Source organism: Pipistrellus kuhlii, unplaced genomic scaffold, assembly GCF_014108245.1.
Source record: "Pipistrellus kuhlii isolate mPipKuh1 unplaced genomic scaffold, mPipKuh1.p scaffold_m20_p_1, whole genome shotgun sequence".
Taxonomy (NCBI): Eukaryota; Metazoa; Chordata; class Mammalia; order Chiroptera; family Vespertilionidae; genus Pipistrellus; species Pipistrellus kuhlii.
The window spans coordinates 91662967-91726449 of NW_023425404.1; the positions used below are offsets into that span (position 1 = coordinate 91662967).

The 63483-nt window shown below is 41.8% G+C and overlaps 1 protein-coding gene across 23 annotated transcripts; it reads left to right on the plus strand.

The window, feature by feature from the left end:
• Window positions 1–795: 795 nt before the first annotated feature.
• PARP6 (poly(ADP-ribose) polymerase family member 6) lies at window positions 796–52509 on the plus strand. 23 transcript variants are annotated; one of them, XM_036456833.2, is made up of 24 exons: window positions 796–956; window positions 2108–2361; window positions 5412–5606; window positions 6242–6319; window positions 7817–7959; window positions 8225–8408; window positions 10009–10099; window positions 10709–10775; window positions 14402–14551; window positions 15542–15752; window positions 16473–16526; window positions 27004–27099; window positions 27670–27762; window positions 28501–28626; window positions 29817–29882; window positions 30787–30854; window positions 35696–35744; window positions 36434–36546; window positions 38115–38187; window positions 39550–39619; window positions 50621–50700; window positions 51067–51130; window positions 51743–51827; window positions 52153–52509. In XM_036456833.2, exons 3-24 carry the CDS (start codon window positions 5604–5606, stop codon window positions 52253–52255), a joined length of 2067 nt encoding a protein of 688 aa, XP_036312726.1. In that variant the 5' UTR covers window positions 796–956; window positions 2108–2361; window positions 5412–5603; the 3' UTR covers window positions 52256–52509. The 23 variants fall into 23 exon arrangements, 14 of the variants coding, with proteins under 14 accessions (XP_036312726.1, XP_036312737.1, XP_036312744.1 ...); XM_036456844.2 differs by having other exon boundaries at window positions 36437–36546; XM_036456851.2 differs by having other exon boundaries at window positions 15542–15692.
• Window positions 52510–63483: the final 10974 nt, after the last annotated feature.

Genomic DNA, 63483 nt, shown 5'->3' on the forward strand with positions numbered 1-63483 from the left:
CAAGATAACAAGGAGGAATTTCATGGACTCCTAGTGGTCATGTGCTCTGTTGTCAGCAGCTGTGTCTCTGAGGGGTTCTGGAAAAGGAAATTACTCTGACATTTCAAGGGTATGTTATCCTAAATGCGTAAGTAAAATGGACAGGGCTCACTTATGGTAAAGCTTGACCTTCCATGACCTATCTATCCAATAGTTAGGAGTTCTAAATCAGACCATGCTGTGTGGTTACTTTGGGTCACTGAGTATGTCAGGCCTGCCAAGTAGACCCATGAACTTGTCCCTTCTACTACGTCCTCCCCTTTTCTCCACAAACGCACTGTCGGAACACCGCAGCTGCCCGGGGAGTAAATGTATTAAACTTAAGAATTAAAAAACCCTGAGGTGTTTGACTTCCATTACAAACCAGTGATCCTTGGAATCAGCAGAGCCTCAGAAGGCCCTTCTCAATCGCCATCAGCCTGCCTGACTTCCAATGCCCAGAGGCAGCTGCGGACTGCCTACCCTGTTCACTCCTCCCAACCACACGGGGCGCCAAATGCCGGCGTCTCTTTTAGAGGGCCCTCCGCGCACCCGAAGGGCCCCTCTTGTTTCTTCACGCACCTACCTTATAGTTAGGGTGCACCCCCACCCCCTCCCAATCGCACCCCCTTCCCCACCACCCACCCAACCCGCTAGCAGTGCGCAGGCTCCGCGAGCCAGGCCTCGCCAGCAGCTGCGCGCCTAGGGGGCAGGCCGCGTGGTGGTTGGTCCGGAGCGGGTCACGTGGCCACGGTATAGTCGTGTGCGCATGCGCCAGTGACGGAACGACCGGGGCGGGGTAGGGGGGGGTAAGCGCGACCTCGCCCGCCCGGCCCGGCCTGGCCCGGCCCCCGCCCCTCGCTCTGCCACTCCGCCCCCACGGGGCGTCCCGGGCCGCTCGTCCCCTCAGTGGCAGCAGCGCGCGGCCCGGGGTCGCCGTGAGTACTCGCGAGGCCGACCTATGAAGCGGCTTCCACGGGGAGGGGCGGGGTGGCCGGGACGCGTGATGGGTGCGGCTGGGTAGATGAAGTGAGGGGCTTGAACCGGGGGGCTCTGAGGGGCTCTCCTAGGCTTGACAGGCTTCGCTCCCGCCGGGCGGCGGGCAACACAGTTCGGGCATAGACCTTCCCCCGGACGCAGTCCTTGGGGTCTCTGGAGGAGACCGGGGACTCCCCCAAGGGAGGCCTCCGGGCCTGTCCTGGAAGTGAGGTGGCGGCTAGTGTTTTGGGGGCAACTCCGTTTTCTCCCTCCACGGGGTACACCGAGATAGCGTTGTACTGCGAGAACCGCCCGCTGTGGGTTCTCCTCCGCACTCTTTGTTCGGTGGCCTCGTCTTTCTGAAAAAAGAGCACTCAATGTGGACCAGAGTAACCTCCTTTCCCAAGACCACAAAGCTGGGAGTCAACCCCAGAGTTTAAACGTTGACATTTTTGGCTAGATGAAGTTGTCACACCGACAGTCCCTGTGGACCAGGGAAAGACCTTGGTGATCCAAACTGAGGTTTACTTACATTTGGTCTGTTACCAAGAAAATTCATAAAGCATTCTATGTTAGCTGCCATCATCCAAACTACACTGAGCTGAAGGATGCCCTTCTCTGGACACTGTTCACACACATTTGGTCCAGCTTCTTTTGAAAAGGGTCTCTCCTTTACCTAATTTAGATAAATCAGGTCTTTCTTGCCTAACTTATTAGGAACCCCTTAAATTTAAAATCACATCACGTAAAGATAGAAGTAATTAAGACCTGTCAAATATACTTATAGTTCCTCTATACTAAGCAAGTTGCTTGACCTCCCTACACCTGTAGTCTACGTATAACACGAAATCTTTGAAATATGTTTATTCTCAGGTTTATTCCTCTTAAAAATGTCTCGAGTCTGAATTTCATTACTCACCTCTCCAATTCCCCCACTCTGCTTTTTAAACTCGTTTTCCATCTCTTGAGAGGAATGGGCATTGAAAGTAGAAAGTGGCAAGTATATTTCACTGCAACAGCCTGGTTTGGAAAAGATGGTAGTTTCTGAATTATTTCTTCCCTGAACAAGAAAAATTTTCTCTGAACTACCTTTTTCTCCTTGTGTTAACAGCGAAACCAAGTAACAACAGCCCTTGGAGAGAGGCTGTTTCTTGACTTCTACAGTGACAAAGACCTGGAGGAAGCTAGTACTTCTGACTCACTCTGCCGACATCCTACCACCCAGCCCAAGACAGCCTAGGCTGGACATTAGTGCCTCCTCCTTTGTTCCTCTGTGATCATCCAGATTAGCATCTGACTTTATTTTCAAGTCTCACAAACCCAGCCCCCAGATTTTCATATTCTGGTTCTCAGCTGCTCTTAAAGGTGAATGGAGTCTTGCTTTTTAAAATCCTTTTTGAATGATTTTATCTATGGTTAGGTGCATTTAGGTGCTTAGATGTATTTGCCCTTTGACTTAAGTATCCAGCAGACAGTTGATTCATTCATTCATTGATTTAATAAATATGTGTTGAGAATCTGGCAATAGAGGCCATGAAAACAGTCAAAGCCTATGCCACCATAAATCTTACTTTGTGGTGGAAGATAAACACAATAAACACTTTATATGTCAAAACATGATAAGTGCTGTGAAACAAAATAAAGCAGGGAAGGGGGATAGAGTGTGCTAGTATGTTTGTGTTGGGGTTTTGCTGTAAAATATAGGGTGATGGTCAAGGTGACCTTAGAGTAGAGATCTGAAAGAGTGAAGGAGCAAGCCATGTAGACGTATGGGTGAAAAGCATTTCAAGAAGTGGGAACAGCAGGGGACTGTGGTGGGAATATGGTTGGATATGTTGAAAAATAACAAGGATGCATTTGTGGAGTTTCAGGGAGTTGACTTTTTAGGGAGAGCCCCTGCAAGAGTCCAAGAATAGCCTCTGATTATTTTTTTAAGACATTCAGAGTACAAGAAACCCTCCTGTACCCGCCACCTAGCTTCATCCATAATTGGCATTTGCCATTCTTATTTCATCTATCCCTCTCTTTTTTTGTACTATTTTAAAGCAGATCTCAGAAATCAGGCTATTTCATCTTTAAGCACCTCACTTTTGCATATTGTTTTTTTATGTTTGGTTTTTTTATATGTCTCCTTTTCCCCCAATTGATCCCCTTCCCCAGCCATTCCCACCCCAGACAAGCCCCCACTGCCCTGTGTCTGTGTCCATTGGTTATGGTGCATATTGTTTTTGATGGGTCAGGCAGTGTTGGCTGGGGGATTGTTGTGCTGTTTGTGTTGTCTTTGTGCCTTAGGTCGCATAATGGGTCAGTTACCACGTTTAAGTTGTATCTGAGGAAAACACCACAGGTCCTTGGAACACAAGGATTTAGAACAGTGATTCTCAAATTTTATGCACCAGAATAACTTGGAGGGCATGTTAAAAAACAAATTACTGGCCCTAACTGGTTTGGCTCAGTGAATAGAGTATCAGCCTGTGGATGGAAGGTTCCCCGGTTCAATTCCAATCAAGAGCACATGCCTGGGCTGTGGGCTCCATCTCCAGTAGGGGGCAGCCAATCAGTAATTCTCATTGATATTTCTATCTCTCCCTCTCCCTTCCTCTCTGAAATAAAAATATAGTTAAAGAATAATAATAATAAAAATAAATAAAACAGATTACTGGCCCTCTACCTCTGGGGTTTCTATTCAGTAGATCTCAGTATGGTTCCTTGGATTTGCATTTTTAACAAGTTCCCTGGTTGTACTTATGCTACAGATCCGCAAAGCCCATTCAAAAACCTCTAATCTAGAAACCAAGAAGGTTCAACAGAACCATATTAGAAAACAAGAAGCCCTCTGTTTAAGGTAGGAATGGGTGAGACATACAAGCAAAGCCAGAAAGGCCCAGAATAGTGGTAGTCACTTTTTGGAAAGGACTATGGGTTCAGGTTGAGCCCAAGGCATTATTTTGGCCATAACAGTTCAGACTGTGCCTACTAGAGGGTATTCAGTATTATTAATATTATTATCAAGATTTTTTTAAAAATATATTTTTGTGTGTGTGGGGGGGGGTTTTGTTTGTTTTTTTCAGAGAGGAATAGAGAGGAATAGAGCGTTAGAAACATCGATCAGCTACCTCTTGCACACCCCCTACTAGGGATGGGCCTGCAACCAAGGTACATGTCCTTGACCGGAATTGAACCTGGGACCTTTCTGTCCGCAGGCCAACGCTCTAGCCACTAAGCCAAACCAGTTTCAGCGGTATTCAGTATTATTGAGGAATTTTAAAATTATCTATGATTGTCATATAAAGGTTTCTAGTGAGACTAATAAGCGATAATGATAACTTGTAGAAGTAATAGTGGGTAAAAAATTTCCAAACAATCTGATTCTGATGGAAGTTAGTTCCGTGAAAAGTATCCCAAATGAACTGATGTAATAGAGTAGCATAAGCATCTGGTTGCCACCATCACTTTTGGCTTCAGGATTGGTACAGTGTTATGAACTAAAGCAGGAACTTTCTCCACTCACAACTCTCCAGCTTAAATAGAACAGTAATGTCTTATATTTCTATAGAGTTTCAGGGTTCATTATCTATAAAGAACTCTGTGCACAAGTGTATGCACATGCATGCAAGTATGTCTCAATGTATAAGTGTCTCTACATATCTATAATAATAAAAGGGTAATATGCTAATTAGATCTGACATCCTTCTGGATGAAGCTGTGGGGGAGGGAAGCAGTCTGGGTTCCGGATGCCTGGTGGCAGCCAGAGAGAAGCAGCCAGGGTTCCGGGTGCCAGAGGGAAGCAGGTGCCAGCAGCTGGGGGAAGGAAGGCCTACTCTTTTTTTTTTTTTTTTTTTTTTTTTTTTTAAATATAAAACAGAACACATTTTTATTTAGTAGTTACTGCAGTTAATGTTTACATACCAGTACTATGATGTTATGCAGCATATCACTTTATTCAGCCTCTGTTGCATCATTGCTCTCTTCTTCATCACTATTCATTCACACATCAATTTCTTCAACTTCTATTGTATTACTTCTGTCTTCTGAGTCATGGTCTATATATGTGAGATCATCGTCATAAATTGCTGGCATTTTTTGAGTTAATTTTATTCATGTTCTCATGGCCAACCCTTCTCTCCTCATGAAATTGAAGTGCCATTTTGCCCTTCTTATAAAATCAACAATGTTCATCTCACTTGCAAACATTCTTGCCTGACATCAAATAAGCTTGGTTCACACACATAATCCAAGTCTTAAGCCTCTGCTCCAAGTTTGCCCATTTTGCTGGTGGAAGGCCTACTCTTGCACGAATTTTCGTGCATTGGGCCTCTAGAATATAATAAATGTATTTCCATAAACATGTGTGGCTGTGTATATACATCAGTTTTTATCTGGCGATGAAACCAATTGTTGTCTACTTTCTACAGGACAGTGACTTGTTATCACCACAGCAGCCGAGCCTACCATCCCCAGCAGATCTCCAGTCAGCCTCTGACATCACTCCCCTCCCTTGTCTCCCTTTTGACCTCCTAAATGCCCATCTCGTTGGCCTGGGTTCAGCTGGTGGTATGGAGGGGTGCTGCCTAGCACTGACGGAGTGTGTGTGACCCATTGACCCAATGGTGAGGACTGACTGCCCACCTCTGCAACTGATAATCCAGGGGATAGATGGGACAAAGTACAGATCTCATCTTTTCTGGTGTTTCCTTCCCATCCCTTTGGAAGGTAAACTGGTTCTTTGAAATTAAAGGACGGAGATGAGGCATAGAAACAATATTACTTGATGTGTGTATAGGTGAATTTTCTTAGGAAAGGAAAAGATAGAAAGGGAGTGATGAGACAAGAGAGTTTAGGAATGCTTTGGAGCTGCCTTGGGTCGCTTGATGATTCTAGAAGAGGCTAGCTTATACTGGAACCTAGATAGACCTAGAAATCAACCTTGACATTGAATTCTTTTACATCCTTCCCCCCTCTGGCTGCCAGACCCTCTATCATACCTGACACTTAAAAATTTCCTATTGTTTTTTTCCATCCTACCAAATGAGAGGTAAGCCATGGTTATGGCCAGATTCAGGAGAAGACTTAATGCTCCCAAAGGAGGAGGTGGAGGGAATAAAGGAATTATGACTCAATTATTCTATCCCAAAGGGCCTTCTCCCATTCTTTGTGGGGATCTATTTCCCACCCTGTCATCCCTCTTTGTTCCATGGGGTAACAGGGATCAATAAAAGGTTATATGCTTCTTTCTCATTACTAGGACATCAAAGGACAGTTTTGGAATGATGATGATTCGGAGGGAGATAATGAATCAGAGGAATTTCTCTATGGAGTTCAGGTGAGATTTCAGCACCTAACATCCATGTTGGGTGGTGGAAATGTGCTTCTTTCTGGATATATCAGAGGTGAGAGATTATTCTGGACCATAGATACGTTAGTGTGGTTTGAGCATTATCTTGTCAGAGCTGATATATCTTTGCTCTTGCCTGGGACTCATACATTTCCTAGAGTAAACTACATCCTCTCTAGATGGAGACTACCCAAATGTTCTTTTTTGTTGTTGATAATCCTCACTCAAGGATATTTTTCCATTGATTTTTAGAGAGAGGGGGAGGAAGGGAAGAGGGGAGAAAGAGACAGAGGGAAATATCAATTGCCTCCCATATGGGCCGACTGGGGATTTAACCCGCAACCCAGGTATGTGCCCCTGACCTGGAATCAAACCCATGACCCTTTAATATGTGGGCTAACTCTAACGACTGAGGAACACCTGCTAGAGCTACCCACACGTTCTTTGGAAATAATTATTTTATGACTTCCCTCTCTAGCCAATGGGATCATTTTAACCATTATGGGAAAAATTTGTTAAAAATTACCCTGCCAGCCCTAACCGGTTTGGCTCAGTGGATAGAGCATTGGCCTGTGTACTGAAAGGTCCCGGGTCCAATTCTGGTGAAGGGCATGTACCTTTGTTGCGGGCACACCCTGAGTAGGAGGTGTGTAGGAGACGGTTGATTGATGTTTCTCTTTCATTGATGTTTCTAACTGTTTTGCTCTCTGTAAAAAATCAATTATATATATATATATATGTATATATATATATATATATATATACACACACATATATATTTTTTTTTTAATTAATTTTTTTTTTTAATTACCCTGCCAGTGCCCTGGCCAGGTGGCTCAATTGGTTGGAGTTGTCTCATGCACCAAGAGATTGTGGTTCAATTTCTGGTCATGGCACATGCCTAGGTTGTATGTTGGATCCCCTGTCAGGATGCTTGCTAGAGGCAACCAATCAATGTTTCTCTCACGATGTTTTTCTTACTCTCTCTACCCCCCCCAAAAAAACAAAACAAAACAAAAAAACAGTAAATATATATTCTTGGGTGAGGATTAAAAAAAAAAAAAAAAGTCCCTGCCAATGATTGCTTAATGTCATCACTACCCAAGGCATGATCTTGAGCAGGAATGTTGGACTCTTCAGATAGAACCAATCTGAGTTAAATTCTGTACTCTTCAGTCTGTTCTGAGTTTTCATAGACGGGACACCTAAGTATTCTCTGGTCAAGGTGTGAGAGGAAAAGTGAGACTTAAGGTTGTGAAGTTGTCTATTGAAACTTCTTATACTGGTGATGGAGGGAAACTTGTCTGTCAATGAAATCCCCAGGTAGGGCTGCCACCAAGAGCCTTTTTGTATGCATAGCTTTTTGCTTATATGTACTGCTACTGTTTAATTTTCCTGCTCCTGGTTTCTTCATTTTATTTCTCACCTCTCTCTTTACCCCTTTGTTTTCCTCTCTACCCACTGCTGTTTTTGCTACTGACTCAGGGGAGCTGTGCAGCTGACCTATATCGACACCCACAGCTTGATGCAGACATTGAAGCTGTGAAGGAGGTCTACAGTGAGAACTCTGTATCTGTCAGGTGGGATTCCACTTCAGAGATGGCAGTGGACAAGCCACTTCTTTCTGAGCTGTTAAAAGGCTGGATATTTTTCTATGGTATGATAGGGGATCTGTGGACATTGATAAATTTTGAGCTAAGTGATCATGAGAGTTGCTCAGAGTATTTAACCTTGGCTGATGGGTAAGTAAGGCAGTGTAGCCACTTTTCTTAGACATTCCCTCTTATCCTTGACCCCTCTAGACTGATAATTTCAACTTTGAGGTAAGAAAGGCTTCTGGCCTGGAGAAGGCTCTGATTATTAGATAGCTTGAGGCTGTAGCTAAGAGCCTAGGTACAGAGATACTTTCTACCAGTCCCTCTCCTCTGGCCCTGGCTCAGTTCTTCCCTTCCTCAGTCTCTGTTCCCTTCTTTCTCCCTTAATGAGTCTCACCTGTGATTGCCTGTATCTCTGTAGAGAATATGGAACCATCGATGACGTGGACATTGACCTCCATATCAACATTAGCTTCCTTGATGTAAGTGGTGCTAATACCTGCCAACAACATACCTAGCTGGACTTAATGGATTTTGTCATATAGTCCAGGAGTCCTATTCCTAAGTGCTATATTTGGAGCATGTATTTTTCCATCCCTGTCTTTTTTTGAACATCAGTATACAGAGGTGTGTACTGTCATGTTCATGTGTGTGTTGCATAGGAAAAATTTCAGGTCTATTTCTCTCTGTTGCTAAACTCGAAACTGTTTCCCTTACTCTTCTGTTCTTTTTTATTTACTTACTAGAGGCCTGGTGCACAAAATTCGTGGAAGGCGGGGGGGAGGGAGGGCGGGCGGGGGTGTCCCTCAGCCCTGCCTGCACCCTCTACAATCTGTGACCCATTGAGGGATATCCAACTGCCCATTTAGGACAGTCGGACATCCCTCTCACAATCCAGGACTGCTGGCTCACAACTGCTCACCTGCTTTCCTGATTGCCCCTAACCACTTCTGCCTACCAGCCTGATCAAGCCTGATCACCCCCTAACCACTCCCTGCCAGCCTGATTGATGCCTAACTGCTTCCCTGCCAGCCTATTTGCCCCTATCTGCCATCCCCTGCAAGCCTGGTCACTCCTAACTGCTGTCCCCTGCAGGCCTGGTCACCCCTAACTGCACTCCCCTGTAGGCCTGGTCCCCCCAATTGCCCTCCCCTGCAGGCCTGGGTCCTCCCCAAACTGCCCTTCCCTGCATGCCTGGTCACCCCCAACTTCCCTCCTCTGCCGGCCTGGTCTCTCCCAACTGTTCTCTCCTGCTGACCATCTTGTGGCAGCCATCTTGTGTCCACATGGGGGCAGGATCTTTGACCACATGGGGGCAGCCATCTTGTGTGTTGGAGTGATGGTCCATCTGCATATTACTTTTTTATTAGATAGGATAGAGGTCTAGTGCACAGGGGGAAGGGGGGGAAGCTGGTTTGCCCTGAAGGATGTCCAGGATCAGGGTGGAGGTTCCCTTGGGGCGTGGGGTGGCCTGGGCGAGGGGCCTGTGGTGGTTTGCAGGCTGGTCACGCCCCCTGGTGACCCAAGCGAAGGCCCTGGTATCTGGAATTTATTTATCTTCTACAATTAAAACTTTGTAGCCTGGAGCAGAGCCAAGCCTCCTGCTTGCTCTGTGGCAGCAGCCATTTTAGTTGGGGTTTATGTATCTATAATTGAAGCTTTGTAGCCTTAAGAGAAGGCCTGGGCAGGCCAGGGTGTGCAGAAAACTTTGCTTCTTCCATTGCCGGGGGCAACCCTAGCCTCCCGCTCTTTCCAGCTCCATGGCTGCTGCCATTTCTGTTTGGATTTGTTTACCTTCTATAATTGAAACTTTTTAGCCTTGATTAGAGGCCTAGGCTGGCAAGGACAGATGGAAAGGTTGGCTTCCTCCATTGCCTGGGAAATCCAAGCCTCCCTCCTGCTCTCTGTGGCTGTAGCCATCTTGGTTGGGTTTATTTGCATACTCACTCTGATTGGCTGGTGGGCATGGCTAGTGGGCGTGGCTTGTGGGTATAGTAGAGTGATGGTTAATTTGCATATTACTCTTTTTATTAGATAGGATTTATTGTGGTGCTGTGACTTGGGTACGACCTTATTTTTTAGGAGGAAGTTTCTACAGCTTGGAAGGTCCTCCGGACAGAACCTATTGTGTTGAGGCTGCGATTTTCTCTTTCTCAGTACCTTGATGGACCAGGTAAAGGCAGTGACTTTGGGCAAGTTTGAACTAATCCAAAGTCCTAAATTAAGAGAAATGAGAAAAACTAGGAATAAGGCCCTTGGGCATAATCTGTAGGCTATTGGTAGGGGCTTTTCAGCCCCCTCTTACTCGTGTCTTCATTCCCTGTCAACTGGTAGTAAACTCTCCAATCCTTCTTGGTTATTGAAATTGTTTTCTTTGGTTCCCCCTCCCCTCAACTTGAAATTGGTCAGTCAGCTTCCAAACTCTGCCTTTTGCTGCAAATGTTTTTCTTCTCCACCATTATTATTTAGAGCACATGTGTCAAACACAAGGCCCGCGGGCCAAATCCGTCCCGCCAGGCCTTGCAATGTGGCCCGCACCGCGCTGTCATCACTGCACTCCGCTGCGTTTCCATCACAATGACAGTTTATGACTGTTCAGTAAACCATTCGGCCCGCGATTTAGGCTGGATTTTAGATTTTGGCCCCTTCTCTGATTGAGTTCGACACCCCTAATTTAGAGTATTGGTTAGAATCTGAGGAAACTAGTCCACTGAACTGGGGCTTTGGACTCCCAGGAGTATAAAGACATATACATACTAGAAGCTTTCTCTTCTCTTTGCAGAACCATCAATTGAAGTTTTCCAGCCATCAAATAAGGAAGGATTTGGCCTGGGTCTTCAGTTGAAAAAGTGAGAACTTTGATCTTTCTGGTTATAGACATAGTTGGGTGGACAGGCAGATGGAATGTTTGTCCATCCTTGGATGGAATATTTTCTTCCAAAATGTCTTTCTGAGATATGCCAAAAAAAGACTAAAATAAATTTGAGGAGCCAAATTTATGGTTAGGCAAAGGAGCCTGTGGTTCTGGGGTATCTGGCCTTGAGACATCTTGAAGGTAAAAAGATAGGTTCATTAGTATTTAGTATTTAAGCAAAAGTACAAATCGAATTAGAGCCATTCTCTTCACATTTCCTCTTATAACTTTCTCAAAGTGGGGTCTAGAAGTTAGACAGGTTTAATTTATTGAATGTGTTGAGCACCTTGCTAATATTTGGTATACAAAGAGAATTGAGCTACAGAGTCTACACTCAGTGAATTCCAAATAGAGTCCAGTGAAGAAACGTGTTCTAAAACAAGTGAATACATAAGTTTTAGATAGAACCCAGAGAAGGAGTGACTCAGTCTGGTGGCAGAAGACTATGAATGAATGAATAAAAGGGAGATGAATAATGGTTTTCAAGGACAGATAAGAGATGCCTACGTAAACAGACTCTAAAAGTAAATAACATTTGTTAGGGCACAGTGACATGAGGCAGATGTATGTAGAAAGCTTCAGACAGTTAATATTGCTAGTGAAATGCAAGGGAAGAGTGGCAGGAACTGAAGCCAGAGAAGCAGGAAAGGGTCTAAATCAGAGAGGATCATGGGCTTTTATGTTGTCAGGAGTGAGAGTATTACAGGGTTTTAGGCAGAGAAAGGACATATTAGGTCTAGTAATAATTAATGTCGTTTTCTAATACTTTTTAAAATCGAATTTATTTAAACAATACAACAAAATTTAATCAACAATATAGTTGCCGTTGTTTTCTACTACTTGTGCCCAACGCTCAGGAAGCATTTTAATCCCTCTGTTGTAAAATTCTTGTGATTTTGATGCAAAAAATTCGGTCAATGCATTTTTGAGGCATTCTTCATTATTAAATTTTTTTCAAAGAAGAAAGTTTTGCAAAGAACGAAACAAATGGTTATCGGAAGGGGCAATATCAGGAGAATATGCAGGTTGAGGGAGAACTTCCCATTCCAACTGGCGCAGTTTTTCAGCAGTGATTCTTGCAGTATGCGGTCGTGCGTTATCCTGGTGAAGAATTACGCCCTTCCGATTAATCAGCGCGGGTTCTTTTTCTCTTAAAGCTTGGGCTAACCTTTCCAATTGGGCACTATACACTGCACTTGTAATGGTTTGGTTAGATGGTAAAAGTTCATAATGAAGAATTCCTTTAAAATTCCACCAAACACACAACATCACTTTTTTCGCATGCAAGTCAGGTTTTGGCGTGGGCTGCGGAGCCTCATTTTTGTCCAACCGTTGAGGCCGCCTTTTCAAATTAACATACAGCACCCATTCTTCATCTCCGGTAACAAACAATTTGCTCTAAAAACGGCAAACGGTTTTGACGAGAGAGGAGCGAACTGCAAATTGTGACTCTTTGATTACGGTTGTTGTCGGTCAACTCATGAGGAACCCATTTTCCAAACTTTTGGACTTTGCCAAGTGCACGCAATTGATTGGAAATTGTTTTTTGTGAACAATTTAAAGTTGTTGCAAGCTCTTGTTGGGTAATTTGAGGATTTTGCACCAAAAGAGCTTGAAGAGCTTCTTGATCAAAATTGGACACACAGCCTCGACCACTCTTGTCATCTAACGAAAAATTTCCCTCGCGAAATTTCTCAAACCAACGCTGGCATTTTCTGGCGCTAACTGCATCTTGACCAAGAGCACTACAGATGTTTTTTGCAGCCTCACTTGCTTTTCTTCCTAATTGGAACTCGTAAAGCATGCAGTGCCGAATATGCTCTTCATCCGCCATCTTCTTAGCCCTAGTTTTGCAACAAAAACCAAACCAAACACAAACTTTTTCAAGCAAAACTTGTTAATTGCACTTCACACATTCTGTAGGTACCACGTGTTTGAAGGTTATGTCAATACAAGTCAACGCCAAGCAAGATTTTAAACGAATGTTAAAAACGACATTAATTATTACTAGACCCGATACAACCAGTGTAGAATTGGAGATTGCTAGAGGAGAGCATAATGGAGTGAAAAGATCAAGGGAAAAACACCCTTTAACCTCCAGACAAAATACCCAAGAAATTAGCAGGGTAAGCAGAAGAATAAGAAACACTGAAGGTAGGTCAGAGAAGTTGGAGAAGAATGGGAAGAGAATGGTGCCACAAAAGCCAAAAATAAGAGTTTCTACAAGTAAGGCAAGGTGGAAGAGAGAATTAGTAAGAGAACTTAGCAGTTTCTGTTGGATTTAGCGTCAAGATAGGAGCAGTTGTGGTGGAATGGTGAAGGTAGAATATATTGATGTGAGTTGTTAGTAATGAAGTAGAAACAATAAGTATAGATTGAGAAATTTAGAATAGGACAGGAGGAAAAGAAGGAGAGGTAGCTAGGTAGCTAGACTGAGGGGTAGAAACTTGGAACTTTTTGTAGATTGGGAAAGAAACTGGTAATAGAGGGGGATGATTGATGGATCAAGATCCCTAAAGAGAAAAAAGGGGCTGCGATCTGGAGCACAAATAGAGGCATTGATCCTTAATAGTAGTATTATCTTGTCTCCAAAGAATGGAGAGATTTTGGTAAGGGTGAAAATGGAAATAGATTTGGTAATTAGGCTGGAAAATTAAGAGAGCTGATATTTTGTGGCTTCTATTTTTCTCTAGAAAGAAGGGAGGTCATTTGTTGTAGGTGAAATTAGTTGCTTAAAGAAGGTGATAAGGATTTAAGATAATAGCTTAGAGCAACAATTTTCAACCTTTTTTTTATCTTAATGCACACATTAATTACTAAAATTCTGCAACACACCAAAAATATATTTTTTACTAATCTGACCAAAAAAAAGTATAATTTTGATTAATTCAAACGAGATGGCTATTGTGTTGAGTGTTGGCATTTTAAATTTGACAATCTAAGGAAAAAGAGGTCAGTTCCCCTGACCAAATAGTCTGGTATTACATGTTTTAAAAATTGTTGCGGCATACCGGTGTTGAAAATTGCTGACTTAGAGTAATACTAGAGAGACTGATTGAAGGCAAACGAAAGGATTGACAAGACTAGCTGAGGGCCCAGCTCAAGTTGAAAATCATAAATTTGGGGATGTAATTTTTTACCTGACAATGTCAGTATCTCTCATGTCCCTAGTTTTTTTTTTCTTCACTATTCACAAGGCAGAGGGTGGTACTTATCTCTATACCACTATTTTCGTTTCACTCTCAGTATATTTCATTCTTGGCAACAAATTCCAAGATTCACAACTTTTGTATGCTTATCTCTAAAGGCAAAGCATCTGATAATTTTTTTAGACTAGGTAATTGGAGTGGGTGTTTAACCCCTAGGTAGGTAAAGAGGTACTTCAGGACAGTATATTTTAATGTGCTAAAGTTATATGGGGAGGGGATTCAGACACATTCCCCCACCACTACTTTTGCAGTTCCTTTGTCTGAATTTTAGATTAGTTGCTTTTCATAGTCCTATTTCTTGACGTATTCCCCTGCCTGAGCTTTCCTAAGCCCTTTTTCCTTAATTCCTTAGGATCCTGGGTATGTTCACATCCCAACAATGGAAACATCTCAGCAACGATTTCTTGAAGACCCAGCAGGAGAAGAGGCACAGTTGGTTCAAGGCATCTGGTACCATCAAGAAGTTCCGAGCTGGCCTCAGCATCTTGTCACCCATCCCCAAGTAAGTGCTTCCTTGGGAGCTAATCATGTCCAGTCACTTTACTCTTGTCTAATCCCCCACCCCGCCTTCTTGATTACCTAAATATATCCTGTACTCTCCTTGGGTCCTCTGAATTCTGTACCTTTAACTACTAAAAGTATCCATATGTGCTCCTTGTCCTTCTACATCTGATCCCAATTTTTATACCTCACTTTTCATGTAAATCACAATACCTAACTGGTATGAATTTGGAAAAATGTGTGCTAATCTTTCTGTATTTATTGACCCTTGTCCTTATTGCCAAATTACATCACTCTTCATGTAAATCACAATAGCTAACTGGTATGAATTTGGAAAAATGTGTGCTAATCTTTTTGTATTTATTGACCCTTGTCCTTATTGCCTATCCTAAAGAGGTAGAATCAGATAGCAGACACCGACTCCTTGCTCTTATGCAAGGGTACATCGATTTATCAGTTATCTAATAAATAAAACATTACCCCCTCCTGTGCTTTCTGATCTTCCCAAAGGCAAATACAGGCCCAGATTTTTAGCTTCCCAGGTACTGTTGTTGACAGGACATCAGGCTCTTTGGGATGAAACTAATTCTTGACTAGTACAGTATTTAGCACTTAATCATATGTATATTCCAGTAAGTACATACACACATAACACACACACACACACACACACAGTGTGTGTGTGTAAGTGAAATGCATCCTCTCTGAGGGATCATTCCATACCTGGTCTAGATGCCATAAAATTATCTAGGTTTAGCCTCTGCCTAACCCTCCATGTTCCAACCAGAAAAACACATAGATAATTACATAAAAATCAGATGTGTGATCTATTTACTTATTTTAACAGTTTTTAGATCCAGAGAACTTTCCTCGTATGTCCTTATTTGATTTACGTTACTTCACTTATCCTGTCCTAGGGCCCACTATCTCCAAACCTCTCCTAGGGCTCATACTGAATCCCCAGTTTAATCACTTCTTGCTCTCTCTCCAGGTCTCCCAGTTTCCCTATTATACAGGACTCCATGCTGAAAGGCAAACTTGCTGTACCAGAGCTTCGGGTTGGGCGCCTCATGAACCGTTCCATCTCCTGTACCATGAAGAACCCCAAAGTGGAAGTGTTTGGCTACTCTCCCAGCCCCCAGGCAGGTCTCCTGTGCCCCCAGCACTTGGGCTTCCCTCCCCCAGCACGGACCTCTCCTTTGGTACATGAGCTGGGCCGGGTTTGACTTGGGTATTAGGAGGGTGGGAGTGGAATTGTGGGAGTATAGCTTCTTAAAATGGGGTGGAAGAAAGGTTTTCCAAGCATCATAAATCAAACCTGGGCATGTGCCATGACTGGATGGAATGGACCACATTTTTTAATAGCTGAAAACTTATTTATACCTAAGCTATAGAGCAGAAAGTCTAGGGTTGAGTATTCCAATGAAATATCATTTTATGATTTTATTAGGTCTGGTTAAGAATTGATAGCTGCTGTACTAACCTATTCCACCTGTCTTGAAGAAGGTTAAGGATGGGTCATCTCGTTTTGTTTTTTTTTTAATATATTTTTATTGATTTCAGAAGAAGAGAGAGGGAAAGAGAGATAGGAATATCAATGATGAGAGAGAATCATTGATCGGCTGCCTCCTGCATGCCCTGTAGTGCAGATTGGGCCCACAACCTGGCCAGGAAGTAAACCAAAACTTCTTGGTTTATAGGTCAGAGCTTCACCACTGAGCCAGACCAACCAGCTAGGCCAGCTGTTTTTAAGAACCTTTCACAAAAATGTCTAAATGTGTCTCCAGCTTTGGAATTACTTAAGCTGACTGGAGCTAGGGCTTAGCTACTTTAGGAGAATCCTAAGTGAGGGCGTGAATGATGTCTATACAGCTGCCAGTTTTATAGGAGGCTCATGGGGTATGTCTTTTTACTCTTACCAGGTCAGTGGTCACTGCAAGAACATCCCCACTCTGGAATATGGATTCCTTGTCCAGGTAAATCAAGCCCAAAGTTTGTTTCATTCCAAAGCCTTTTCCTTATTGTCTGATTCATCTGATCCCCTAACATCTAGCTCCTCAGTCCATTAAATATTTCCTGAGTTACTCCCAGAACTATACTAAGTATTATGTGGATAAGAGAAAAGAAGACATAGTTCCATCCTCAAGAAGTTAAACATTACTGGAAAGACTATTTACAGATCACTTATGATCAAGTGCCAAATGGTACACTGCAGATTTTAAATGTCTCAAGATGAGAAAGTAATTGATACTAATTTCCTTAACATCCCTAACATTCTTGCTCAAGTGGTCTTCAGTTTTCCTTGTAATCCTCTTTCACTGCTCAGCCATTACTGGTCATTTCTTCTTTTTAAAATCTTTTTATTCCTGGACATGCTTTCACTTTTACATCCCTGTTACCTTTGTTCATGTAATTTCTTCCACTGGATTTTCTCTATATCTGCAATCAAGACTCAGTCTTTTCCATAAAATCTTCTCCATCACTCCAATTATATTAATTAGTTGAAAGTGATGTCTCTTCTTACTGAGCTCTCATGATGCTTTTTGTTTTTTAATGGCATCTATATGTCACATACCATATGCTGCCTTGAATTGTAATTTGTATACATACCATAATTCCCCTTTTGGAGTATCGGTTCTGAGAAGACAATCTTTTATATTATTGCACTAGAGGCCCAGTGCATGAAATTTATGCACTCGGTGGGGGGGGGGGGTGGAGGGAAAGGAGGCCTAAGCTGTCAGTTGGACATCCTTAGTACTGCCGCAAAGGTGGGAGAGGCTCCTGCCACCATCACTGCACTCGCCAGCTGTGAGCCCAGCTTCTAGCTGAGTGGCACTCCTATGGGACTGCACTGACCACCAGAGGCCAGCTCCTGCATTGAGCGTCTTCCCCCTGGTTGTCAGTGCATGTCATAGCAACTGGTCATTCCGCTGTCAGGCTGAAAAAGGGTCTCCAACATCCCCCGAGGGGCCCTGGATTGTGAGAGGGCGCAGGCCAGGCCGAGGGACCCCACCGGTGCAGGATCGGGGCCAGAGAGGGATGCGAAAGGTTGGCCAGCTGGGGAGAGGTCATAGGAGGGCTCCAGGGTGTGTCTTGCCTGTGTTGTGCAGTCCTGATTGGCCGGGCCCCAGCAGCAAGCTCACCTACCAGTCAGAGCACCTGCCCCCTAGTGGTCAGTGCACATCATAGCGAGCTGTTGAGCGGCCTTAGTATATTATGTTTTGACTAGAGGTCCGGTGCACAAAATTCGTACACAGAGCAGGGGTTGTCCCTCAGCCCAGCCTGCACCCTCTTCAGTCTGGGACCCCACTGGGATTGGGCCTAAACCGACAGTCAAACATCCCTCTCACAATCCAGGACTGCTGGCTCCCAACTGCTTGCCTGCCTGCCTTCCTGATTGCCCCTAAACACTTCTGCCTGCCAGCCTGATCACCCCCTAACCACTCCCTGCCAGCCTGATTGTTGTCTAACTGCTCCCCTGCCAGCCTGTTTGCCCCCAACTTCCCTCCTCTGCTGGCCTGGTCATCCCTAACTGCCCTCCCCTGCAGGGTTGATCACCTCCAACTGCCCTCCCTTGCGGGCCTGGTGCTTCCCAACTGCCCTCCCCTGCTGACCATCTTGTGGAGGCCATCTTGTGTCCACATGGGGGCAGGATCTTTGACCACATGGGGGCAGCAATCTTGTGTGTTGGAATGATGGTCAATCTGCATATTACTCTTTTATTAGATAGGATAGAGGCCTGGTGCACAGGCGGGGGCCAGCTGGTTTGCCCTGAAGGGTGTCCCAGATCAGGGTGGGGGTTCCCTTGGGGCGTGAGGCTGTCTGGGGGAGGGGCCTGTGGTGGTTTGCAGGCCAGCCACGCCCCCTGGTGACCCAAGCGGAGGCCCTGGTATCTAGAATTTATTTATCTTCTACAATTGAAATTTTGTAGCCTGGAGCAGAGTCAAGCCTCCTGCTCACTCTGTGGCCAGCAGTCATTTCTGTTGGAGTTTATTACCCTCCTATAATTAAAACTTTATGGCCTTAAGTGAAGGCCTGGGCCAGCCAGGGTGTGCGGCAAGCTTTGCTTCTTCCATTGACGGAGGCAACCCTAGCCTCCCACTCTTGGCTGCCGCCATTTCTGTTTGGATTTGTTTACCTTCTACAATTGAAACTTTGTATCCTTGAGTGGAGGCTTAGGCCAGCAAGGGTGGAAAGCCTCCCTCCTGCTCTCTGTGGCTGTAGCCATCTTCGTTGGGTTTATTTGCATACTCGCTCTGATTGGCTAGTGGACGTGGCTGGTGGGTGCAGCAGAGTGATGGTTAATTTTCATATTACTCTTTTATTGGTAGGATTGGTTGAATAGCTAGATGAACAACCAGACACTTAGCATATTAGGCTTTTATTATATAGGATAATCAAGGAGACTTTCACTTGACCTGGAGACATAATAGCCATTAAATATCTTTGAGTGAATATAAGTCCTTGCATGTCCCTTTACCAGCCTCATAGTATATAAATGAGAATAACTTTATTTATACACAAAATGTACCTGGTTGAAAAGTCATATTAAGACAGAATGTTTTTTAAAAAAATACTCCAGTATATTTTATTCTGGATCTGTTCTCCCTTTTAAGTGCAGAGTTGTATCTGTGGTGTGACCAGTGGATAGGCTGATTGTTCTAAGTAATTTAAATGGCTTCTCAGAATCCCCTGACATCAAATAACCTCTAATTACTACAACTAATTTTAATAGTTTTATTAATAGTTTAAAAGATACTTTCATAGAAATCATCTCATTACTATTAATACCTCTATGAGGTGAGTAATGTTCCACTTTATTTAAAAAGATTTTTTTTTTCTTTCTCATTTTTTTTATTAAGGTATTATATGTGTACATACCTTACCAATCCCCACCCCCCCCACTGCTACACATGCCCTCCCTCCCCAGAGTTTTTCGTCCATTGGTTATGCTTATATGCATACCTGCAAGTCCTTCGGTTAATCTCTTATCTCTCCCATATCTCCCTCCCCTCCCCGCTGTAATTTGACAGTCAGTTTGTTTCTTTACTGTCTCTGTATCTATATTTTTGTTCATCAGTTTATAATGTTCCTTATTATCCATAAATGAGTGTGATCATGTGGTGTTTTTCTTTCATTGACTGGCTTAATTCACTCAGCATAATGTTCTCCAATTCCATTCAGATCGCTGCAAATGATAACAATTCCTTCTTTTTTATGGCACCATAGTATTCCATTGCGTAGTTATACCATAGTTTCTTGATCCATTCATCTGCTGACGGGGACCTACGCTGTTTCCAAATCCTATCTATTGTAGATTGTGCTACTATGAACATAGGAGTGCATATATCCTTTTTGATTGGTGTTTCTAGTTCCTTAGGATATATTCCTAGGAGTGGGATTATTGGGTCAAATGGGAGTTCCATTTTCAGTTTTTTGAGGAAACTCCATACTGTTCCCTACAGTGGTTGCACCAGTCTGCATTCCCACCAGCAGTGCACGAGGGTTCCTTTTTCTCAGCATCCTCGCCAGCACTTGTCATTTGTTGATGATAGCCATTCTGACAGGTGTAACATGGTACGGCATTGTCGTTTTGATTTGCATCTCTCAGATAATTAGTGATTTTGAGGATGTTTTCATGTGTCTCTTGGCCTTCTGTATTCTTTTGAAAAGATTCTATTTAGATCCATTGCCGATTTTTTAATTTGGTCATTTGTCTTCCTTTCATTAAATTGTATAAGCTGCCTGTAGATGTTGGAGATTAAACCTTTATCAGTGATAACTTTTGCAAACATGTTCTCCCATACAGTGGGCTTTCTTGTTTTGCTGATGGTTTCTTTTGCTGTAAAAAAGCTTTTTATTTTGATGTAGTCCCATTTGTTTATTTTCTCTTTAGCTTCCATTGCCCTAGGGGCAGTATCAATGAAGAAGTTGTTTCAGCATATGTCTGAGATTTTGCTGCCTGTGGTTTCCTCTAGTATTTCTTTTTAAATATATTTTATTGATTTTTCACAGAGAGGAAGGGAGAGAGATAGAGAGCTAGAAATGTCGATGAGAGAGAAACATCGACCACCTGCCTCTTGCACACCCCCTACCTAGGATGTGCCCGCAACCAAGGTACATGCCCTTGACTGGAATCGAACTAGGAACCTTTCAGTCCGCAGACCAACGCTCTACTGCTGAGCCAAACCGGTTTTGGCTCCTCTAGTATTTTTATGGTTTCCTGTCTTATGTTTAAATCCTGTATCCATTTTGAGTTTATTTTTGTGTATGGTGTAAGTTGGTGATCTAGTTTCATTCTTTAGCATGTATCTGTCCAATTTTCCCAACACCATTTATTAAAGAGGCTGTCTTGACTCCATTGTATATTCCTGCCTCCTTTGTCAAATATTGAGCATTGTGATTTGGGTTGATATCTGGATTCTCTATTCCATTCCATTGATCTATATGTCTGTTCTTGTGCCAGTACCAGGCTGTTTTGAGAACAGTAGCTTTGTAATACAGCTTGAAATCTGGTATTGAGATACCTCCTACTTTATTCTTCTTTCTCAAGATTGCTGTGGCTATTCGGGGACTTTTTTTGTTCCAGATGAATTTTTGGAGAGTTCTTTCTAGGTCTGGGAAATATGCTGTTGGTATTTTAATGGGGAGTGCTTTGAACCTATAAATTGCTTTGGGAAGTGTGGACATTTTGATGATGTTGATTCTATCAATCCATGAACATGGTATGTTCTTCCATCTGTTTATATCTTCCTCTATCTCTTTTTTCAGTGTCGTGTAGTTTCCAAGTAAAGGTCTTTTACCTCCTTAGTTAAGTTTATTCCAAGGTATCTTAATTTTTTTTTTGGTGTGATGGTAAATGGGATTGCTTTTTTAGTATCTGTTTCTGTAAGTTCACTGTTTGTGTATAGAAATGCCATAGATTTCTTGGTGTTAATTTTGTATCCTGCTACATTGCTGAATTTATTTATTAAATCTATTAGTTTTTTATGGAGTCTTTTGCGTTTTTTATGTACAATATCATGTCATCTGCAAATAAGGACAATTTTATTTCTTCTTTTCCAATTTGGATGCCTTATATTCTTCTTCATGTCTAATTGCAATGGCTAGTACTTCCAGTACTATGTCAAACAGGAGTGGTGACCTTGGGCATCCTGTCTCGTTCCTGTTCTTAGTTTTTGCCCATTGAGTATGATGTTGGCTGTGGATTTATCATATATAGCTTTTATTATGTTGAGGTATGATCCTTGTACTCGCCCCTTGTTGAGAGTTTTTTTCAGGAAAGGGTGTTGGATTTTATCAAATGCTTTTTCTGCATCAATTGATATGACTATATGGTTTTTATCTCTCAATTTGTTTATGTGATGTATCACGTTTACTGATTTGCGAATATTGTACCATCCTTGCATTCCCGGAATAAATCCTATGTGGTCATGGTGTATGATCTTTCTGATATGCTTCTGGAGCCGATTTTTTAGAATTTTGTTGAGGATTTTGGCATCTGTGTTCATGAGGGATATTGGCCTGTAATTCTCTTTCATTGTGTTGTCTTTATCTGGTTTTGGTATTAGGGTGATGATGGCTTCATAGAAGGAGTTTGGAAGTGTTCCTTCCTCTTGAGTTTTTTTGGAATAGTCGGAGGAGGATATGTTTTAGTTCTTCCTTTTCGATTTCTTCCAAAGTCACTGGTCTGTTGAGATTTTTAGATTCTTCTTGATTGAGTTTTGGAAAGTTATATTTTTCTAGGAATATGTCCATTTCCCCCAGGTTGTCCTGTTTGTTGGAGTAGAGTTGTTCGTAGTATTTTGTAACAATCCTTTGTATTTTGGTTGGGTCTGTTGTTATTTCACCTCTTTCATTTCTGACTTTGTTTATTTGGGGCCTCTCTCTTTGTTGGTGAGCCTGGCTAGAGATTGACCAATCTTGTTTATCCTTTCAAAGAACCAGCTCTTGGTTTTGTTGATCTTTTGTATTGTTTCTTTCGTCCCTATGTTATTTATCTCTGCTCTGATTTTTATTATTTCCTTCCTTCTGCTTACACTGAGCTTTTCTTGTTACTTTTTTTCTAACTCTTTGAGTTGTAGAGTTAATTTGTTACTATTTTTTTCTTGTTTTTTTGCAATAGGCTTGTAGAGCTATGAACTTCCCTCTAAAAACTGCTTTTGCTGTGTCCCATAGATTTTGGATTGTGTTTTCATTGTCATTTGTTGCCAGGATGTTTTTAATTCCTTCCTTGATTTCTCTGGTAACCCTTGTTTAATAGCATGCTGTTTGGTCTGCATGTGTTTGATTTCTTTGGATTATTTTTACTGTAGTTGATTTCCAGTTTTATGCCACTGTGATCTGAGAAGGTGCTTGACATGAGTTCTATCTTCTTGAATTTGAAGAGACTTTGCCTATGTCCTAACATGTGGTTTATTGTTGAAAATGTCCCATGTGCACTTGAGAAGAATTATATTCTGTGACTTTGGGGTGAAATGTTCTGAAGATGTCAATTAATTCCATTTGGTTCAGTGCGTCATTTAGGATTGTTGTTTCTTTGCTGATATTTTGTTCAGATTATTTGTCCGATGGTGATAGTGGGGTATTAAAATCTCCTATTATCGCCGAGGCCGGTTTGGCTCAATGGATAGAGCGTCGGCTTGGGGACTGAAAGGTCCTGGGTTCGATTCCGGTCAAGGCATGTGTCTTGGTTGCGGGCATATCCCCAGTAGGGGGTGTGCAAGAGGCAGCTGATCGATGACTCTCTCTCATCGATGTTTCTAACTCTCTATCTCTCTCCCTTCCTCTCTGTAAAAAACAATAAAATATATTTTTAAAAAATAATAATAAAAAAATAAAATCTCCTATTATGATTGTATTGCTATTAATCTCTCCCTTAATGTCCTCCAGCAGTTTTTTTATGCATTTGGGTGCTCCTGTATTGGGTGCATATATGTTTTCCAGTGTTATTTATTCTTGTTGGATTGCTCCCTTTAGTATTATGTAGTGGCCTTCATTATCTCTTATGTCCTTCATTTTGAGATCTAATTTGTCAGATATAAGTATTGCTACCCCAGCTTTTTTTGTCATTTCTATTCGCCTGGAAAACCTTTTTCCATTCCTTCATCCTCAGTCTATTTGCTTCTTTTTTTCTGAAATGGGTTCCTTGTAGACCGCTAATATATGGGTCTTCTTTTCTTACCCAATCCATTGCCCATATCTTTTGATTGGGGCATTTAATAAATTTGCATTTAAAGTTATTATTGATAGGTACTTATTTGTCCCCATTTTTATTCTATACCCCTGTGTTCCTTCTTCACTTCCTATTTCTTTATTTTTACAGTAGACCCTTTAGCATTTCTTGCATTTTTGATTTGGTGGTGATAAATTCCCTTAGTCTGTTTTTGTCTGTGAAGCTCCTGATTTCACCTTCAATTTTGATTGGTAGCCTTGCTGGGTACAGTATTCTTGGATTCAGATCTTTCTCTGCATGACTTTGTATATGTCATTAATATCCCTTCTGGCCTGATGAGTTTCTGCTGAGAAATCAGTTGCTAGTCTGATGGGGGTTCCTTTATATGTAACTTTCTGTCTGTCTCTGGCTGCTTTTAAGATTCTTACTTTGTCATTGGTGTTTGCCAACTTAATTATAATGCCCATTGATGTTGGTCTTTTGGGATTCATTTTGCTTGGGACTCTGCGAGCTTCTTGGATTTGTGTGGGTTTTTTGTTGTCTATTTCAGGAAAGTTTTCTGTCATTATTTCTTCAAACAGGTTTTCCATGTCTTTCTCAGTTTCCTTTCCTTCTGGAACCCCTGTTATTCTAATATTGTTTTGTTTTGTATTGTCCCAACGTTCCCTTACGCTCTCCTCCTGCTTTTTAATTTTTTTTTTTTTTTTTCAGAAGCTGCTCTAATTGGGTATTTTTTTCCATCTTGTCTTCTAGCTCACTGATGCGGTCCTCTGCTTCTTCTAGTCTACTCGAGATGCTTTCTATTGCATTCTTTACAGTAGCGATGCCATTTTTCATTTCTTCTTGGTTCTTCTTCATTTCCTCTTGGTTCTTACTCATATTGTCATATTTGTCTTCCATTCTTTTTAGCCATCTTATGATCATTACTCTGAATTCTTGCTCTGGTAGGTTGCTTGTTTCTAATTTAATTACTTCTTTTTCTGGTGATGCCTGCTTTACTTTCATATGCGGGCTGTTTCTTTGTCTCCTTCTGATCTCTCCTTTCAGGATGTGTGGTTATGCAGTTCTCTCTCTCTCCTGTGTTGATTTAAAGGCACAAAATACAACACAACCAGGTACAACACACAAGGCACTGAACAGAAATTTGTTTGCAATATTAAGAACCTCCAATAAAGGTGACCATTAGAGAAAGGCAAATTAGGGGGTAGGAGAGATAGAAGAGTTAAAAAAAAGAAAAGAAAAGGAGTGGCAAAATGAAATTGGGAGAATGAGGGGAAAAAAGAAACTAGAACGATAGTAATAGAGAAATGAGGAACTAACTATTTATATGGGAAGGAAACTCCAATAGAACAACCATTAATCACAGCAAATGCAAGCAACAAGTATCTGAAGATTAATACAAGTTATAACACCAACTAATATCAAGCGAGGAAATGGAAAGGAGAAGTAACAACTAACTAAAACACAACTAAGAGAAACATACAATCAAACAAAAAGAATAAGCAAAACAATCTCACAAAAAAGCATAAAACTTCAATATAGTTAACATTCAACATACAACTACAAAAGGATAGAAAGACTTTTTTTTTTTTTAGGACAGCGAAAAGGGAGGTGTGTATGGGCTTGGAGCAAGGGTTTGGTAATTAGATATACACAAGTAGGGTGAAATTTTAGCAGGGGTAAACAGAAAGAATAGGGAAAATCTAGTGCAGGAAATGGTTAAGATAAACAGGACACCGGAGGAAAGATTAGGAAGAGAGTGATGGCATAAAGATAGGTTTGAGATAGAATAAAGTGTTGGTGAAGGAAAGGTAAAAATAGACTATAGAATACTAATCCCAAAGTAAAATAAAGAGAAAATAATATGACACTTAAAAAAATAATAATAAAAATAAACAAAAGTAAATAAGATAAAAAAGGTAAAATGGTAGTAGTAATAACGCTGATTACAAATAAAAGTATGTTAATCAAAAAGGTAAAATCAAGTGAGGAAAAAAGAAAAAATAGTTTCTTGAGTAAATGTTCAAATAATGAAAATTAAAAAATTAAGTAAAAGTGCAGTAATAAAGGTCATTCACTTCCTCTGTCATTCTGTTTGACACGCCAGTTTCCCAATCCAGACAGTACTGCAGTTCCCTGCATTTCACTGCTCCTCAGTTTTGTAATGCAGTCCTGATTTTTAAGCAGGCCTTGCTTTGATTTTTTATTACACTAGGGTCAATTTGTGATTTAGCCTCTGGGTGGCAGTGTTTATAGGTTGACTTCCAGGGCTGTAAAGCCTCTCTAGCTTTTTTTTTTTTTCTCTCTCTCTGTGACACTGATCTGTGGAGGTTGGGGGGCAAGTCCGAGCCAACTGCACTCCCCTGTAATTCTCCGGATATCCCTCCACGTCAAATCAAAATGTGTTACTCTTTAGATATCTCCCCTATTAGGAGCCTGTTCCACAATCAGGGGGCACAACAGCCCAACAGCCTGCGGCTTCTCCTTGTAAACACTGCCCCAGTCCTCCAGCTTCCATGCAGCACGCGGGCTTCTGTCTTCACAGGGACTCACCCTATCCCTGCGAAATCTGACCTTTAGTCATGCGGTGGAGTGCTCCTTTGAGTCCAAGTGTTCGCGCCACCTGGGACCTGTGTTCTGGGGCTCACAGCTGCTCAGTGGTCACTGTGGTTGTGGATATTCAGGCCTCTGACAAGATCTACTTTTCCTTTAAAGATGACGAGATTTCCCCCATCCAAGCCCGTAGGTAGCTGCGGGAGGTGACCCAGCCCCATGTGGGTGTTTCCCTGTAAGGGGCACCCTGATCAGCAGTCCCCCACCTTCTCCTGGAGTTCGCCTGTCCCTTAGCTTGCTAACAAACACTCCCAGCGCGACCCTCAGCTGCTCTCTCTTTCTGCTTCTGGACAAGGCTCAGAACCCATCCATCTATTCTTCCGCCATTTTTTGTCTTTCTCGAGTAATTTCCCACTTTAGAAACAAGGCCTACATTAACCGACTTGCCTGAAGTTATATGTGGTATTAAGTAGAGAAGAGGGAAATCTTAATCCAGATTTCCTTCCAGGATGGCCTTTTTTTTTTTTTTTTTTTTTTTTTTACTTTTAATATATAATCTTAGCTCTGGAGTTAGGCCATTAGTTTAAGTGCAGGGCCCAAGAAAAGATTCTTTTCTAGGGACAGGACTGGGAGAAAGAAGAGTAGCTGGAAAAGAAGTTCAAAAATAGTTCTCATATCTGTGCCTGTGCTTACAAAAGATTTAATAGAATCTCTTCTCTCCCCAGATCATGAAGTATGCAGAGCAGAGAATTCCAACATTGAATGAGTATTGTGTGGTGTGTGATGAGCAGCATGTCTTCCAGAATGGGTCCATGCTCAAGGTATAAACCCTTGCTCTGTGACCCTCTTCCTTGGACCCTTAGTCAAGACCCTTTTCCTCCTTATCTCTTCTTCCTTCCTGGTTCTATGGTAAAGGTGGAATTCTGTCCTTACTTCTTGAAACTCTAGAAATAATTGTTTCTCTCAAAGAATGAATGTCAGCACTCCTACTAGGAAAGATGAGGTAATGTGAATATTTTCGAAGATATAATCTCCACCCAACATTTAAAAGTAGGTATCAGATATTGACCAAGATAATTGGGTATGATACTGTCCTTAAGGACTCCAAATCTAGGTGATTAGACAGACACTTCACTATCAATGTATAGAAGAGATATTAGCAGTGTTGTGAAACTCGACGAGAGAGCATCTAACTACCTAGGAAGGTTATGGAAGTCTTTGTATAAGAAACAGCATTAATTTTCAAACTTATCAGTAAGTTTGACACAGTGGACCCCAAACTCCTGCCTCATTATAGAGTTGTCTGAAGTCAGGATTGTCCCTTTCTCCCTACAATACTTTTTCACTGCACCTCCCCTACCACCATTGTGTGTTTTAATATGTCCATTTAGCCAGCCGTCTGTACTCGTGAACTGTGTGTTTTCTCCTTCTACACACTGGGAGTCATGTCTGGAGCTGCAGAGGAGGTGGCCACTGGAGCAGAGGTATCTCTCATCATTGATGTTTCTATCTCTCCCTCTCCCTTCCTCTCTGAAATCAATTATATATATATATATTTTTTTAAGGCTGGGGAATCTAGCATTTTCATTCCTTAGAACTTAACCTCTGGAAATGCTTTATGTCCCTACAGTGGAAAAACTATTCAGCTATTATTTATGGATAGAAAATTATAACATATAAGGAAACACATCAGTATAAATAGTATAGTTCTTTTTTTTTATTGCCTATATAATAAAATAACTATTTCCATAGGAAAAATATCTGGAAGGATGTACATCAAACTTAGCAGTTTACCTATGAGGAATGAGATTTGTTTAGGGGATGAATTTTATCTTTAATCACTTTTTTAAAATTGATTTTTAGAGCTGGGGAGAGAGAAAGAGTAAGAAACATTGATTTGTTGTTCCACTTATTTATGCACTCATTGGTTGATTCTTGTATGTGCTCTCATTGGGAATCAAACCTATAAACTTGGTGCATTGAGTCAACACTCTAAGCAACTGAGCTATTCTGCCAGGATTTTTTAATCACTTTCTAAATCATTGTTATTTGAAATTTTATGAGTTTATATTATCTAATGGAAAAAGCATATTTGCTTTTAAAAAGAAGAGCAGAGAAAAATGCTGAAATCCCAAAAGGTAGATTTATTCTGGATATTATGTGTTTTCTAGAACTGAAAAATCATTTGGCTTTTGCTAACCCTTTCTCTCTTTTCCCCTAAGGTGGTGGATCTGCTGGTGGCCATGTGTAGGGCAGCTTTGGAGTCCCCTAGAAAAAGCATCATCTTTGAGCCTTATCCCTCTGTTGTGGACCCTACTGATCCCAAAACTTTGGCCTTTAACCCTAAGGTATAGTTGCTTGGGAAGAAAGTCAGGGCTAAGGAACAGAAACAGTAGAAAATAGTGGAGACTATGAGCTGTCATTCTAGTTACACAGCATCTTAGAATAAGGATCAGAAGAAATGAAAGACCTGTTTCTTGGGAACTCTTGACCCTTAAGTTTTAGCTATTTTAGTGAAAAAATAACTGTCTTTGTCAGAAGAAGAAGAGAAGAATTAATATTAATTATGGCATAAAAGGGAAGAATAAAGACTTTGGAGCCAGGCAGACTTGGATTCCACTTGAAACTCTGCTGTTTCCTAGCTGAGTGTTTTTAGACAAGTCAGTTAACCTTAATGAATCTCAATTTCCTTATCTATAAAAAGGGGATAATATCTACCTTGTGGATTGTTATAAAAATTAGGGATAATATGTAAAGTATTGCATTGGATAGAGTTCTCCAGAGAATCATAACCAATAGGAGATTTATTATAAGGAATTGGCTCATAAATATGAAGGCTCAGAAGTCTCAGGATTAGCAGTCAGCAGACTAGAGAGACTCAGGAGAGCCAATTATTTAAGTTCCAATACAAATGTAGCAATCTCCAGATTTGAGTCCAAAGACAGAAAAAGACCACTGTCCCTGCTTCAAGAAGTCAGGCAGGAGGAGCCTCCTGCTTGGCCTTTTTGTTTATTCAGACCTTACACTGATTGCACAAGGCCCACACAAATTAGGGAGGGCAATATGCTTTACTTAGTCTACTGATTCAAAGATTAATCTCATCTAGGAACCCTATCACAGACACTCCCCAAAATAATGTTTGACCAAATGTTTGGGCATTCCTTGGCCCAATGAAATTGACATTATTAATGATGGACACAATCATTATAGTACCTGACTATTACTCATCGTTATATGTCACACACTATGGTTCTTTACATATGTTATTTCAGAACATCTAGGTTAGGATAGTGGGAATTTTTATCTTCATTTATTCACAAGATTACTGGGCTTCCAAGAGGTTAAGTAACTAACCCTATTACTCCCAGTTGGTAGAGAACTAGCATGTGATTAACATTAAATCTCTTTTCTTTCCATGACATACTATCCTTTCCCTAGGGCCTAAACTTTTTTTTGTATATCTGGTTCTGCTTTTTTTCACATCTTGACTCTTCATTTTTCTTCATCTGATTTTTCTCTTCCCATTGATTTGCCACAGAAGAAGAATTATGAACGACTTCAGAAAGCTCTGGATAGTGTGATGTCCATCCGGGAGATGACCCAGGTAGTCTACCGTTTGCCTGTCCCCTGCCCTCTGCTTGAGCCACAAGTGTTGTATTCTGTTTGCAATGCATGGAAGTGGAGTGAAGACTTAGAGATGCTACTCAGATTCCTCACAGTGTTTACTTTTGTCTTCCCTCCTGTTCTGTTTTATTAACTGTGTTATTACTCTTCTTTCTTACTCTTAATGTCTCCCTCAACCTTTGCTTTTGCTGCTAATTCCTTAACAGGTTGTTCATATTTAATGTTTATTTTTTCATAATTCTTAGGAAATTAGGTAAGGGAAAGACTGTTGGGAGGTTTAGAAGGAGTTCTTGGAGATAAGGAACTAGACCCAGGGACCTCCATCTTCTATCCTTCTAGGGGTGGGGCAGCCACATGGAGCAGTGGCAATCCTTTGACTCAAGGCCTCACCAGACTTCCCCTCCCCTGGTCTAAAATCTCTGTATAAATGGACATTCATTTGTGCTCATTTACAGGTGGGCCTCTTAGCAAATCCTACATATCACAATTGATATTAATACATAAGATACACCAACAAGGGATGATTTGCTTGTCAGAAGAACTCTTTGCTTTATGTAAAGTTTTACCACAGGATTCCTTAGCCTATTCTTTCTGACATTGATTTCATTTATTTTTTATTTACAATCAACTTTGTAGGGTGGTAGGAATTGCATAAAATGAGGGAGACCCACCTACATGTTGTTTTGTAAGCATCTTCATTCATTTTCATATTTATTTATGAATCTTCCCAATCTGACTGGGTTCCTTATGAGTGGGAACCCATCTCCTCTTGCCTTTGTATGGCCTTCATTACCTACCTTGCCCTGGGTCCTGATAGTCATCTGTGGAAAGTAGGAGGGCTCCCACTGCTCCTGGAAGTTAACCTTATGGCTATTGTTTTACAGGGATCATACCTAGAAATCAAGAAGCAGATGGACAAGCTGGATCCCCTGGCCCATCCTCTCCTGCAATGGTATGGATAGAATGGTTCATCCTTCCCAGAGTGGGGCAGGGACATGGTATTAGATGTGTAGCCTACACCTTCTCTTAGAGACAGTTTCAGCTTCATTCCTTTCTTCCTTCCTTTTTTCCTTCCTTCCTTCCTTCCAGACCCAGTGCACGAAATTTGTGCACATGGGGGTCCCCTCAGTTCAGCCTGCACCCTCATCCAATCTGGGACCTCTTGGGGGATGTCCGACTGCCGGTTTAAGCCCGATCCTGGGGATTGGGCCTAAACCGGCAGTCGGACATCCCTCTCACAATCCCGGACCGCTGGATCCTAATTGCTCACCTGCCTGCCTGCCTAGTCACCCCTTAACTGCCCCCTTCCTCCCCGTCAGCCTGGTCACTTCCTGCCCCCCTCTGACAGCCTGGTTGCCCCTAACTGCCCCTCCTTCTGGTCTGGTTGCTCCTCACTGTCCCCCTTGCCAGCCTAATCGCACCCAATTGCCCCTTCTGCTGCCTGCCCCCAATTGCAACCACCCCCCCCAACCTGCCTGGTCGCCCCTTACTGCCCCCATGCTGACCTGGTTGTCCCTCACGGCCTCTCCCCATGCAGCCTGCTGTTCAGTCATTTGGTTGTCCCTCACTATCCCCGCCCCTCCCCCACACCTGGTTGTAGGCAGCCATCTTGTGAGGTTTAATTTGCATATTACCTCTTTATTATACAAGACTAGAGGCCCAGTGCACAAAATTCATGCATGGGTAGAGTTCCTAGTTGCTGCTGGCTGCAAGCCGGGGCCTCCCTTACCCGGCTGCCAGCTGCTGGCCAGGGCCTTCCTTCATTCCACACCACACCCTGATGGTTAGCACACATCATAGCGAGTGATCGAGCTCCCAGTCCGTCAAACTCCTGAGAGGACACTTTGCATATTAGGTTTTTATATTAATATATATAGATTTTTGGTCATTGAAAGAATTAAGGCTCAGCTAATGCTAAGCTAAGATGTAAACTCATGGCAAATATAGAGCAGACTTAAGGATCATCTTTGAAACATCAGGTTCTTTTTGGAAAGAGATAACATTTTGTCTTGTGATAAGAGAAAGGAGCTTTTATTAGGTTGGTAATCAACATTTGAAACCAATGTGATTTTTATAAAAAGATGGCTGCTTTTTCTTGTGGTTTTATTGACACCAAGCTTTGACAAGAACTCAAATCCTATAGAAAACCCATAAATTCTGAGATGTCTCAACTTCTTGTTATGGGTTTCTTATTTCTCAGGAGGTTTTTGAGTGCCCCTTGCATATAGGAATTAACTCTTTTTGCATCAGATAACTTCAGTGCACCCTACTATTCCCTTTTCCTGTCTCAAGGTCTTCCCCATTGACATAGACTGTCCAGAACCTTTCAGCAAAGATTCTGACCATTCTCTACTGCCTTCAACCCCACCCTCCCTCTGATTTATTTATTTATTTGTTTGTTTGTTTGTTTAAATTTCTATTGATTAAGGTATCACATATTTGTCCTCATCCCCCATTCCCATCCCCGACTCCTCCCCATTCATACCCCCACACCCTGATGTCTTTGACCACTGGTTAGGTTCATATGTATGCACACAAGTCCTTTGGTTGATCTCTCCCTTTTATCCCCACCCTCCCTCTGAGGTCCAACAATCTGATTCATGCCTCCTTGTCTCTGGGTCTGTTCTTATTTATCAGTCTGTTGTTCATCATTTTCCCTAGATGAGTGAGATCATGTCCTACTGGAAATATACTTATAAGAATTGAGAATGAGACAAGCAATAATGGTTATGCTGAAAGGCATATGAATCAGTCTGTAGTGAGTTTCTTTCTGGGCCACCAGTTCTTTTGAGACCCAATATCAATGTCAAACAGTTCCTTATGTGTATATGTCAGCAATGATATTTCAGTTGTGGATGGTGGACAAATGGTGGCAATGCTGGTCCGACCTTCTCTGGTTTGGTCCTGGACAACCTGCAATGACTCCCAGCTGCTGACTGCTGTCATGGCAAGGTGATGTCAGCATTTTTCATCTCTGGACTGCTTCTCTTCTGTTTTCATGGCTGGAGTAGTCCTGTCAATTCCTCTCTGTTGCCAGAATCCACATGGTCTCGGAGTTGTTCTCTGAAAATATACAAACATATTCTCGACCAAAAGTTAATAAAGGAATATTTTCTATAAATTTGACTTGGGATCCTTTTTTATTTTTTGCCCAGATGATTTTCCTCTGGCTTGTTTTGACACCATGTGTGTTTTTCATGGGTGTCCTGCTGATAGCATTACAATTAATTTTCTAAAGTTCAAATTTTCTAGATGTAATTTACTTACAGGATATTTTTCTTTACATGATATTCTTCTACTTTTCTCCCTTTTTTGATTGAAATATTAGAAGGCTTTTGAAAATTTTTAATGTAGTCTTGATAGCTTTTAAATTTTAATTTTTTTGCATTATAATATGACTGCTTTAGGTTCATTTCCTGTTGTGAGATTTTATCCTGAGATGAACTACCAATAAAAATTTTAGTTAACACTTCAGGAACAGCTTTTTGTCCAGTACTATTAATTTTTCTAGGGTATTCGCTTATTTTAATTAGCCAATTTAAATTAGCGTGAAAACTTGACTATTTTACTGTCAAATTTATTACTCTAACAACAATCTTATTTTACTCTGTAAATATTAAGGGAAAGGATTATTTGCCTTCTTGAGTAGGCCTTGTGCATTCATGATGGTAGGCTGGATTTAGATATCAAAAACCCACTTCCCCATACCATGGGTACAAGACAACTCAAACAAGTCTTATTGTAGTGAGAGGGCAGCTGCTGTCGACCAAGGCTCTATTTTTTTTTTTTTTTTTTATTGTTGACAGTATTACAGATGTCCTCCTTTCTCCCCACTAGTCCCCCTTCACCCAGCCCCTGTCCCTCATCACACTATTGTCTGTTCTTTGGTTAACCTCTTCCAATTTCCTTCTTCCCTCCCCCACTTCCTCACCTCCAAAATATGTCAGTCTGTACCATGCATCCATGCCTTTAGATCTATTTTGTTTGTCAGTTTATTTTGTTGATTAGATAAGTAAGATCATGTGATATTTGTCTTTCTCTGACTGGCTTATTTCACTTAGCATAATAATCTCCAGGTTCATCCATGCTGTTGCAAAGGGTAAGAGATCCTTCTTTTTTACAACTGCAAAATATTCCATTGTGTAATATACCACAGCTTTTTTACCTCATCTATTGCTGGGCATTTGGGCAGTCTCCAGATCTTAGCTATTGTAAATAATGCCACTATGAACATAGGATGCATATATTCTTTCTGATTGGTGTTTCAAGAGTCTTAGGACATATTCCCTAAAGTGGAATTACTGAGTTAAATGGCAATCCATTTTTAATTTTTTTGAGGAAATCTCATACTGTGTTCCACAGTGGCTACACCAGTCAGCATTATTACTAGCAGTGTACTAGGGTTCCTTTTTCTTCATAGCCTCACCAGCATTTATTGTTTGTTGATTTATTGAAGGTAGCCATTCTGGCAGGTATAAAGTGATACCTCATTGTAGTTTTAATTTGCATTTCTCTGATGATTAGTGATGTTGAGCATTTTTCATATGTTTATTGGCCATCTGAATGTCCTCTTTGGAAAAGTATCTATTCAGGTCCTTTGCCCATTTAAAAAAATATATTTTATATTGATTTTAGAGAGTGAGAGGAAGGGAGAGGGATAGAGAGATGAGAGAGACACATTGATTGACTGCCTTTTTGCATGCATGTTCCCCTCTCTTCTTCCCCCCACCACCCCACTTCTGGTCCTGGGATCATGCCTGAAACCCAGGCATGTGCCCTGACCAGGGGTTCCTCTCATTTTATGGGTCATTGTTGAACCACTGAGCTACACCAGCCAGAATTTTGCCCATTTTTTAATTGAATAGTTTGTCTTCCTGATGTTGAGTTGTATGAGTTGTTTACATATTTTGGAAATTAACCCCTAATCAGATATATCATTGGGAAATGTTCTCTCGTACATTGGGTTCCCTTTTCCATTTTGTTGATGGTTCCCTCCCTGATCTTGATTCCTGTTCTGTTTTCTTGACATGGCTTTTCCCTTTTTTCTTAGTCAGCCTTAGACATCAGTAGTTTCTCAATGTAGCATGCTCCCTTTTTAGCATGAGGAATGACAAGGCATAGATCTTCCAAAATGGCATCATAAGTACATTGGTGAAGCACAGAAAAACTAAACCATCCACTATAGGAGATAATGTTCCTTTGCTGATCCCTTAGTGTTTTATTCCTTTGTTCTCTTTTGTCCTCTGAGTCCAGCCTACATATAGCCTAGTCTATCCTTGAATCCTCATGAAGTTTGTTCTAGTTTCGTCTACTTCTTTCTTCTGCCCAAGCAGTAATATTCTATCCATTCTTCACCATCCCCAAGAGCCTTCAAACTTCCTCTGAGTTCAAGTGGGATGGTCCTGAGCTCAGTTCTGAGTTTCTAAATCCCAAGGATAATTCATCACCATTCTAATACAGACCTCTCTCTCATTTATTTAACTGACTTCTTGTTCTCTTCTTTTTGTTCGATTCTTTTCTCTCCCTAGATGTAGCAGCTCACTTCCCATCCCTCTCTTTCATCTGTTATTTAACTATCAGTAACTAGCTTTTTTTTTTTTTTTAACATTTTTATATGCAAGCATTACTACCCAAGGGAATATCCTGATGGTGGCCTGGGTATTTCACACAATTCAGACAACCCTGGAATCCTTGCTTGTTCTCTTAAGGGCACAGAAAGGCTGCTGCTTTGTTCACAATGGCCTAACCACACACTTACTCTGACATTTTCCTTATTTCTCTCTTTTGTTCTAGGATCATCTCTAGTAACAGGTCACACATTGTCAAACTACCTCTCAGCAGGGTAAGTGACCTTTTTTCTTCTAAACTTAAATATCTGATGAGAGGCAGGAGGGGCCTCCAATCCAGCCAACTACATTGGTCCTAGATTTTCCTGATTGTCTCTGCCCATCAATAATGGTCTTTGGGCCAAAACCGGTTTTGCGCAGTGGATAGAGCGTCAGCCTGTGGACCAGGCGTCTTCAAACTACGGCCCGTGGGCCACATGCGGCCCGCAGAGGAGTCTGATCCGGCCCACCAGGTTTTTTGGGCAGTGAGCGCAGCCGAGGTGTTACAGTAGGAATTAGTAGTTCATATAGTCCGGCCCTCCAGCTCTCTGAGGGACCGTGATCTGGCCCCCACTTTAAAAAGTTTGAGGACCACTGCGTGTGGACTGAAAGGTCCCAGGTTCGATTCTGGTCAAGGGCATGTACCTTGGTTGAGGGCACATCCCCAGTAGGGGGTGTGCAAGAGGCAGCTGATCGATAGTTTCTCTCTCATCAATATTTCTATCTCTCTATCCCTCTCTCTTCCTCTCTGTAAAAAATCAATAAAAAATAAATAAATAAATAAAATAAAAATAATGGTTTTGGGGCCTAAGCATATTTCCTTTATTTGGGGTCATTGTAAGCCTAATTTGCTCCCTATCCCCAACCCTTCTCTCCCTGATCTCCATTTCTGCTCTGTTTTTCTAACCCCACCCCACCCTGGCAGCAGCTGAAGTTCATGCACACCTCACATCAGTTCCTCCTGCTGAGCAGCCCTCCTGCCAAGGAGGCACGGTTCCGGACTGCCAAGAAGCTCTATGGCAGCACTTTTGCCTTCCAGTAAGAGGGGGATGGTGGGAAAAGCAGAGGGAAACAAATGTAAGGTGATGGGAGAGTTCATTTGAGATTAATGAGTTTGTGTTACCTATGTTCATCACCAGTTAACAATTAGTTATATTGTGGTAGATTCTGTAGAACAAGCATGTCAAACTCGCGGCCCACAAGCCGCAAGTGGCTACAACGAATATTTTTGCAGCCCAACCAATATGACAGTATGTCAGAAATGTTTTAATAAAAATTTCATAACTTAACTTTTACAATATCCTGTGATACATAGTTATTAATAATGAACTACAGTATTTGCTAATGACTGATTACTATAGTTGTGTTGCATTCATTTTCCTTACATGCCTTGCACAGGTGCACCGTTTCTCTCCACTAATACTATCGATAGCAGCAAAAATTTTAGCAACCAATTGCCATGTCATTAGTTTTTTACAGACTTGTTTGGTTTGCACAACAGGAAATATTTCTCTTAAAGAGAACAAGAAAAATAGGTTTATTTGTATTATGCTTATTAATGTATGCAGTTTTTCAGTGTCTGGTAAATTAATATTCAAGAAAAAATATTTTTATTAAAATGTTCTATTTTATGTGAATGATTACTCATTTATTTCAGACCTTTGTATTCAGCATGTCTCTATCAAAATAAACCTATGTTTCTTTCTTTTAAATATATTTTATTGATTTTTTTTTACAGAGAGGAAGAGAGAGGAATAGAGAGCCAGAAACATCGATGAGAGAGAAACATCGACCAGCTGCCTCCTGCACACCCCCTACCGGGAATGTGCCCTCAACCAATGTAAATGCCCTTGGCTGGACTCAAATCTGGGACCTTTTAGTCCACAGACCGATGCTCTTATCACTGAGCCAAACCGGTTTCAGCCAAACCTATGTTTCTATGAAAATTGAAGCTTGTGTTTTTTGTGGCCCACATCATAAACTTAAACCTTTTTATTTGGCCCCTGTTAGCCTTTGAGTTTGACATGCTTGCTGTAGAATATAAAAAGATAGCATGTGATATGGCCTTTACTCTCAAGCTATTTATGATATAGTTGAGAAATGGCAGTTGCATATGAAAGCGTGGTTGAAAAAAACAGATTAGAGGGATTAGATTTGAAAACTAGCTTGATGAAATCATAATTGTGGGAGAAAAGAGAAAAAAAGAGTCATATTAAAGGTAATGCACAGGAGTAGTGGTACTCTTTTCCCAGAGTAAACCTGAGTTCAGGTCTGTAAGCCATATTTGCATTCAGTGATAAGTTTGTTGAGTTTGAGAAGAATTCAATCTGAAATTTAGGGGAATATGCAGGTGAAAATATTGAATAAGCAGTGGAGGATTTAGAATGCAAGTAGCTAAAGCATGGAAGAGATGATGGGACTGGATATTAACATATAAGAGGTTAGTCACACACATCCATCTGCATGCTTGTGACTATGTCCATATGCATGCCCATGTGTCCATCTTCATGTCCTGTGTGGGTGAGAGTGGGTGGGAATGGTATTCTTGAAAGTACTCCTGGGAACTTCCTACTGTGAAAAGATAAGCATTCTACCCTGCCTTACAGTGGGTCCCACATTGAGAACTGGCATTCAATCCTGCGCAATGGGCTGGTGAATGCATCCTACACCAAACTGCAGGTGAGGCTGTGCCCCTTTTTTCTTTTTCTCCACCCCCTGTTTTCTGTCCCACTCGGTTTTGGGAAAGTCTGCCCTTGAGTACTCAGTTGTTTTTGCCTCAGCATCCTTAAATTTAGTCTGCGTGTGGCTTCCCTAGGGAGGAAGTTGGAACAGTATGTATAGAATGAATGTAGCTTTTATATATTTTACCTCCAATTTTGCAGCCATTAGATGAATTACCCTATTAGTACTTTTCAATATATGTGACTATTTATTCAGAGTTGTATAATATCACCAGAGAATTAAATTTCTCCTATGCTCATGGGAGTGGGTGGCTCTAGAGGTAACACTGAAATAAGCATTTTCAGAAGCCCCCGTGGGAGAATGAGATATGGTAAAAGGCTTTATTGGTAGGGAGTTACATTCCTCAGGTTCCAAAGTCCTATGCTCCTTAAACCAGTCATGAAAGAGTGCAGTTGGGGTTCCAGTAGAGCCAAAAGGAGAGCCAGTGTCCAAGTATCGGTTCCATGTTGAATCTGGGTCCAGTGCATTTAGTCCGGATTCAGTCCATTAATCCATTGTGTGGGTCCCACATGGCTATGAGCCATGTGGGTGCAGGGTAGCTCCCCTCTGCAACAGGATAGCCAAGAGCCCAGCTGTGTGTGAGAAAGAGGCTCCTTTGTTCAGAAGCTTAAATATTCAGGTATAGTGCTGTAGTGGCCACACACATTCTGGCCACTGATTTGCTCTCCAGTGTGACTGACAGAGAGGTAGGTATCATCCCACATCACTCAGACCTTACTGCACATTAGTCCAAACTGCCTTTGTTCACTTCCTTCCCATATCTCTCTATGGGGAACAGGCTTGGAGAGTGTTAAATTAGCAAAGCTGTATACATGACATGCCTATATTACCTAGTCTTTCCTTTACTCCTTTTCTGTTAAATAATAACCTGGTTATTATAATGGTATTAATAGGAGACTTATTTCTTTGCCCTGAGAAACCCCAAGGAACAGTTATTGCCCTCTTCCTGGCTATCTGTTCTGTAGTTCTTTTTTTTTTTTTTTTGGGGGGGGGGGGGGGAAGAGCAGGGGATCTGCATATGTACCAATACCTGGGGACTGGAACATGAATTCTGAGGGACTGACTCAGCGGCTGTGCTATTCCTCACTCTCCAAGTCTTCAATATTTATTATTTTATAGACAAAAGGGTTAACTTGCAATCAGTGTTCAGCCAATTGGCATTTTAAGACTAGATGCCTAGAACCATCTGAATTAGTGATAATGGAGGGAAGAGAGGGCTGGCTACACCTTGTGGCTCCCTAATATTCAGTCATGGGAGGGCCTAGGCTCATATTGCTCATCCTGGTGTTTCCCTGCAAGCTGCATGGAGCAGCCTATGGCAAAGGCATCTACCTGAGCCCCATCTCCAGTATTTCCTTTGGATACTCAGGTAAGAAATACTTTCTGGCCACCTTGACTTGATTTATACTACATCCATTTTGTGAATACACCATCTATGCTGTCTCCTCCTCTTCTATCATAGATACTTGATCTATGTCAGCTCTTTTTCCAATCATGGATACAAACTCTGTCTTTCTCAGTTTTCTCTCATTAGAAATTTGGATTCTTCCTTTTTTCCATGGAGATATGGTACAGGGAACTGGTGAGGGAATAACTGGGAAATGAAACTAGGTTTTTGGTAGACAACATTTTTAGTGTTAGCAATAGTCTGTCATCATAAATTGTGGATATGCACATGTGCATGTGTGTTTACCAGTAAATACACTTGAAGGCTTGAATCCCTTTTATTGGCTTACATTTCTGGAGACATTGTTTTCCCTGCCAACTATCTTTTCAACAATGTATAATTACACATTATACTATCAGTCACATTGAATGAAAGAGAAAGCATTTCATTCCAAAGATAAGGCATGAGTGAGGTCCAGAATCTGATTAGGAGATGAGTCTAATTTTGTCCTGCTCAGAAAATGATTCTGTCTTAAAACTCTCTCAGTGTTCCAGGTTCATGTTTTCATTCCTTTTCTGTTTTCTTTTGTTCTTGTTCTGTATAGTTTCTGTATAAAAGAGAGCCACCATGTAGTTGTATGTCTACCGTGTTTCCCCGAAAATAAGACATCCTCCGAAAATAAGACCTAGCGCATGGAAAGATAAGATATCTCCTTAGGAGGGGAGGGAGATCTGGGGGAAATAAGAGATCAACCGAAGGACTTGAATACATGCATATAAGTACAACCAATGGACACAAAACTCTGGGGAGGGTGGATATGTATGGGAGGGGGGGGCAATGGTAAAATATGTACAAAGATAATAATTTAATAAAAAAATAAAATTTTTTTTAAAAAAAGACATCCCCTGAAAATAAGACCTAGCGCAACTTTGGGGGAAAAAATTAATACAAGACACTGTCTTATTTTCAGGGAAACAGGGTATCATATGAAGGAGACAGTGCTAGTGTTTTTATAGATTATCATTTTGAATCCTCCAGTAATTATAACTTCATAAATATTAGAAACTTGCTCCATAATTGCAGAACTAGAAAAGTTTCTAACAACACAATAAACTAAAAAAGTGGGGGAGTGGGGGGAGAATACAGGTAAGAACTGAAATCAACCAAATAAAAATAGGTACAATAGATAGAACCAAACGAACAAAAGTTGGTTCTTTTTAAGAACTATATATATATATATATATATCAAACAGGTTCAGCTGGTTAGATGGAAGAAAAAGAGCACAGATAACTGAAAAAGGGAACGTAACTACAGATGTAGCAAAATTTAAGAAGCTAATGGGGCAATTTTGTCAACTTTATGTTAGTACTTTGAAAACTTTGACAAAATGTGTAAATTCTTAGAAAAATATCACTAAAAAATGATTCCAGAAGAAATAAAAAGCTTAAATAGTCCTAAAACTATAAAAGACATTGAAATGGTAATTTAAAATTTTACACCACACTGTCCTTCCTCCCCCAAACGCACACACACAGGCACACAAAACTCAAAAAACCTACATGAGTCATAAAAGATTGGTAAATTTGACTTTATTAAAGCTAACAACTTCTGTTTATCAGAAGACATCTTTAAAAAGTGAAAAGATGCCCTAGCTGGTTTGGCTCAGTGGATATAGCGTTGCCCTTCGGACTGAAGGATTCTGGGTTCGATTCTGGTCAAGGGTACATGCCGAGGTTGCAGGTTTGATCCCCAATAGGGGGCATGCAGGAGGCAGCCGATCAATGATTTTCATCATTGATGTTTCTATTACTCTTTCCCTCTTCCTTCCTGAAATCAATAAAAATATATATTTTTTAAAAGTGAAGACACAGGCTATGAACCAGGAGAAGACATTTGTAATACACATAACCACAAAAGATTAGTAATAAAGATATATTTTAAAAATTCTTAGAAATTGCCTTGTCTTGGTAACTCAGTTTTAGACCATCGTTCTGTGTACCAAAAGGTTGTGGGTTCAATCCAAGGTCAAGGCGAGTACAGGAAACAACCATTGTTTCTCTTTCTCCCCCTTCTCTCTATCCCTGATACCCTCAATCTCTCTTTTCCTCCCTCTCTAAAAATAAAAAAACATATCCTTGGGTGAAGACTTTTAAAAAATTCTTACAGATCAATAAGAAAAAGTCAACCAAATATAAAAATAGGCAAATGAGAAAAAAAAAAAACTACCAGTCAAGATGCAAGATGGTTGCCCTAGCCCAGTGGTCGGCAAACTGCGGCTCACAAGCCACATGTGGCTCTTTGGCCCCTTGAGTATGGCTCTTCCAAAAAATATTTGCAGGCGTGCTTTTACAATGAGATTGAAACTTCATGGCCCATGCACAAAAGTCAGTTTTTTGGCTCTCAAAAGAAATGTTAATCGTTGTACTGTTGATATTTGCCTCTGTTGACTAATGAGTTTACCGACCACTGCCCTAGCCAGTTTGGCTCAGTAGAAAGAGTATCAGCTTGGGCTGAAATGTCCCAGGTTTGATTCTGGTTAAGGGCACATGCCCAGGTTGTGAGCTTGATCCCTAGTAAGGAGGCATGCAGGAGGCAGCCAATCAGTGATTCTCATTATTGATATTTCTATCTCTCCCTCTTCCTTCCTTTCTGAAATCAATAAAAATATATTTTAAAAAAATGCAAGATAGCCTCATAGATAAATGTATTCACCTTCTTCCACAACCATGTAAAAATTACAACTAAAGTACATCATTCAGAACCACCTGTAATCAAGCTGAATGGAAGTCTTACAACTATGAAATTGAAGAAGCCACATTAAGACTAGTAGGGCAGAGACATGGAAGGGCTGGTCCCATACCCATGTGTGGCACATAAACATCAGGAGAGATCTCGGCAGTGTAGAGTGAGAAGTGAGGTGTCCAAGTCCCACACCAGACCTCCCCACTGAGGGTTTCAGTGCCAGCAAAAGAAGTTCCAATAACTTCTAGCTATAAAAACTAGTATGGCTTGAAGCTGAGGAAGGCTGACACTGCTGTCCCAGGGAGTTTCTCTTAAAAGGGACTGTACATTACTAGGACTCACTCTTTCTGAGCTCCAGCATAGGGGAGCAGCTTGAAAGGCACCAGAGATAAATGAGGAGAAATTGCATTGTTTGGCATCAAGGTGAGAGCCAGAGGGACAGCTCTCTCCCAGACGGCTATTGATAGAAGCCATTCTCTGATGAGCCTTTCCCCCACAGAGCTATCAGGTGCCATATCTGAAACTCTGCCAACCTACCTTAAACTGTGTACCATCCTGGTGATTCCCTGAGGCCCTTTCCACCTAACTTTTGGGCCCACCCAATCTGTTTCCAGTGGCTTTACTATAGGAGTAGCCTGTCTTGACTGGTGCTTCAGATTTTCCTAAAATCTCTTAAACAAGCAGCTTCTGGTATCAGCAAACCCTTCTCATTAAGTGGCCCTATGCCTGGTACTAACAGTAGCCAGCTTTGCCTGGGCACCTCTAAACCCAGGGCAAGAAACAGCCATCTGCAGGTCGCTTTGTAGCTTATGCCTGGTGGCCCTTGAGAGAATGCAGGTATTGGCTGACCTTGACCTGCTACTCCTAGAAGATCTCAAAGCCAATGCACCCAGTGGATAGCTTCAGGCAACATTGAAACACCACCACTCAAATACTTGCACAAGTGATATACTGAAGTGGTGGCATCAGCTGGTACTAAACCCTGCTGAAGCGAGTCTTGCACTGTGTGGTGGGCCCAAGCACAGCTGATCTACCAAGGTGATTAGAAGTTGGTGGTCAGCTTATCAGCCTGAGTAAACCCTTTCCATTGACATTCCAACAGCAATCAAGACTCAATTACAGCCGAAGCCGGTTTGGCTCAGTGGTAGAGCGTCGGTCTGCGGACTGAAAGGTCCCAGGTTCGATTCCGGTCAAGGGCATGTACATTGGTTGCGGGCACATTCCCAGTGGGGGGTGTGCAAGAGGCAGCTGGACGATGTTTCTCATCGACGTTTCTATCTATCTCTCTCCCTTCCTCTCTGTAAAAAATCAATAAAATATATTTTTTTAAAAAAAAGACTCAATTACAACAGAAGGGTGTACAGCCCACATGGGGGAGGGTACAGCTGTAGTGTCAAACTTGGATGATCAGGAATGCTGTGCTGCTGGACCCCACAGGTCACCAATTACATTAGGCTATGCTGTCATGCCTAGGAAACATAGTAGCTCTACCTAATACAGAGAAACAAGTACAAGGAGGCAACCAAAATGAGGAGACAAACATCCCACATTAAAGAATGGAACAGAATTCCAGAAAAAAATAAAATGGAGACAAGCAATCAACTAGATTCAGAGTTCAAAACACTGGTTATAAGGATGCTCAGGAAACTTAGTGATAACCTCAACAGCATTAATAAAAATTAAAAAAAAAAAACTAATTGAAATAAAGAATAATTTACAGGGAATCAACAGTAGAGTAGGTGAAGCCAAAAATCAAATCATTGACTTGGAATGTAAGAAAGCAAAAAAAAAAACCCAAGAAAAAAGAATCTCCCCCTCCCCCCCAAAATGAGGGTAATGAGGGTAGTGTAAGGAGTCTGGGACAATTTCAAGTGTACCAACATTTGCATCATGGTGCTGGAAGGAGAAGAGAAAGCAAGAAATTTGAAGAAATAATTACAGAAAACTTAAGTTGGTGAAGGAAACAGACATAGAAGTCCAGGGATATCAGAGTTCCAAACAAATGAACCTAAAGAGATCCACACCAAAAAACGTCATAATTAAAATGCAAAAGGTTAAAGACAATCTTAAAAGCAGTTACCTACAAGGGAAGCTCCCATAAGACTGACTGTCAGCTGGTTTCTCCAAAGAAACTTTACATCCCAGCTGGCATGGCTTAATGGTTGATCATTGACCTGTGAACCAGGAGGTCATGGTTCAATTCCTGGTCAGAGCATATGCCCAGGTTGCAGGCTCAATCCCCAGGAGGGTGCATGCAGGAGGAAGCCAATTGATGTTTCATTGGTTTCTCTCTTTCTCTAGTCAATAAAGATATATTTTTAAAAGAAATCAGTTTTTAAAAAGAAAGAAACTTTGCAGGCCAGAAGGGAGTGGCAAGAAATATTCAAAGTGATGAAAAGCAAGGACCTACAACCAACAGTACTCTATCCTATAAAGCTATCATTTATAACTGATGGGCATATAAAGAGCTACCAGCCAAGAAAAACTAAAGGAGTTCATCACCACCAAACCAATATTACATGAAATGTTAAAGGGTCTTCTTTAAGAAGAAAAAAAAGATAAAAATATGAACAATAAAATGGGGATAAATACATATCTAGCAACAATTGAAACTACTAACAAAATGAACAAGCAATAGAACAGACTCATAGATACTGATAATTTTTTTTTTGTTAGTTGCCAGATGGGAGGAGGGTTTGGGAGAATGGCAAAAAAAGGTGAAGTGATTAAGAAGTACAAATTTGCCGAAACCAATTTGGCTCAGTGGATAGAGTGTCGGACTGCGGACTGAAAGGTCCCCAGGTTCAATTCTAGTCAAGAGCATGTACCTTGGTTTTTGGCACATCCTCAGTAGGGGGTGTGCAGGAGGCAGCTGAGTGATGTTTCTCATTGATTTTTCTAACCTCTGTAAAAAATAAAATACATTTTTTTTAAAAAAGTACAAATTTGTTACAGAATAGTCATGGGGATGTAAAGTACAGCATAGGGAATCCTATCTAATAAAAGAGTGATGTGCAAATTGACCGTCACTCCAACACAACATGGATGACCCCATGTGGACACAAGATGGCCAGCAGAGGAGGACAGTTGGGAGGGATCAGGCCAGCAGGGGAGGGCAGTTGGGGGCAATCAAGTCTGCAGGGAGGGCAGTTAGGGGTGGCCAGGCCTAAAGGGAAAGGTAGGGGTAAACAAGCTGGCAAGGGAGCAGTTAGGGGGTGATCAGGCTGGCAGGCAGTTGTTAGGGGAAATCAGGAAGGAAGGCAGGCAAGCAGTTGTGAGCCAGCAGCCCTGGATTGTGAGATGGATATCCGACTGCCCGTTTAGGCCCAATTCTACCGGTATTGGGCCTAAACGGGCAGTAGGACATCCCTCAAGGAGTCCCAGATTGGAGAGGGTGCAGGCTGGGCTGAGGGACAATCCCCCATGCACAAATTTTGTAAATTGGGCATCTAGTCTATACTAATAAAAGCGTAGCATGCTAATTACACCAGATAGACTGTATGTCCTTCCTGACAAAGCCACAGTGGCTGCCAGGGCCGAGGAGGGAGTGGTAGCAGCAGTGGGGTAATGGGGGTGGCACCTTCCCCTGATTGGTCTGGTCACCTCCTGCAGAGGGAAGCCAGCACAGGGAGTGGGCCTAAGCCATCAGTAGGACATCCCCTGAGGGCTCCTAAGCAGGCTGGGGTGAGGGACACCTCCCTCCCTCCATTCATGAGTTTTTGTACACCAGGCCTTTAGTATAGTCAGTAATATTCTAATAACTAGGTATGGTACTAGATGGGTTTAGGATTTATTTGGGTGATCAACTAGTTAAGTTATGTAATGTCTGGTCACTGGGGTGTACACCCGAAACTAAAGATGTATGTCAATTGTAATTGAAAATGGAAATGATTTAAAAAATAAGATGACATGAACAGGTATATCACTGAAGAAATTACCAAAAATCGTGAAAAGCTGCTCAGCCACTATTAATCAAGTAAATAAAATCAAGACCAAACGACTTACCATTTTAGGATCCAAATACATTAGCAAAAATTAAGAAATGTGATAATACTTCTGATTGTACCAGAGTTATAGGTCATCACGATTTCTTTTATTGCTTATCCTATATAATAAAAGGGTCATATGCAAATGACCAAACTGTGGAAAGACAGGTTGCTGTGACGTGCACGGAACAGTGAGGGGCAGACGCTCTATGCAGGGGCTACCCCCTGGTGGTCAGTGTGCTCTCTCAGGGGGAGTGCTGCACAGCCACAAGCTAGGCTGGCACCTGGTGAACATAGCGGCCTGCTTCCAGCAGCACTAAGGATATCCAACTGCTGTTTAAGCTTCCTGCGGGGAGTGGGCCTAAGCTATCAGTCAGACATCCCCTAAAGGCTCCCATACTCCAAAAGGGTGCAGGCCAATCTGAGGAGATCTCCCTCCCCAGGGCATGAATGTCATGCACCAGGCCTCTAGATGGGATATAAATTAGTATGACCCTTTGTTGTTAAATTTGGTAATAATTTAAAACTGAGAAATTTTATCCCATTGACCCAGCATTTTCATTCCTATGTATGTGCACCCAAACGTGTGTACAAAAATGTTCAAAGCAATACTGTTTGCAACAGCAGTCTTGGAAACAACCCAAATCAAGAGAATGCATACATTTAAATACATTCTCATGATTGACTCTTCAGCAATGAGAATGAACAGTGGCATTCAACATCCTGGAAAGATCTTAGTAATAAGTTGAGGGGGGAAAGGCAAGCCCAAAAGACTATGCTACCTTTTTTTTATGTTCAAAAGCAAATAAAATTAAACATTAGGCATGTGTGTGTGTATGTTTCTGTGTGTGATAAAATTAAAGAAATTTCAAGATGGTGGTTACCTTCCAAAGGGGATGCAGGTAGTTGAGTTAGGATAGCAGCACATAGATGTAAGTCATTGGTAGTGTTTTAGTTGTTAGATTTAGTTCTTAGGTTGGATCTGAAGATATTCATTGTCCTATCCTATATAACAAAAGGTTAATATGCAAATCGATCGAATAGTGGAACAACCGACTGCTATGACACACACTGACCAACAGGGGGCAGATGCTCAATGCAGGAGCTTCCCCCTGGTGGTCAGTGCACTCCCACAGGGGGAGCAATACTCAGCCAGAAGCTGAGCTCATGGCTGGTGAGCACAGCAGCAATGGCGGGGGCCTCCTGCCTCTGCAGCAGTGCTAAGAACCCCTCAGGGGATGTCCAACTGCCAGCCCAGGCTGCGAAAGGGCGCAGGCCGGGCTGAGGGACCTCTACCTTCCCAGGCCTCTAGTTAAATATGTGACAGTGTGTCATGATCCAAATATTAGGATTAATCTGCACAGGATAAGTGCCCAATAAGTATTTGTTAAATGTGTACATGGATCTCATTCTGTGTGCATGGTGTCTGAAGGAGGGTGGGTTTGGGGTATTCTTTTTTGCTTCTTTGTCTAAGTTCCTCTATTTTTATCTTTATCACAGCCTGAGCTTGCCTCTAATTAAGCTTCTTATTATTTTCCAAAATAGTGAAATTCTCCTGGTTCTCAGTGCCCACAAGATTCTTTCTTCCTATCTATTTTCTCCCTATTCTCTCCCTCTGTTGCTGGCCTTTGCTTACCACTAAGTGCCTGAATGCTATTAGTAATCAGATGGAGCCAGGTCTTTACCAACTTCTCTTTCTTCATCACTTTACTGATTACTTAAAAACATCATATGATACCATCCTTCTCAAGAAGGTCAATTGAGTATATATACAAAATACCGTAGGATTTTAGTATTGTAGTTGTAGGTAATCTTGTCCAATCCCTATTGTTATTTAGATAAGAATTCTGAAACTTGGAGATATTAAGTGACTTTGGAGTCACACAGCTGAGGAGCAGAGCTAAGACAGGAATCCAGATCTCCTAACCTTTGGGACAGTGTTTTAACCATTACATTAGACTGACAGGGTAGGCTTTGCTTGAATGACTGACTCCATGAGGGCGCCATAGATATTTGAGCCTATATAACAGTGGGTGGAATGTATGTAAGTGTCCAACTTCATGTAGTTAACTCTACAATTTGGTTAACTTTATCTTACTGCATGTTTCCTTCCACCCTATTTTGCTCTGCTTTTCTTTGTTCTTTCTCAGGTGGGATCCTTAGCCAGCAGCAGTGAGTACCTCATGGGAGCAGTATAGAGAGCATCCCTTTGACTAGCAGAGCCTCCAATGACTTAGCCAGAATGTGCACATTAAAATTAGGACCAGTGAGGAAGGAGATGGTAAACTTCATCTCTTTAGTCCTGTTTAGAGACTTGGAATAAGTATATATGCCAGACACAAAACATCCAGGGATTATGTTCTTAAAGTCTGTTCTTGAGAAACTGACTGAAGATAACTGGTGCAGTGTGGACAGTACTGTGTGCAACAGAATTGGGATGGAACAGGATTTATATTATAAGGACTATCTCTAAGAACAGCCATAAAAATCAGATTGTTCTTTCCAATCCTTTAGGTTGGCAAACTCATTAGTCAACAGAGCTAAATATCAATAGTACAACGATAGACATTTTTTTTTTTTTTTGGAGAGCTGAAAACTGACTTACTGCACATGGGTCATGAAGTTTCAATAGCATTGTACGTGCGTGCCTGCACGTGGTATTTTTTGGAAGAGCCACACTCAAGGGACCAAAGAGCTGCATGTTGCTCACGAGCTGTGGTTTGCCAATCAGTGCTCTGAGGTATAACCTAAATGAGAATTACACTCAGAATCTTGTACTGAAATACCCAGGATAAAAAGTCATGTTTAGATGCAGAGCTAAACCTAGTTCAGGCTAATGTAGAAGGTGGAAATGGGTGGTGAGTGTCTGTAGGAGGAATAAATTAGCAGTTGAAGTCTTGAAGTTCTCTGGCCCTGAATTGAATATTCGGACCACAATTCTATCATAGAACTTTAGTGTGAGTGCATGATGAATTTACAGCCTGATTAGTAAAGAATGTTAGTCCAGTGGTTATCATTCCCACAGCAACTTCATGGCTATCACAAGACCAAAAATTGAAGCAGAGTGGTGTTAGTAATAATAGAAAGTTCCAGGGTGGAATGGTTGATAAGGGCCCTGCTTATGGCCTGTAATGATAGCATCATTCTCCATCTTCCTCTTAGTCTCATACACACACACACACACACACACACACACACACACACAAACGAGAGTCTGATAAGGCTACGTATGCTAAAGCTGAGCATAGAGATTGAAGTCCTAATCACAGGCAAGAAGAGTTGGGAGCAGGAGCACACAGCACTGTTTTGTATCTAAGAAAAATAAAAAATGAGTCTATAAATGGTTATAAACAGGACTACTCATTGGTAGGTAAGGATGGTGAATGATTTATGGATTTAGATAGGGTAGAAACAAGTAAATTGGCACCACTTCCTAAAGTGTGGGGACTTTCTGAAGGAAGAATGATTCTTCAAGTTTTTTGCCATTGTGATTATATGGAAAATTAGTTATCCCTTAACTGCTATGCTTTCACCCTTTTCTCTTGAAAGACTCTGGTCACAGTATTTTATGTAACTTTGAAACTAAAGCAGATCGGACTTGCTCTGCTTGCCTCCTCTTTACTCATTTCACTCAGCCTGACATTTGATCTGAAGTGCTGATGTCACCACTGACTTGGGCACCTCATTCCTCTCATTTCATGTGTTACTCCTCTATCAGAACCCTTCAATGATTCCCTGATGTTCTCAAGATGAACTCTAGTTGCCTTACATGGCTACAAGGCCTGCTTAAACTAATCCTAGCTCACCTTTTAGACATCATCTCTTGCCACTCCTCAGCCATTGGCTATACTCAGTACAAACTAAGGCATACTGATTTTTTCACTCCAGACCTTCTATATCTTATTACCTCTGCCTAAAACATTGCCCCCTCTTCATATAAATTCCTCATCCTAGAGTTCTCACCCTAGCTATCACCAGGAAGCCTTCTTCAGACCTCTAGGCTAGGTTCCTTCTCTGCCTCTGATTTACACAGTGCTCTCTATTGTCCCCAGCACAACACTTAGCATATTGTTTTGTAATTACCTGTTCTTTGCCTGTACTCTCCACTAGACTAAATTTTGTGAGGAAAGATGTCCTGTTTGTTTTTTCACTGCTGTATTCCCAAGTGTCTAGCACAGTGCATGACAGTAGGCACTTGAGTAAATGTTTGATCAAGGAATGGGTGAATGAACTGGTTTTGTTGTTTTATGACAGGAATGGGAAAAGGACAGCACAGGATGCCTTCCAAGGATGAACTGGTCCAGAGATATAACAGGATGAATACTATTCCCCAGGTATTAATACTTGGTCCTGCTCCAGTGAGTCAGTACACTTCTCCTGGGATAAGTTTTGGTTACAGAGATGGATGGAAAAACAATGATGGGGTGGTGGGTAATTTGAAGGAATCAGGTACATTCTAAGATGAACATGCTTCCGGTCATAAGTGGCTTTAGTCATAACTGAAAACAGAGACTGAGTTTGTGAAAAAAATGCAGTGACATGTAATTGTAAAGATGGAAGCTGTGGACTCATCCAGACTGGTGTTATTTTTGCGGAGGGGAAGGAGTGGCTGGAAGCCCAGGATATCCCTGATCCTACCCATCATCAGCAAACCAGCCTCTATAACAGTCTGTCTGGGTCCTGTTCTCTTTCTCTTCTAGACCCGTTCCATTCAGTCAAGGTTCCTGCAGAGTCGGAATCTAAACTGTATAGCACTTTGTGAAGGTAAGTAGCTCAACCAGTCCCTGTTTTTCTAGGTCCCCAACCTAGTATATATACACTTTATATTTTTATTGATTTCAGAGAGGAAGGGAGAGGGAGAGAGATAGAAACATAAATGATGAGGCGAAACCGGTTTAGCTCAGTGGATAGAGCATTGGCCTGCAGACTCAAGGGTCCCAGGTTCGATTCTGGTCAAGGGCATGTACCTTGGTTGCAGGCACATCCCCAGTAGGCAGTTGATAGATGTTTCTCTCTCATCAATATTTCTAATTATCTCTCTCCCTTCCTCTCTGTAAAAAATCAATATTTTTTTTTTAAAGAAAGAAACATAAATGATGAGAGAGAATCATGGATTGGCTGCCTCCTGCATGTCCCACACTAGGGATTGAGGCCATAACCTGGGCATGTGCCCTGACTGGGAATCGAACCATGACCTACTGGTTCATAGATCAACGCTCAACCACTGAGTCACACCAGTGGGCCCAACCTTTCTTTTTGGTGCAACTAATGGCACATGATCCAGCCAAGGATGATGTCGAAGCATCATATCTTCCCTTCCCTGCCTGGACTCTGACCTAAGCATCATATATATATATCTCTGGCCCCTCTTCTCAGTCATTACATCTAAAGACCTCCAGAAGCATGGGAACATCTGGGTGTGCCCTGTGTCCGACCATGTCTGCACACGGTTCTTCTTTGTGTAAGTCTGGGAGGGTACCTAGGGGATTACTCTGAGGAGTGAGGGTGGGGGTGGTGTGCTGGCATGTGATTACTGTTATCTTAGACTTGTCCCTGGCTACCTGAGTGCAGCTGGCACTGGGACTTTCCCCTTGGAGGTTGGGGATGCCTATATATCAGGGTCTGTTTAGAGGAAACCAGGTAAGTTGAATCTCTTCCACCCTAAGAAAAACCAAGAAAGTGTTTTTATTTATAGAATGGTACACCTCCAAATACAGTTCCCCTGGATGACATTATTTCTAGTATTGTTCTCTCTCTTACGCTCACATTTGCCCTATCTTTGGCAGATATGAGGATGGTCAGGTGGGCGATGCCAACATTAATACTCAGGACCCCAAGATACAGAAGGAAATCATGCGTGTGATCGGAACTCAGGTTTATACAAACTGAGGGGGCCCAGCCCTCGTACCACCCCTGGTCCCCCAGGATCCATCTGCCCTTATTGAAGGGCTCAGGAGCAGCTAGTGAGACTGCCCTGAGGAACCAAGGAGCAGGCAAAGGATAGAAGCGGCCGCCTTCATAGTGGAGATTGACCTAGGAACCACTCCACATTTGGATGGCCCAGACTGACCCCCTATTCCTGATATTCCCAGTTGATTTCACCCTGTTTGTAAATAAAACAATAAAATGAAAGGTGCTGTGGACTGGATATGATCACTGTGTTCTGACTGGCCTTGGCCCAGCACCGGCCCCAAGCCCCCAAGGGTTGGGGGAGGGGGTGCGGGAAGAGTGGAATAGTATGAGGTTTGAGATTATGTAAATTAGGTGGAGTCAAAACTGAGTTCATCTCATGTAGAATACTACAGATCTGTCAACATTGTAATCAATTAATTAGATAAAGAAGGGAAATGAACAGTTTGCAGATTACACAAACTAAGATAATAGAATACAATAACACTGATCAACTGTTCCTCTTGTTTTAAAAGGACCATTAAGGCCAAAGTAGCTCAGATTTCCTACCTCTGCTTTCTGCCTAAAACCTACCGTATCCATTTTCCCTTGATTTGTATCTCAGGCTGGGCTCTTGATTTGTATCTCAGGCTGTTTTCCTCCTCCCAGGTACTTTTTTGGGATGGGGAAGTAGGGGAGAGCCACCAGTTGGGCTTTTCTCTAACTTGAAATCTATAAAAAGATCCTAAGGAAATGCAACCTCCCATAATGAAATAAAATTCAGATTATCCAAGGCCAGCCAGCAAGGTGAGAAGAAACTGCTGTGTTTTTTATTTTCTGATTTTTTAAAATTTAATAAATCGTTATTGTTCAGATTATTACAATTGTTTCTCCTTCTCTCCTCCCCTCCATAGCTCCCCTCCACCCAGTTCCCATGCCACCCTCTGCCCTTACCTCCCCGCACTGTCCTCATCCATAGGTGTACAATTTTTGTCCAGTCTCTTCCTGTACCTTCCTTACCCCTTTCCTCCTGAGATGATCAATCCACTCCTATTCTATGCCCCTGATTCTATTATATTCACCAGTTTATTCTATTCATCAGAATTTTAATTCACTTTATCTTTAGATTTACTTGTTGATAGATATGTATTTGTTGTTCATAATTTTTATCTTTACCTTTTTCTTCTTCTTCCACTTCTTAAAGAATACCTTTCAGCATTTCATATAATATTGGTTTGGTGGTGATGAACTCATTTAGCTTTTTCTTATCTGTGAAGCTCTTTACCTCACCTTCAATTCTGAATGATAACTTTGCTGGGTAGAGTAATCTTGGTTGTAGGTTCTTGCTATTCATCACTTTGAATATTTCTTGCCACTCCCTTCTGACCTGCATAGTTTTGCTGAGAAATCAATTGACAGTTGTATGGGTGCTCCCTTATAGGTAACTAACTGTTTTTCTCTTGCTGCTTTTAATATTCTCTGTCTTTTGCTCTTGGCATTTTAATTATGATGTATCTTGGTATAGTCCTCTTTGGGTTCCTTTTGTTTGGGGTTCTGTGCACTTCCTGGACTTGTAAGTCTACTTTTTTCACCAGGTGGGGGAAGTTTTCGGTCACTATTTCTTCAAATAGTTTTTCAGTATCTTGCTCTCTTTTTTCTTCTAGCACCCCCATAATTCTGATGTTGGTATGCTTGAAGTTGTCCCAGAGGCTTCTTACACTATCTTCAAATGTTTGTGTTTTTGTTTGTTTGTTTGTTTTTAAATATATTTTATTATTTTTTTTACAGAGAGGAAGGGAGAAGGATAGAGTTAGAAACATTGATGAGAGAAAAACATCAATCAGCTGCCCCCTGCACACCTCCTACTGGGGATGTGCCCGCAACCAAGCTACATACCCTTCACTGGAATCAAACCTTGGTCCTTTCAGTCCAAAGGCCAACACTCTAGCTACTGAGTCAAACTGGTTCAGGCTATCTTCAAATTTTTGGATTCTTTTTTTTCTTTTTGCTTTCCCAGTTGAGTGTTTTTTGCTTCTTTGTATTTCAAATCTTTGACTTGATTCTTTCATTCCTCTAGTCTGCTGTTGGGTCTCTGTATAATATTTTTTTTATTTCAGTCAGTGTATGTTTAATTTCTAGTTGGTCCTTTTTCATATCCTCGAGAGTCTCGTTAAATTTGTTGGCCTTTTCGAGGAAACTCTTTTTAAAAAAATATATATTTTATTGATTTTTTACAGAGAGGAAGGGGAAAGGATAGAGAGTTAAAAACATTGATGAGAGAGAAACATTCATCCTGCACACTCCCCACTGGGGATGTGCCTGCAACCAAGGTACATGCCCTTGACCAGAATTGAACCTGTGACCCTTGAGTCCGCAGCCAATGCCCTATCCATTGAGCCAAACTGGTTAGGGCTCTCAGAAATTCTTGAAAAACCTTACAACCATGATTTTTAATTCTATATCCAGTCATTTGTTTTCCTCCATTTCTTTTGTTTGTGTTCTGTTTCTTTATCTCCGCATTTTCTCTGCTTCCCTGAGTTGGTAGGGTGGCTTTGTGTGCTAGGTGCCCTGTATGGCCCAGTGGGTTGACCTCTCAGTTACCTGAGGTGGACACTCGTGGTGCACCCTTTTGGGGACTGTGTGTACAGCCTTGTTGTAGCTAACAGCCTTGATTGTTGTCGGTGTCACTGGGAGGAATTGACCAATTGGCTGTGAGGACCAGGTGTGTCTATAATGGAAGAACAACTGTGCTGGAGACATGCTTATGGGGCAGGACTTGCTTCAGTGGGGCTTTGGTGCTCATTAAGTCTACCTCTTGAATGTGTCACTTATAGATGTGAGTAGTTGAAATCTGGTGACATCTCACATTGACCACTAGATACACTAGCTTCTGGATCTCCAATGGGGTGCAGGTCAGCTACTATCTAAGGCCGCCCAACAGGTGTTACAGAGAGAACTACAGTTTTCTCCTCTTTGCTTAGGATTTGGAGGTTTTGGAGCTGTCTGACCAGAGCTGCAGTTTGTTAGGTTAAGCTGCAATAGAGCAGGCCATTTATATGCAAAAGCCACTGTGTAGAGCTCGGGTGGGTTTGTAGATTGTGCAGGGCAGGGTCTCAGGGAGTCACTAGGCTAGGGCATGGCAATCAGCAATGGTTGCCAGTCAGCCGTCTCTGTGCCTCTGCATCTCTGCGTTTCTAAGTCCCCTCGTTCCGCGCCCAAGCGCAATAAACAATGATTGCTGGGTGCACCACTGTAAGAAAGTCACCCTCACTTTCCAACCCTATGGCAGAGAGTCCAGTTTCTCCCCATAGGAGTTTGGGTCTCCAGCATCTCCCCAGAAACTGGATTTCAGAGTAATTGGGAGCTTGTCTCCCTTCGGGTTGAAAAAAGTCATGCAGCCAGCCCGATTCATGTGCTCTGAACTTCAGCTTTTCAGCACTTGTGCACATTTCAATGCTCTTTTCTCTTTCCTTCAAGTTATAGAACTTCCTCTCAGCCAGATTTCCCGTAGTTCTGGGTGATAGATGTTTTGTCTTTTAGTTGTAGTTTTGAAACTGTTGTGCAAGGCAGCAGTTTAGGTGTTTACTTATGTTGCCATCTTGGTTTCTCCCAAACTGCTGTTTCTAGATCTAATTTTTCAGTGAAATTCAACTCCTTGTTGAAATTCCCACTGATAACCTCTACTAGCCTTTGTGCTCCATGTACCTACAACACTTAATTGTAAGAGACAGGTTGGACATTGATAAATAGTTTGAAATATTAATGAAGAAAAACAGGAATATAAGCACATAATTTTTTTAAAAAGCATTTAAACAAGCATTTTCAAGTACAAGCATATCTTGGAGGCACTGTGGGTTCCATGCCAGGCCACTGCAGCAAAGCAGCTATTGCAATAAAGTAAGGTATAATCTTTTTGCTGATAGAGGATATTGCCTTCAATTTGTAATAAAAAGGTAACATCTGTGAAGTGCAATAAAACTAGGTCTGCCTCCCAATAAATTCAATTATTAATAATTTTTTAAAATGAGGTCTACCTGTATAGGCTTTTGTTGTTGTTGTTGTTATAGCTTTTTGATTTACAAAGCCAAGATCTGCCCAACCCCAGAATCTAATTTACAATAGATCAGCTATTTTCTTGCATTACCTTCACCCTACTTTGGAGATACCCTTCTTTGCCTGGGTTCCTTACCTGCTTTGTAGTTCCAGACTTACCTTCACTTGGAAGTACCATTTTTAAGCTCCAAACCTCCCTCTTCCCCTAGGAGCTATTTCTTTACTTGTTCTTGATCAAGACTACTACATTCTGGCTCTACAAGTCTTCTAAGGCTCTCTCCCCTTTCTAGTTTCAGGTTTAGCAGAAATTGTCTTCACTAAGTAAATGACCCCATCAGGGAGCCCACCCTAATTGACATTTCTGCCTCTTGGGATGACCATTGAAGCTTATCTGTACAGTATCAGAGATAGCTAACATCTTAGTTTTACCTAGGTAGGTGCTAGGCATTATCCTAAACACTTTAATAATTTTCTAACACTGTGTTTGGCATTATAAGCTCTTTACATGTACTGACAAATATAATTCTCTCAAGAAGCCTATAAAATAGGTGCCATTATCCCAATTTTGTAGATGAGAAAATAGAGGCACAGAGGTAGTGATTTGCCCATGTTGCACAGCTATTCACGGATAAGCAACCTGATTCCAAAATTGCTGTTCTGGTTTTATACTAGACTAGAGGCCCAGTGCACAAAATTCGTGCAGGGGGCCAGGGTGGGGGGATGTCCTTCAGCCCAGCCTGCACCCTCTCTAATCTGGGACCCCTGGAGAGATGTCTGACTTCCCGGGATCAGGCCAAAATGAGCAGTTGGACATCCCTCTTACAATCCAGGACTGCTGGCTCACAACTGCTTGCCTGCCTGCCTTCCTGATTGCCCCTAAACACTTCTGCCTGCCAGCCTGATCACCCCCTAACCACTCCCATGCCAGCCTGATTGATGTCTAACTGCTCCCCTGCCAGCCTGTTTGCCCCCAACTTCTCTCCTCTGCTGGCCTGGTCACCCCTAATTGCCCTCCCCTGCAGGGTTGATCATTTCCAACTGCCCTCCCTTGCAGGCCTGGTGCCTCCCAACTGCCCTCTCCTGCTGGCCATCTTGTAGTGGCCATCTTGTGTCCACATGGGGGCAGGATCTTTGACCACATGGGGGCAACTATTGTGTGTTGGAGTGATGGTCAATCTGTATATTACTCTTTTATTAGATAGGATAGAGGCCTGGTGCACAGGCGGGGGCCAGTTGGTTTGCCCTGAAGGGTGTCCCAGATCAGGGTGGGGATTCCCTTGGGGTGTGGGGCAGCCTGAGGGAGGGGCATGTGGAGGTTTGCAGGCCGGCCATGCCCCCTGGTGACCCAAGCGGAGTCCCGGGTTTCTGGAATTTATTTACCTTCTACAATTGAAACTTTGTAGACTGGAGTGGAGTCAAGCCTCCTGTTCACTCCATGGCCAGCAGCCATTTCTGTTTGTATTTCTTTACTTTCTATAATTGAAACTTTGTAGCCTTGAGTGGAAGCCTAGGTTGGCTAGGGCAAGCTGGAAAGCTTAGCTTCCTCCGTTGCTTCTACAATTGAAACTTTGTAGACTGGAGTGGAGTCAAGCCTCCTGTTCACTCCATGGCCAGCAGCCATTTCTGTTTGTATTTCTTTACTTTCTATAATTGAAACTTTGTAGCCTTGAGTGGAAGCCTAGGTCGGCTAGGGCAAGCTGGAAAGCTTGGCTTCCTCCGTTGCCTGGCAAACCCAAGCTTCCCTCCTGCTCTCTGTGGCTGTAGCTATCTTGGTTGGGTTTATTTGCATACTCTTTCTGATTGGCTGTTGGGCATGGCTCGTGGGCATGGCTTGTGGGTGTTGTGGAGTGATGGTTAATTTGCCTATTACTTTTTTATTGGGTAGGATAGCTTTTCAAATTTTACAAATGTTTTCATTTAATTCTAACAACAAGAGGTGGAAGGTAGGTTTTCTGTAATGATCTTAATGTGTCCAAGTCTCATAGCTAGTTAGTGGCAATGCAGGGTCTTTAATCAGATCTGCCCAACCCCAGAATCTAAGCTGTTAACCATTCTTTTAAATTCCCTGAGGTTCTCAAACTGCTCCCACTGGTGTTTCAACAACTATACCTAGATGCTTGACTATTCAAATGGCATAACAATTTTGCTCTATTTTCAAAAATTGTCAATAGATATTTTTCACTGTTGTAAGCATTTCTTTTTGGAAAAAAATTTTTTTTATTGATTTCAGAAAGCAAGGAAGAGAAAGAGAGAAACAACAATGATGAGAGAAAATAATAAATTGGCTGTCTCCCACACACTCCTTACTGTGGATAGAGCCTGCAACCTCTAGCATGTGCCCTGACCAGAATCGAACTGTTGACTTCCTGGTTCATAGTTTGATGCTCAACTACTGAGCCACACTGGCTGGGCTATAAGCATTTCTTATTTTTCTTAACAGAGCAAGCACTAGTAAATGATGAAATGAGAAGTAATGAACAGATAGGGTATGTTACCTGAGAAACGCAAATACCTAAGCTAGTCTCATGGTTGTCTGGTTTTTTTAAAAATATGCATGATAATCTTTTTTTTGGCCCAAAAAATTGTAATGAAATTAGGTACAGCAAGTCCTCCAATAACATGTCTTTATGATGTTGATTAGATACCATAGGAATTTAACTGTTTGTGTGTGTGGTGTTTTTTTTTTTACTACAGTTAGCCTATGATAAAATTGGTCTACTTGCATGCTAGACCTTAAAGGCACAGAAAGCTACTGATAACATTAAGTGATAACATTTTAGTATTTGAAAGCCATACATAATCATAGCTAAAAAAAAAAAAATAAAAAAAAAAAATAAAACCTGTATGGTATAAGATAAATCTGATTAAAAACCTATAACAAGATTGCCTTTATTGCAGAGGAACTTGATTTGGCCATGAGTTTCTAGAGTGGAATCCTCCCACAGCCTGGAGGAGAAGTTGGGGAAATATTGTCCCTTCCCCCCAACCCACACCTGGCTACCTTGGAGGAGGGGTGTGTGAAACCCAGGTTTGAGCAAGACATTGTCCTTCATAGAGGCCAAGGCTATTACTAATACTGCACAAAAAGGTTGACAGTGGCCTCCTACCTTTCATACAGTCCTGGGTTCAAGCAGCCCTACTTCATTGAGACCTGCATATGCTTTGTTAGGGATAGTGCCCAGGGCCAGGAAAAGAATTATTTTCCTCAATCAATTCTAGGTGGAGAGTAGATGGCTGTGATTTCTTGACTGAGAACTCAAAAACCCTAGGAGCTTAACTTTCTCTTTCCCTCTCATGATGATTTTCCACCAGTGTAGGGTGTGGCCATGACTCAGTTTGTGGTTAAGATGTAGCCATTCACAGGGGAGGAGCCTCCTGCTTGATTCTGCTTTTCATTCTAGCTTGTGGGGAGAGGAAGGGAAGAGTCTGGTGCTGAGTCATAACTGGGTTTCTTACCAGCTCTCACAGGATGAATTCTGAGCTGGAGGTTTGGAAAATGTGTCAGCTCTGGGCCCAATTTAGGAGTGATGGGAAGGAATTCATGGGTTACAGAATTCCCCCAGAGCCCTCTTCCCAAAAGGGTGGGAATAAAATAGGCCTAATTCATTTATGTTTTTGTTGTTTATATTTTTATTGATTTCAGAGAGGAAGGGAGGAGAAACAGAAACATCAATGATGAGAGAGAATCATCGATGGGCACACCCCACACTGGGGATCAAGCCCACAACCTGGGCATGTTCCCAGACTGGGGATCGAACCGTGACCTCCTGGTTTATAGGTCGACGTTCAACCACTGAGCCACCCTGCCAGGCTTAATTCACTTGAAAGGGCATCATTCTCTCTGGAGTATAGGACTTTCCATATATATTTTAGGACCCCCTGCAATGAGGCCAAATATACCACCCTAAATTAAAGCATTGTCTACCAAAATTATTTTATCTACCATGTTTCCCCGAAAATAAGACATCCTCCGAAAATAAGACCTAGCACATGGAAAGATAAGACATCCCCTGAAAATAAGACCTATCGCAACTTTGGGAGAAAAAATTAATATAAGACGCTGTCTTATTTTCGGGGAAACACGGTAGTAGAGGGATAAGATCTCCTTAATCCTAGCTGTCATTTTTGGGCTAAGTGGGTCAGGTTAGCTGGTAGCCAGTGTAGGGAGGTGGAGACTAGAAGTGTAACCAAACAATCAATGGGTCCGTGCTTCCTGTCACTACTTAAGGCAATTAAGAAGAGAAGGTTGAATCATATATGAGTGTTTATTCCAATACTGCAGGCAGTGTGGGAGAGCAGCAGGTCATCCACAAAAATCTGCCCTGCAGCCCCCCATAAGCCAGCTGTTTATATAGGGTAGGGCAAAGATTACTTGGGAAAGTAGGGAGTACAGGCATGGGGAAGTAGGAGGCTGTGGTGGGACTCCATTGGTTGGACAAGGTTTTTAATCTTTTCATGATAATAGGCAGATCCTGAATGAGAATGGTTCCAAGGTTGATTCCCAGGTACTAGGGGCATATAACTCCCAGCCAGGTCAGAATGTCCCTTCTTTAACCAACACAAAGCAATCATGGTTAAGGGAGCATGATTAATATTTCCTATAACCATAGTATTCCCCAATATTCTATCTTTACCCCTAACAGAAGCAAGGTGCCAAGGAAAAGACAGTCTTTGGTTGATTTGCAACAGAACTTCCTGGGGAAGGGGGCACTTGATCCATTGTTCACTGATGCCTTTCTTGGTCGGTACTCCTAATCTTGATTATTTTGGGGAGATGGGATCTGCGTACATTTGCATCTTATGGAGCCTGAGTTCTGGAAAAGGGCCTCCAAGGAGTGGTCTGGTGAACAGGTTAACCTGCTCTAAAGAGACTTGTCCTATAAGCCCTAGCAGTCCTGGACTAGAAAAAAAGATTGCTGGTGGTTACTTCAGCTGACAGGGTCGTGTTGGCTGAAGCAGTATTTCTGCTTCTTCCCTCTTGCTTCTTTCTATGTGCTGATGGGGCATTTCTTCGAGGGGGTACCAGATATATGGTTGCATTCAGAAAACGTTCTTTACTGTTTCTTTCCCCTGGAATGGCCTTCCTATACCCATTTCTGTCCTAACCAGTCCTCGATCTCTTCCTCCATGAAACCTCTTTCCCAGACAATCTGTTCTCTCTTTATCCCTAACTCCAAAAGGCCAACTTTCTTTTCCATTTAGGACTTTCTGGAAGGAACTCTGATATTAAGATTTTGTGCTATCCTTGTGGGCCTGAAGAGATCTTGGGAGTCTGAAGGAAGACATAGAATAAATGTAAATGTCTATTTGGTCTAGCTCTGGAAAAGGCATATAAAATCCAAAGTTAAAACACTTCTGCTTTAAACCTGACATTCAGGGTCTATAGGCTGCACTGGAAATCTGTATTGTAGTGAGAGAGAAATAATATTGCTGTTTCAGGTAGAGGCCAACAGGTCACATAATGGTAAAGCCTGTAACTAGGGCCAAAGCTCATCTTTGGGCTCCAAGATTGGATCTAGTATCGTTTGCTGACACACATACCCCACCTGGAACTCCAAATGGCCTTTGAGACTTAAGCCATTAAACTCCAGATTATGTGGTTCTGTGGTCCACAATCCAAACAGGCAACAGCAATCTACAGTAAATGTCATTTACAACCCAAACCAGTGAATCTAGTGGCTACCCCTCCCATCCTGCTAGATCAGGGAGCACAGTGGAAGGACTGGCTCTAGGGAGAGGGGCCTGGCCTCCAGGAGAGTCTGTCCTTCCTCAGCTTTCCAGTTTCCTGTAGTCCTGGATTACTTGTTGCTGGGTTGATAGAAGTGAAGATTCAGGAGGATGCCAATAGAAAAGCAAACTGAGTTATTTGAATTTAGAAGGATGTCCTGGCACCAGTCACAAAAACAACCCTCCCGAACAAGTCAATTCCCAAAGAAAAAGGATGCCTTGGGCTGACATCATCTGGCCAAACCCCATCCTATGAAGCAGGAATTGTCCTCAGTTTACTTTTTAAAATTTTTTTCCTTTTCTTTTAAATTCTTTATTGTTTAAAGCAGTGTTTGCCAACTGGTGGTCTGCTGACCACTGGTGATTCATGAGGTTCGAAAGGTTGGTGACCACTGGTTTAAAATATTATAGGAGTCTCCTTTTTCCTCCATTGACCTCTCCCTGCCACTCCCAAACCCCAGCACATGTTCTTTCCTCCCCATACTATCTGTGTCCATTGTTCAGTGTCCATTGTTCAGTTTACTTTTAAGGAACTGGACTCTTACACATTAAATTCCAGGATATAGCCATAGGGCTAGTGAATGAAATTGGAACTAAGATATGACGACAAAACACAAGCTTCTATACTATGCTGCTTTTCAGCAAAATGACAATCAACTTAAACTCAATGTGACAAATTTTTCTCTATGCATCTAATGTGAGCAAAGATATGCTGGATTTATCTCTGCCAGAGTTTCATGGACAGCATTTTTATAACTGTTGGATGATCAACATCTATAACCAATAGTTTGCAACCAACTCTCTAGTTTAATAAATGTGTATTTCAATATTGGAAATAGTCAAACTTCGGTTCTTGAACATCTTTAATCTCGATCAAGTTGTTCAAAGAAAAAATGTTTTGGTTGTGAACCAAACTTCTGTTTTGGTTTTTGACCTGACAACCTTTTCTTGCTGATACCTCAGCAAGACAGCATCTGTCTGGCAACAAAGGAGAGAATGCTTTCATTGCTGGCGAAATTTTGTTGCTAGCACAATTTTAAAACATAAGGAGGCTATCAAGAGTGCTAATGTTGCTAAAGGCGTGAAAGAAACAATGACCATATGCAATTGAAAACGTAGAAAAACTGTTATAGATTTGGAAAAACATTTTCTTAAATATATTTTTGTTGATTTCAGAGAGGAAGAGAGAGGGAAAGAGTGATAGAAATATCAATGATGAGGAACATTGATTGGCTGCCTTCTGCACACCCCCAACTGGGGATTGAGCCCAAAACCAAGAATCGAACCTTGGACCCTTCAGTCCCAACTCCAACGCTCTATCCACTGAGCCAAACCAGCCAGTGCTAGAAAAACATTTTTATCCAAAAGCAGACTGACAGCATTTCGTAGGCAGTGATATATGAGCAAACAAAGATGCTGCATGTTGAAAGACACCCCTGAAACATGTG

Excerpts from the sequence above, each read along its gene's own strand:
- PARP6 (XM_036456833.2), top strand. Across the intron at positions 8,409-10,008 it reads TCAACATTAGCTTCCTTGAT|GAGGAAGTTTCTACAGCTTG; the intron begins GTAAGTGGTGCT and ends CTTATTTTTTAG. Across the intron at positions 10,776-14,401 it reads CTGGGTCTTCAGTTGAAAAA|GATCCTGGGTATGTTCACAT; the intron begins GTGAGAACTTTG and ends TTAATTCCTTAG.